The sequence below is a fragment of the Pelecanus crispus genome, chromosome 5 (genome assembly GCF_030463565.1).
Source record: "Pelecanus crispus isolate bPelCri1 chromosome 5, bPelCri1.pri, whole genome shotgun sequence".
In the NCBI taxonomy this organism is placed as follows: Eukaryota; Metazoa; Chordata; class Aves; order Pelecaniformes; family Pelecanidae; genus Pelecanus; species Pelecanus crispus.
Window position 1 is genome coordinate 69,426,180 of NC_134647.1, and position 71,081 is coordinate 69,497,260.

Here is a 71,081-nt window from a genome sequence, read left to right on the forward strand (position 1 = left end):
TAACACCACATAACAGTCAGTAGAACAGTGAGCCAAGTTCAACTAAAACCAGCTCTGAACCCAGATTTCCACTGTCTCTACCCAATACAGTTATTAAAACTAATGCAAAACAGGGAACAAAATGCTACCACTGGCATGCAGGGAGCGTTCCTATTCGGAGGTGCTTTACAGCTATACATGTGGGATAGTCGTAAGCAAGTGGAAAAGGGAGGCTCCAGTCTCGTGCCCCACTGAGTCAGTGATTCCTCTGACAGCAGGAACTTCTACACATGAACATGGGGGTTTAATGTTTTCTGAAACTTGTTGCTCAGTGGACAAAGCTGGCTTTTCTTAATGGTCAGAATTGGGAGCTACACCTGCCTGGAGGGGAAACGCTGCCCAACCTGGCCTCTGACTCTGGTACAGTTGTAGCTCGGAAGATTGGCAGAGCAAGTGCTGTAAGATTTCAGGTAGAGCTCAGCAAGGCTCATTTAAGGATTATTGCAGGAATGGCTCCTTCGTTCCTCCTTTTTTTTTTTAACTTAAATATGCAGTAAGGCAGAATGCTCTTCAGCAGAGACACAATCTTCATCCCTTTGTTCAAGGAGTGGAGAGAAGAATAATTAACAGAGCCCTTACCTCTTCTCCTTGGATGATGCTCAGTTTGACCTTTACGGTACTAAAGTGGTATTAAGTTAAGCATCATGTACTATATCCTGACCTCAGTTACACCATGGTACATCTGAGTTTGCAGTCAGACCACTAAAGTAATTAGAATTGACTGGGACTAAGACTGGTGCACGTGGTATTTGATATTTCTGGCATTTATATTCAAAGCAGTCAGTGGGATCCATTACATCACCCCACACCTGACCTATGCATGCCACACACAATGTGTTTATTACGCACGGTACTAATCGCACAGCAGGTGATTAAAATGGAGAGCATTTTAAAAGTCAAATTGGCCTTTTACATCACATAATTTGGGATAGGGGCCAGATTGTTCTGGATGATTTAGATACCTAACTCAATCAATGAGTATGAGACATTGAAATGCCTTTGGAAAAAAACCTGCAGTCCCTAATCTTTAAATTTCATCTTTAATTTCAGAGTGAAATTGGTGCTTAGAAAATATAGCTCAGGGAGGGCAGGGCAAGAAGAGCCCAATGAGAAAAACTGAAATCTCGCTGAGCCAGGAACTGTCGTCAGCCGAAGAGGAGATGGGAAATTAGCACTCAGCTCAGGCTGGCTCGCTCGCAGGAATACATTGACAAAATCAATGGAGGGAGATGACGCCATCCAGCCCCTAAAAACCTACAGTCCTTTAAAATAAGGGCCCCTGGGTGACAGATACTTTTCCAGGCATTAAGACTCTGGCAGCCCAACCAAAGTACAAGATCAAGAAAGTAAATTTGAAGGACTTACTTTATTACAGATAACACTGCCTTTTCCAGATAGCCACGCTTCAGTTAAACCCACCGAACCAAACACTACGTTGTAATTCAGTCGGGAAAAGCAGCTTGCCCTAAGATATGATACAGGACAAGCAAAATTAATAATTTTGAGATGTATCATCATAGGAAAAATGTGAGGAATTTTTTTTCTTCTTTTTATTGAGACTCTTGAGATTCTCCTCCTGGGCTACTATTTAAAGCCCAACTTTGTTCGTGCTGCTTGGATCCAGTTTTAACACCCTAGCATAAAAACAGACCTTGGAAAAGAAAGCAGCATTATATTCTGCCATATGCAGTGGGCCAAGTGGAAAAGAGCCACTTCACCACTGGGTGTTACTCAACGATGGGAAGAATTTAAGTGATTTTTGTGAAATGAGGATTTAGCCTACAAAGGGACTTGGGGACATGGAGACTATTTAGAGATTCAGAGGCAAAATGATAGATCCTTGCTTTGAAGTCAGCCTGAGACTGCAGAAAACCACTCTGAAATTACCCGCTGGCTTCAGGTTACCCTTTGCGTTGGGATGGGGATGTTTCAGCTGTCTCTTCTGGGGCTAGTGAAAGATCTTAATCTTCAGAGCTGCCAATATGCCAGCAGTGGAGGTGTGTTTAAGTCGTGACATAAGACATGATTTACAAAGCAAGAAGTGCTGTGTGAGTATAGTGACGGAGATAATAAAGAGTTTCCTCCTGGATGCAGAAGCACTCTGGGGGTTTCTCAGGGTCTTAATTGCTAGCCCAGTTTGAGAAGAGAAGAACATTGCTTATTTGGGTGCATATATCTGAGTGTTCGTGCAAGGGCACATACACATGTGCATGGGCAGTCTGGTGTTACCAAAAGATTTCTATTGATCCCCAAACACAGCCAGTTTGTCCTCTGCTATACCTAGAAAGTGTGAACAGCATGGAAATGAAGATCTACTCCTCATGAGTAATAATGTAGCTCTTTTATGCTGTAATGAAGATTATTAAAGCTGCCTTCACAATTTCCAAGTCTAATTCTTTTTTATTTTATTAAGAATTAAACTTTCAGATCCCACATGTGGTTTTGGAAAATCTCAGTCTGTAGGTCAGACACACCACAGAGATTTGTAACAACTTACTCCTTGCCATAGGCTTTGTCCACAAACAGACCCAGATCGATGGAGTGGGACTCAAACAATGGATGCAGGCCAATGATGAACACTTTGTACATTCCAAGCCCTGGGACCACAACACAATGTATGTGGGAACCGCAGCAGAGGATCCAGCTGGCAGAACATGCACAGGCCAGTCTTACTGCATGAAAGCTTCATCCATTTGCTCTTATTACCCTGTGGCTTCCAGGGAATACCAGATTAGAGCAGTGATTTGATCTTGAAGGCTTGGACCATGCAAGATGCAAAGCAAGCCAACACAATTCCTCTTCAATAGTCAAGCAAATGAATATTAAATTAGGTGCATATTTGATTGCCCAGAGTGGGGCACAGAGGGCTCAATAATGGGGGATGTTGGAGACAGGCATTACAGCACTAGCCTGGGTTGTGAGGATCCTTATACTAATTTCATTCTCTGACCTCTAAAGTAAATCTTTTTTTTTTTCCAGTTTCATTCTAGATCAACATTCAAAGACACCAAAACTAGTGAAGAATAGACTGAAATTTGAGCGACAGTCCAAGCCAACAGGCCAATGAAGACATAGTTCAAGATGGCAGCATCATTCAATCACCTGTGCCCACGTGTCAGCTGAAAAGGAGTCAGAGAAGGATTGTGCCTTCAGTCTGTTGGGTTTTGTCCTCCATCAGGCCTTTGCGAGTCACGGCAGTAAGTGTGGTCCCCAAACCCCAGCAGTTTAGAAGAGAAAGCTATTCCCAAGGCATCTTTTTGGAAGCAGCGAATTGCAGCTTTAGATTGATGTTCTTTTTTTTTTTGTGATCATAGCTAATTAAAAGAAATTAATAGAAACATAGCCAGATCCAAAAGTTTATTAGAAAAGAAGCATTGTAGTTTAATTATGCCACTATGTTGTGTATGACACAAAGCCCACTGAAATCTGAATACTTGATGATCTCTGGAATTTGACTAAGAGCTCTTCGGCCTTAGGGAAAAACTTGACAATTACTAATCTACATATGCTGACAATCTCTACATATCAGGGGCCCCATGAGGGTCTTTAATTGCTCTGTAAACTTCAAACTGGAGTGTTCTTCAGTAGGAAAAAACCAAGATGCTGCATTCAAGCTAAAGAAGAGTGGTAGTTGACATGTTTATTAAATACCCTCAGGCCCCAAAGGATTGCAGGGTGGAAGGTTCTCTGGGTAGAAGTTATAAATGCAGCATCAGATTTATTCAAGACAGAACAATTATGCATGAATGCTCAGGTGCAACTACGGCACGATGGATCCAGGAAAACTTTCTGCAAAAACATTTCCACAATTCCAAACCGCGTTTCTATTCTCTCGCTTGCACAGCCCTTTTTGACATATTTGCTTGAGTTTTACGACTGCACACACAAAATGTCTGCATGAATTGAATGGAAGTGGGCAGCGGATTTTATAAGGTGCAGATGTGAGTTTTTTCAAAAGCAAAATCTGTGATGTTTGCTTTACTGTTGCATAACTGTAGGCAGTGAGTTTTGTCCATGTATCTGGCAGGGGAGGGACTTCTATCCTCCAAGATACCTTCAACACAAGACCTGAATTTATGCCAGAAATTTTAGTAGGTCTGGCTCAAAATGTAGCTGCAGGAAACCTGATTGTTTCATAGGAGAACTGATACCTTCATATTCCTTCCCTTTAACTTACAGTTTGACACAAGCTCACGCTCTGATGATTAAGGTTACTCATGTGTTATGGACAGTGCAGGAGGTTATTCTGGCTCATTCTCCTGTTGCTGTATTGACTTGTTGATCTCGGCTTTGATGTTTACCTTGTACGTTGTCAACATAATTGCCAAGCAAATTCTGATTGCTTCATTTCTCATTTGATTTCTTTGTATTTCCAGAATGTCTAGAGTTATCCTCCCACTGCTGTGAGGGTTCACTACCCCTACCAAACTGGCCACAGTGCAGAGACAGAGATAACACTAACCCCTCCAGAAGCCATCTGACACAGCAGCATCGGTCTGGGTGAGTGGTTTTACAAAGTGCTTTATAATTTCTGGGGAGCAGAAGGAATAGACAGAGCTTGGGCTGCACCCTGATGGGACCTGCAGCACTTGCCATTAGGGGAACACCTTGCCTTGCAATGAAGTTGATCAGGAAATAACTGGCGGGAATAAATCTGGAAAATCTCAGTGACAGCTTCATTCTGGGCTCTAATGACACAATTCAAACCTTTGAATTTGGGGAGGGAGAGTGTTATCGACGCAACACGTTAAACAACCTTAACTCCAGTAAGCAATGGCACCACTATAACACTTGTTTATTAGCAAAATGCATCTGATCTCAAAGGCCTGCATGACAAGTTCATTACATATCAATTTAATTAGCTGATTTACATTTAATTTACATTTCAATTAATGTCTTTAGCAACAAAACGTTGCCTTAATAGGGTAATTGCCTGTTAGGCAATATGTAAAAGAATAAATAGTCACATTCTGAGGAAGAATTCCTATTTTCAATTTTTTATTACCATAAATAACCTAAATAATTATTGCTCTTAAGGGGCCATGTCCCAGTTCCCTTCTGGGCCTAATTATAAAGACTTAGTACCTCATTAAGCAAAATGGTTTTGGAGTCACAGAAAAGCATTACTCTAATCGTGACTCATTAGTTTCAACAAAAGAGGGGAAAACTGCAAGAGTCGGCACATTTCGCCATATTATTCTTGTGGTTCATAAGCAGCAGCACATTTGAGAAGTGGCTGTTACAGCTGTGTAGGCGTTTCTGTCACGAAGCCCTATTTTCAGAGGGGTTTTTTTGTGTAACTTTGGTCATTAAAAGAGAGTCACGTCCAACTGGAAAAGCTGGCACGTGCCTCGCATGGAGCAAGAAGCTTGAGCAAACTTTTGGTTTTCTGTTCCCTGAGAGCTCATCTTTTCCCCATGCGGCTACATGCATGGTGGCTTGGTTTGAGGCTGTAATGTAGGATCCATCTTCTCCTACCATGCCAGAAGGGTTGCTTTCATCACCATAATATATCCCAGTGCATAGAAAACGGACATGTCTTCTAGCATATCTTTGAATTCAGTGATGCTTTATCACAGTGCTCCTTCCTTGTAACTAGAGAGCAAAAATTGACTGCAGGCTTGGGTGTGACCAGACTGCAACTTTAAGGCTCTTTGTGTTAGATCCAAACCACTGTGGCAATGTGATCTAAAACACTGATCTCATATACACTCACTCTGCTGGTTTAAATTTGTTCAAAAAACCATGGAAGGTTTAGCATGGTGTTGGCAGGTTTTATGCTACATTAGGCATTGACTCTGTGCTAGTCTAACGTTACACTGGATCCGGCATCGTCTGTCCTTTGGCAGCCAGTGCAAAGCCAATGTTAAACCATTAAGCTGGCACAAACTCTGTCAAGAGCTCTGGCTGATTTGATATACGTGTCTGTGCTTTGCTGGGATTACGTTTGTTCTGCTGGCAATCCAGTGGTGCAGAGATCCACAACTGATGACTGGAATGAAGGCATTGACTGCATTTGCTTAAAATGATGTCATGTAAGGAAATAAAAAGGGATTGATTAAGATTTTGCTTAGCAAATAATAAAATCGTAATATTCTAGGAATATATGATGATACACATGTAAAAGAAAGGCAAACTCAAACACCACACTATTCTTTCTTACATTGCAGATAAAGACAAAGCTAGAAATAAGATTTTTTAAATGATAGTATTGTGCAGCTTCTAAGAACAGATAATAGGTGCTTTTTTTCTGTTTTTCCCTCTTTTTTTTCTCCTTTTTCTGTTGTTCCCCCCCCCTTTTTTTTAGTGCCTACATGTTACTGTCCTCATTTTACAGGCAGTTAAATTGGCAGCATAGAAATGTTAAGTGATATTTCGTATCTCAGAGCTGTAAGGAGAACCCCTACCCTCACAGTCCAGCTATCCTGCTCTAATGTCTACTGAAGTCAATGACGGCGTTAGTGGATTTTGGAACTCATCTTCAACCCCAAGGTCTTCAGACAGCTCCAAAACTGTGATGCAAACACTGCCCCATACTGTGCCAGATTCTTACCTGGTGTAACTCACCCAACTCCAGAGGCAATTCATCTGGACTGTGTGCCTGAGCAAATTTATTGCCACAGACTGGGCAAGTTCTAGTTCCTTAGTGCTTAATTTTCCTGTAACAGGATGCTGTATGTATATACCATTAGGACAGCAAAAAATAAATCAGGTGGGAGTCACTTTCCTCTAATACTAAATGCACAAATGCACCCTTTCACTGGGATAAGGAAAACAGTGCTGGGGGGGGGGGACACACACACTCTTACTGCCTTCAGAAGTTAATTGCTTAGGACTCAGATGTATCTCCTGGTATTCTGCATTTTATTTTTGCTCCTACACTTGATGGATCTGGAATTCTCTTCTGAGCTGCTAACTCAATTTTTGCTTTTTAAAACTCATTTAAAACCTTTCCTACTTTCCTGTGTCTGTGATTAACACTAATCCACTCTACTCTTTCTTTTCCTACAGTTTCTTATATTCACCCCTTGCTGCAGCCTGCAAGAATTCTAATTGGCATCTGCTCTTCTTTTTTGGTTTCCAATTTTTTCTTTCTTCCTGTTCCATTTTCTCTCTGTTGCTATCTGGGCTGCTCTATGCCATCCTGTTATACTTTCTAGCCCAGATCTGCCTAGTGCTGTAAAGGATTTGATGATTTTCTTTAGGAAGGACTCTAATAATAGCCACAATCCTGCCCCTTTATAAATCTTCCTTACAATAAAAAAAAAAAAAAAAAAAAAAGTTCTGCCCTCCAGAGTGAATTCCATTGAAAACCAAAAGTTCCTGTTAAAAAAATAAAAATCCCTCTCTGTTCCGGATGGATTGGAGAAATTTTAAAGGAGCACTGTTAAAATTTATGGGGAATTTGAGCACAGATGTCAGAGCTCCCTATTAGACAGGGTAACTTCAGCTGTTATTTGAAGAAAACATTTCAATTTTCCTCTCTAATACAACAACAAGCTACAATTTATAACAGGAAAACAAGCCAGCCAGAAAGTCCTTGAAGTTCTCTAGTGACTTCGCTGTTGTCAATCAAATTAACATGGAAGATGCTCAAACACTGCTACTTTAATGGGCAGAGGGACAAAACTCCTGACACACTGCAGAAAGGCTTTTGAAAAACAAGCGACTAGATGCCATCTGAGCTGGATGAGGCTAACAGAAGCCAGAGCCTAGGACTATAACGGGATGTGATGGATTTCGAGCTTTAACTGCCATGTCAGATGGCCTATGCCAAAACTGCCCCTATGCAGCTGCTGCCTCAGCCTGGCTGCCCAGAGGTGAAGCTTTTCCCCCTGAAGCCTGGTGTCTGACGCTTGCTTCTTGGCCATGCTCAGAGGTCGCTCAGTTAAGACAACTCTGACAAGCTTGGAGCCAGTTTGTGCCTTTGCCCTCAGAGCCTCAGAAGCCAGTGCTCCCTGCTGCCCTCCCAGGTGCTGCAATGCACGAGCTCCAAAGCAAATTGTTCAGTGCCCTCTCCTCTGTTCTCCGCTCAGTAAGCAGTACTTTACCATTTACTTTTTTAAGATGCTTTACAGAGTCACAATGTTCACAGACAGAACATACTGTTAGACCATTAGGGTAGCCTCCTGTACATCACAGACCATTAAGTGCTGCTGTTACTTTTCTTTTTGTTTGACTAAAATATACTTTGTTTTGACAAAAACATTTCTTGAATCAGCTCCTCATTTTTCTTCGGTATTGTCAGAAGATGGAGAATTCACTTTCCCTTTGATAGCTTGTTCCAGTGGATACTCACTTTCTGTGTTACAATAGAATGCCCAATATCTAATTCAAATTTTTCTAGCTTTAGCTTCTAGCAACTGCCTGTTGCTGTGCCTTTCCCCAGTTTTATTAAAGATCCATTTAGTATCCTGCATTTTTCAACACAAAGGTACATATCCACTGTAATCAAGCCACAGCTTTTGGCTTTCTGCTCAGGCCACTGTGCTATCACTGCTGCAGCTAGAGCCATCATGGCTAACTTCCCATTAGCAGAGGTTCTTCAATGCAGAATCGTAGAATCATAGAATCATAGAATCGTTTAGGTTGGAAAAGACCTTTAAGATCATCCAGTCCAACCATTAACCTACACTACCAAGTCCACACTAAACCAATCAAGGGTAGACTAGACTAAACCATGTCCCGAAGTGCCATGTCTACCTGTTTTTTGAACACTTCCAGGGATGGTGACTCCACCACCTCTCTGGGCAGCCTGTTCCAATGCTTGACTACCCTTTCCGTAAAGAAATTTTTCCTAATGTTCAACCTAAACCTCGCCGGCACAGCTTGAGCCCATTTCCTCTCATCCTATCGCTAACTACGTGGGAGAAGAGACCAACACCCACCTCGCTACAACCTCCTTTCAGGTAGTTGTAGAGAGCGATAAGGTCTCCCCTCAGCCTCCTCTTCTCCAGGCTAAACAACCCCAGTTCCCTCAGCTGCTCCTTATAAGGCCTGTGCTCCAGATCTTTCACCAGCTTTCTCGTTTTCTTTGGACATGCTCCAGCACCTCAATGTCTTTCTTGTATTGAGGGGCCCAAAACTGGACACAGTATTCCAGGTGCGGCCTCACCAGCGCCGAGTACAGGGGCACAATCACCTCCCTGCTCCTGCTGGCCACACTATTCCTGATACAAGCCAGGATGCTGTTGGCCTTCTTGGCCACCTGGGCACACTGCTGGCTCATGTTCAGCCGGCTGTCTACCAACACCCCCAGGTCCTTTTCGGCCAGGCAGCTTTCCAGCCACTCTTCCCCAAGCCTGTAGCGCTGCATGGGGTTGTTGTGACCGAAGCGCAGGACCCGGCACTTGGCCTTGTTAAACCTCATACAGTTGGCCTCGGCCCATCGGTCCAGTCTGTCCAGGTCCCTCTGCAGGGCCATCCTACCCTCCAGCAGATCGACACTCCCACCTAGTTTGGTGTCATCTGCAAACTTACTGAGGGTGCACTCAATCCCCTCATCCAGATCATTGATAAAGATATTAAACAAGGCTGGCCCCAAAACAGAGCCCTGGGGAACACCGCTCGTGACCGGCTGCCAACTGGACTTAACTCCATTTATGACTACTCTCTGGGCTCGGCCACCCAGCCAGTTTTTTACCCAGCGAAGACTACTCCCGTCCAAGCCATGAGCTGCCAGCTTCCCAAGGAGAATATTATGGGAGACTGTGTCAAAGGCTTTGCTTTGAATACAGGTGCCCTTTTGTACACTTCCAAGCCAGCTGCTCTGAATTACTGCAGGACCAGGAGTCGTGGTCTCTGGGATGGCAGAAGAGTGGACAAGGATAGTTGGTTATTCCTGCTTTCTCCTTGCTCTGCCAACCCGACAATGTTCTTTTCTTTGCTTTTTAAATACAAAGCCATACATACATACGGAATAAAACACTCTAATTTATTCTGCAAAAGTGTTCATCAAGTGAGAGACAGGACTCTGGGAAAAGATTAAGAGCTTACATTTTTCATTTGACTTACTTCACATAAAATTTCATAGAGGATAAAATGATGGGAGGCAAAGAAGCAATGATATTTCTGTTTTATCTCTGTCTAAGGACCATAAATCTTTCTGAAGTATCATTAATTATAGCAGCGCCATTCACAATGCTGTTGTTAAGGGTCTATCAGCAGTCCCATTATAAACCCCTATTTTCAGGGGTTTATAACTTGGTTAGAAGAATTTTGTTCCAGGCAAAAACTTTGCTAGGGCAATGTCTCCATCTAAGACAATTTTTTTTAAAATGTAAAACACAAAGGAAAGTGTTACCTCTTTTGAACTGCATAATGGAGAGCCCAGGAACTTTCTAGGGGTACAAAGCTAATATTGTCTTGGCTGATTGTATCTGTACCATTTGTGAATTCATAAGACTGCATTCACAGAAGTTCTCCCTCAGATGAATTTAGATAATTCCTTTAAAATGCAAGTTTCCAATTACTACAACTGAATCCAAGATCTGGAATATTCCTCTAGTGGCTGTAATCAAATCAGATTTGATTTTTTCTTTAGCTGCAGCCAGTCAAGAAAGAAATCAGCAGGCCTGGAAAACAGCTTACATGTTAAGAAAACTTCAGTGTCTTTAGGTAGCTTGCTTTTTTTTTTTTTTTTGTTGCAGGTGTTACTTACATCAAGAATCAGTGAAGTTAATGGTCACATCCACCAAAGCGAGTATTGGCTTAGCAGCCATGCAGAGGAATTGCTCTGTCATGGCTGAGCCATGGTGAAATGTTAGAGAGGCACTGAGTTTCTCCAGGTGTGTAGTGAAAAATGCTCTTCAACAGGCACTACTGAGACTGGGAGGGCACAGGGAAGAAAGGTCACTGCTTCGTGTACGTAACATCACGACCAGGTGGCCTTTTGTCTGTAGCAATTTGCAGGTTCATCAGGGAAGCCTGACAGCTCTGCCCAGTTGTGTCCTTGCATGTTAGGAAAGAGCAAGATGCTCAATAAGATGGGATCGACAAAATCATTGTGGCCTTTTTCTAAAGCAATAGATATTAATGAATGCTCACTTCTGGGCAACTTTTTTTCCTGCTTTAAAGTAGAAAGATTAGATGAAAATGTATTTTGCGAAGAGTGTGCTGACACCCTCAGGTAATCTCCATCCTCTGTCCTCATCAATAATCTAACACTCTTACCTTCTCCGTTACATTACTGTCTGCAGTAATGCAATTCACTTTGGTCCCCTTAGATCCTATTAGAACCTCTCACATTACAAAATTCTTCCAGCTCTGCTCTATAGTGTACTGGGATTGTTTAGTCTTAACTTCTGCTGGCTGTTTTCCTCGACTACAATTCTTTGCACAGGAATTGACTTGTGTGAATTGCACATTTAAGCTAGCAGTGAGTGTCCTATGGGGTCCCTAAAGCGCTCTGATTCTGCTTTGAACACTGTTGAATGTATCTTGTGATAATGAGTTCCACTGTCTAAAGTACTTTCTTCTATCAGTTTTGATTGTGTTGTCTTTTAATTTCATTGCATGTGTCCTTTGAAAGGATAAATAGGCATGGGTAAATAGAAGAACCCATTTCTACATATCACTCAATCCCTTATGTACCTCTTTTGTATTACATCTTATTTTTCTCCTCTCCAAAGTAAAACAGTCTTAATGTTTTGTTTGTTTGCCTTTTCTAATATGAAAATCTTTCCATATCTCATAATTCGTTGGTGTTATTTGAGCAGATGTCTTCCTGGAATTCTCTACAGTTATTAATGAAAAGACAATTCGTACTCGGTGATGATATCTAAATAAAGGGCTCAATGTGCAGAAAGACAGAGGTCTCTCTTGGCTGCTCCGTCAACATCAGGAGCTTAAAGTAGGCAGAAATGGCTTGCTGACAACACTCATAAGAACTGCAGTAAAGGTGGGAAAATGTGGAAAGCTCTTTTATTTCCTCCATTCTTATTGCCAGAATGACTGTGCAATGCCACTTTGCACACAGCGTAATGCTTCCCAAGTCTAAGGAGAAAACCATTCCTGGCTTCTTAGCCAAAAGTGAATCTGACAAACTCAGTGATGTTAGACTTGCTCTCTGCTCTCCAGTCTTATCTGATCTAATTCGGTCTAATCCACAGTATTTTTTAGATTCTGAACTTTAGAATGTCCACGGTTTGCAAACCTGACTCTTCCCATTTTCCCCACTTTACCTATTTTGTAGTATATTTCAATACATTGAAACTCCTGAGGCCTGACCCTCAGGAGCACTGCAACAGTATGGTATAATTATTGTGATAATTATCTTAAACCACTGCAACCTCACTCTTTTGACAGTTACTCATGGTTTGCAATGATAGAAATAAGAGCAGAATTGAGTATTCTGATGATACCAGGGTTCATCATAGAATCATAGAATGCTTTGGGTTAGAAGGGACCTTTAGAGGTCATCTAGCCCAACCCCCCTGCTGTGAGCAGGGACAGCTTTAACCAGATCAGGTTGCTCAGAGCCCCACCCAACCTGACCTTGAATGTTGCCAGGGGTGGGGCTTCCACTACCTCTCTGGGCAACCTGTTCCAGTGCTTGACCACCCTCATTGTAAAAAATTTCTTTCTTATGTCTAGTCTAAATCTATTCTTCTTTAGTTTAAATCCATTATTCCTTGTCCTGTCACAACAGGCCTTGTTAAAAAGATTCTCCCCATCTTTCCTGTAGGCCCCCTTTAAATATTGGAAGGTCGCAATAAGGTGTCCTCGCAGCCTTCTCTTCTCTAGGCTGAACAAGCCCAGCTCTCTCAGCCTGGCCTCATAGGAGAGGTGCTCCAGCCCTCGGATCATTTTGGTGGCCCTCTTCTGCACCCGCTCCAGCAGGTCCACGTCCTTCTTGTGCTGAGGGTCCCAGAGCTGGACGCAGTACTCCAGATGGGTTCCTTCATAGCAGGCATGTCGGAGGGGCTGGAGGACAGAAAAAGATGAAGCTTTTAAATGGAGGAGATTGCAAAAACTTTAACATAATGCAAAGCTGTCATCCAGACTCTTTTCTTGCATGGAACTAAGTATAAGTAGCGTTACAAGAAGATTTACTTTTGTAAAAGCAAAAGAATTCATGCGCTTCACAGCAGGGAAACTTTATAGCAGCTAAAACCTCAGGTCTATTAAAGTAGCATGCACTTTTTGTGGTTTTGCTTATCAGTTTTGCTTATTAGCAAATGGATTTGTGCTGTTTCCCCTCATTGTTCCCCAAATCCCTGCATCATTGTTCCTGCAGTGCAAATGTAAGACTAAATTACGCACTCCATCATAACGAGAAGGTCCAGATGGATCTTACACTGCTGCAGAAAGGGCTGGACAGGAAAAGCACTGCAGCGGCAGCCTTTCTTTCCAGGGCCCAGCAGGGCGAAGTGGCAGAAACTCTGCAGACCAGACAGCGAAGCATCTCTGTGCAGAGTGCATAGCCTTCCAGTCTGCCCCAGATTTTCCCTGGTTTACCAGTTAAAAGCACTGAAATTCATTGCTGCCTTATCACTTTGGAGCTTTCTGTCCTGCCTTGTGTTCCTTTTTCAAGGGTTATAAAGTACTTCTGTTCCAGAGCACTGCACATGGATATTAAATTTTCATCACAAACATGATGCCATTTTTTATTTCAGCATTTATCTATCTTCTGTTCTTATACGGCCACACTTACCATAACATCTCATACTTCACAATCTTTAACACATTATTTATCCCTTAGAAAAGCATGTATATGAAAAGTACCTGAAAATAAGCAATAAACCATTTTAATACTGTTACCGTCTGAGACTATGGATCTTTGAGGATTTCTTCTCATTAACTCTGGAATGCTACTCATAACCTTGAGACTGATAATGCATAGACAATTATTTTATCCAAGTGTAAAACTTTCCTTAGTATATGTATTAAAAGGTCTGCAATTCAAAAATGAGTCTTTTCCAGGCCCTAAATACAGAATCCTGTCCTTGGCTCAAACAAAAAAACTTAACAGCTGTTAGAGAAGTCACATTAATGAAAATAAGGCCTGTGTTTCCAGTCATTTATTTATTTTAAAAGATTGAAATTTATAGATGGATTAAATGTCACTACTAATAGATGATAACTACTTTGTCTGCACTGGCATATTAAGTTCTTTAGCACAGTTTCCTTTAAAAAAAAACCACCACCTTAAAACCAAAATATTTGAGAATACTGTTTCTTTCAAGACACCTAGCACTAGCTTTCTAGATCACTCTGCATGATTTTCTTTTGAAATTGTAAAATTAAAATAAAGAAAAAGACATGGGATATATCTGAGACACTGATCTCTTTTGGAGGCAATTGAAACTGTCCCTCTCTACAGCCGCACTTGTGAATTGGGAAAGAATATTTAAAGGCTTAAACCCCCTCACAGTCTGAGGCTGAAATGAATTGCAGTTGCCAAAACAGAAAGCCAGACTGTTTTGGTGTTATACATGACTGTAAATACTCTGACAACAACTTAGCAGCAAAGAAGTTGGGGAATACCCTTGATGTGGTCATAATGGTGATCAAGATCAGTGGCATAAATCTGAGTTTGTCTAATAATGAGAGCAGAAAGGTAGGCCTGAAAAGACAGTTTCAGATGTGTCACCCACAGAGGACACTGAAACAGGATTCTGAGTCAAAAGGGCCCAGATGCCCAAAGCGGGACATAGGTGAAATCCAAGTATGCATCAAAAGAAAAAAAAAAAAAAACAAAGCCAAGAGAAAGCATAGAAATTCACTGCTTTTTAGCTCTTCAGCCCTGGAGCAGTGTAAAACTTGGCTGGTGTCCCCCTTTTCCGAAGGGAAGGCTCTCTTGGCACCTGTCCACAGCAGGCCCAAGAAACCATGGGGATAGACACATCTGTGCTTCACGCTCCCTTTCGGATGGCCCACAGCAGCTCTCTGCTCTTCTCTGCTCTTGTGTGGCCTGTCCCGTTCCCAGCTCTACGCTAGGCGCTTCAGATTTTGCACTGGCCATCCACTCCTCAACACACCACCCATAACTGTAACTGCCTGTCCTCTGGGAGGCCGAGGGGTCGGAAATCATTCCACTTCTGACGCACCCCCAGCAGCTCAGGGCCACGGGCCCCTGAGGGAAGTTGCCAGCACAGGCCAGCCTGTCAGGCGGAGGAGGAGGGCGGGCGGCGGCGCTTGAGCAGACTGCGGGGATGAACAGGGCCGAGGGCTGGGGGCCCTGCGGAGAGCGGGGAGGGGCTGAGGGCCCTGCGGAGAGGGGAGCGGGGGCTGAGGCCGGCACACGTGGGCCCGGGCAGCTGCCGGCGGGGCGATGGCGGAGCACCGCGCAGCGCACGGCATTGTGGGAAGGGGCAGCGGCCGCCGGCGTGGGGCATTGTGGGAAGGGGCCGGCGCGGCCGCGCAGGGCGCTGTGGGAGTGATCGTGGCCGTGAGACGGCCGGCGCAGGGCGCTGAAGGAAGGCGGGGAAGCCGCGCCGGAGGGCGGGGCCGGCGCCGCCGGGGCAGCGCGGAGCGGCCGCTCGCCGGAGGCCAAACCGGCCCGGCCCCGCCGCGGCCCGCCCGCCAGGGACGCTGCGCATGCGCGGAGCGCGGCGGGGGCCGGAAGCGCCCCGGTTGCCGTGACAACGGCGTCGGCCCCGCGGCGCGGCTGAGGCGGAGCGGGCCGGGAGCCGGCGGGCCGCCGCCCCGGCCCTTTCGCCCATGCCGCGGAAAGCCCTGCTCTGCGTCCTGCAGCTGGACGTCCGCTCGGTGAGTGCCCGTGCCGCGGCCCCCGCCGTCCTCAGGCCGGGCGCGGCGGGCCGCAGGCTGGAGGAGAAGCTGCGGTTTGCTCTTCCGGCGCCGCTTCCCCTCTCTCAGCCGCCTCCCCGCTGTCCCGGCCCGGGGTTTCTTCTGAGAGGCTGGTCCGGGCCCTGCTGCCGAGCGGGCGGCCGCCCTCCGTCTGGAGCTCCTGCTCAGGCTGGCCCCTGGGCAGCTTCTGCCCCTTCTGTGCGTGCATCCTCCGGCAGCCGGTCCCTGTGCCCCCCTGTTGGTGTTAGCAGCGGCCGTGCGCCTTCACAGCTCTCACTTTCCTGTGGAAAAGGTCTTTTTTAGGAGACACTGGTTCTTGGGAAGCTGTCTGGTGCGGGAAAAGCACTCTTGAAAAAACAGAGCAAAAGAAATCCCGGGAAACAGCAGCTTGTACGTGGCATATGCTCCCCTGCGAGTGATGAGGTCCCTGTGAGGGGCAGGAGGTGGCACTGGGTAGCTCCGAAGTACCTGGGTGTTACATGGCGGGGTTGAGGTCAATAGCTGTGAAGCTGAAAGTTTTTACATTAATCATGTTAGGACAGTTCCTTGTGCACTTTACAAAGTTTTCTTTTCAAGGTTGGGGTAAAGTGAGAGTTTGTATCATTCTCCTGATAACTTTTAAGAAGGAGTTGAGGCAGATAATGCTCTGTTACTCTGGAGTTGTTGGCTTCATAGGCCCTGGTCGCTGTAATCCAGAGGTTAGACCTCTTCATGAGGCAAGTGCTGCCAGAATACTTGCTGCTGAATGGAAAACCCAAGGTGCCATCCAAAAAATTCAAGTGCAGATTCAGAAAATACATACTGAGAAATGGACCCTGGTATTCCTGATTACTTAACCACCTTTGTTCCCAAACTTGTACAGCTGCTCTGAAATAGAGCTGTGAATTTTTACACATAGATGGTGAGGGTATCACCCTAATGGTGTTGCTCTGCTGTCTCAACAGCTAGTGTTTGTCTTCATATTGCAAAGGTCCACTTGTTTCCTGGAAAGGAGCAGATGTGCTTTTCTTTTCTGTTCCTACTGCCATGAGCTATTCCTGTGCCAGGATAAAGTACAGCATCAGGCTTCTTCAGTTGTGGGATATTTGTTATTGACCCTGCTGTCAAGGCTACACATAATAGTGGAAAGGGACAGAACAAGAAATCTCCAACACAGATCTGAGTGCCCCTTTGAGCACATGTGGGTCATTCAGTTATATCCCCGCTATGCTACATAATTTCTCTCAGAAAACCCTTTTAATAACTGTATTTAGTCTGGTTTTGAACCACTTGTTTTGCCTTTTTTTTCCCCACTGGAGCCTGCTTTGGCATTTCACTTCTGTGATGGTTTGAAAACTTCCCAGCCTAAATTTTCTTCTGGCTAGTTGATGACCTACTCTTACACAAACATCAACACTGGCCTTTCACTTAAATATTTTTTTTCCTTCCTTGGTGTTTGCCCTCTTGATGTATTTTTTGGGCAGCAGTTCTGTCATTTCACAATTGATCTTTGTCAGCTAGAGAGACCTGGTTCCTTTGGTAGTATTTTGTGTGACAGGCTCACCAGTCTTCTGATCATCTTAGGGATGGTGCTACTCTTCCACTTTGAATTTGCATTGATCAGGATCAGAATTAAATTCAGCATTCCAGATGGGGTCTCACTGTTGCCTTAGGTGAAGTCCAACATTCATCCTATATGTCTTAATATTGGCCTCTTCACAGCTGCACTGCAGTTATGCTGTCATTTATTAACATACTCATCACCTTCCCCTCAGCCAGCTTTGGTGGTTAGCCTCCCCAGTAAAAGCAAAAACTGTTGTTAATACACAATAGGTGCATCTCATCTCTATTACTGTGGTCCCGCAAACAGGTTTTTCTATATCTTTTTGTTGACTTCTGATGATTTCTGGATTTTAATTGGAAAAAAATCATGAGAACACTCTGACTTCTTGTGTCAGGGTCATTAAAAATATTAAAAAGCATGGATCCCAGGATACATAGAGGAACATTTTTACTAGTAATCCTCAGCTTGATGCCTCCCAGTTTTGCACGTTATTGATGCTGTCCTTTGGCCAGTTCTGTATTACCTTAGGACTTTCATACTAACTCCCATCTTCTGCATCATAAATAATAATTTCTCATGTGGCACCATAGGCCATCCTTTGTCCAGAAAATAGGCTTTCAAAAAAATGTCAGGTTTTGTTTGATTGATCTATTTTTATGATACACACTGCTGGGCTTTTTTCTGGTCATGTTTTCCTCCATATCTTTAGTCTTTACTTTTGCGTATTTAAATCTTCCAATTGATGGGGTTATACTGTTTCAGATCTCTTTTTCTGCCTCACATGGGCCTTGCATTTGTTATTTTTCAGCAGATGGTACTATCCTTGTTTTCATAACGTAGGTTTTAGTTATGTATAGATCCAGCAAGAAAAATGACATTCTTTCCAAACCTGGGCTGAATATGATTCAGCCTCCCTGTGGCTCCTTGGTCCAGGCCTGGTGCATATTGGGTAACTACTGTTTCCATCATTTCATTCTTTAAGTTGTTTTTTTGCTCCTGTATTAAGTATCATTAAAACCAAGGCAAAATATACTCAGTTGTGTTTGGGACATAGATTTGTTAGTTTTCACATCTTGGTTGATTTATACTACGTCCACTTATTTTCTCCTTGTTCACTTTATTTGTGACTAAAGTCTTGTCTGAATTTCTGATTCCTTTTCCTGTTCTTTTACAATGCTCTGCATATTTCTCAACCCTCTTTGAAACCTATCCACTTGTGTCAGACGTTCTGCCCTCCTTGTTTTTCCCTTGCTTTAGGATACAGAAGGGTTTTGCTCCTTTGCTTCTTTTGACTTAATGAAATTCCAAGATCTTTTCTGATCCGAGTCCACCAGCTCTTTGGTTTATCTCATTGCTAGTTTTCTTCATTTCTGAAAGGCTGCTCTTCTAAAATGGAAAACCTTGTTAAAGACCTTATTTGGTTTATCCTGCCATTAATTGAAATTGAATAATTCATGGTTGCTCAGACTGAGATTTCATTGTTGTTTGGTTTTTTGAGACTAATTTTGGTGCCTACCTCTGCTGCTGGCATTTAGATTGCTCATGTAGGAACAGAATGAAATTCGTATTATTCTTCATGTCACTGCTACATGGAGAGTTCACAAATGCGGCAGTGAAGGTAGGTAAAGCTTTAAGCACTAAGACGAATTAATAGCATTGTGGATTACTGCCAGGTAAGGAGACTAAAATGGCATGTCTTCACAATGAGAAGATTATTTTTGCAACTCTGAGTCCAAAATGCTATTCTATCTGGAAGCTTGCACTCAGCAGAAGTTAGTACTGTCCATTGTCCGTCATAGGGAACTCTTCTTGTTTTGATGGTAATGGGCAATTAAACAGTTTTTTCAAGACCTGCCTTTTTCATTGGTTACATATGCAGCTATAGTGTTAGGACTGTGTGTAATAAACAAATGCCAAAGGGGGTTTGTGGATCAGTAGAATTCTGTTCCTTTCCATGAGATGAACTCAGTGATTTCTCTATGGCTATTTGTGATGTCCCAACAATAGGGCTGGTACATGTTTTCCATCCTCCTGGGAACTGCAGCAGAGAAGTCCAGGGTAACACTGCCCTAGACATTTATCATAGTCCTGGTTGGTTGTAAGATCAGTTAATTGGAGCATTGATATCCCTCTTCCTTAGCTGATCCATAGATAATACCATTACAGTTTTTAAAATGGTCCCTTATCCTGCCTGAACAGTTTGCAGTCAGATAAGAGCTTCAGTTTGTCTCCTAAGTGTTATGCAGCTCCATGCATTGCATATTAAAAATAGATTTCATGAACTGCAGATATACACGTGTCATTCATTTTTGGAGCTAGTTTAAAGTTACAGGAACATGTAGATTTGGTGTTCCAGCCCAGGCAATGAATTGTGCAGTTTATCTCAAGGGTAGTATGAGCATGAGTTTCCACATGTGCTGTCTTGCCCCACATGCTGATTTGTAAGAATTTATTTTCTTTTCCAGGATAGCCAGAATAAATGGCACCTGTTGTTTGCAGTTTTGCCCTCTCCAATGTCTTCAAACCTCTCACTTTTCATCTCAAAAAATAGGCAAATATTGCTTGCCTTCTGTAAGGTGAAAGGCATGAAACCCCAGCTGAAAATGATTGTAAATTCTACAAAAATGTCAAGAAGAAAAGCGAGAACTAAGCTAATATGACTTGTAGTATGTAGTTTGGGGGATCTTGCCTCGTATGAATGAAATCTGTCTCTTTCACTCACTCCTAGTCACACTTGCAACTGCACAAGTGTCATATATGCTGTTTAATGCCTGGCAGTCTTCTTCAATTGGGATATCTATTATTCTGGCACTTTTCTTGCAGATTTGAAGCCCTGATTTACATGGAGAGAACCACCTTTTTTTGGTCCTCCTCAGATATTTATGAATAGAAGCACTATTTTTTAGCTTATACTGTATCTATAATAATCTACCACACATTGGTCTCTGTTATTTCTTTCACCTGAGGCTGTTTTTCTGCTGTTTGTATAGTTTTCTTATAGATCCAGTTAGTATTTCTCAAGTGAAACGTTCATTTGGGAGTAGGAGACTGTAACCAAAGCACTTATTTTAATTCCTGTCACTCTCCTCCTTTGTCTTTCTACCTGACAATTGAAAGCCTGAACACTTTCTCCAGCAACCTTATGTTGGAAGAGACAACCTCATATTTATTATACTGCGATAAAAAATGAACAGTAGAACTGAAGTGAAAGGTAACAATTCTCTGTATGGGTAATAGAATAAAACCACATGGCTTGGAGAAAAAAGCAAATAGTTTTGCAATGAGTTGTGTACATCCTTGCAGTGAAAACACAAGTAACACCGTCTGATGTTCATCAGAGCTTTAAAAACATACCAAGTTCTTCTTACTTAAAGAATAAGAATTGTCCAGAGAAAGTTGAGAGATTAGTGGCAGTATCTGGCAGCCTAATGAGGAGCCTTCCCTGCCTTGAATACCCTGCAAGGTGGCCAACTTCTCAGATAAAACTTTGTGTGCCATGAGTCTGATAGTAATGGAACAACAGTTGCTTTTTTCTCATTTACATATTAGAGGGCAAAGTTAATATAATAATTGCAAATAAACTTGCCCTGGTGGCTGGACAGGGCATGGGTATCTAAACATGTACATTTACCAGCTTCATTCTCTCTATGGGTAGGCTAAAATTTGGATGGGTTTTTGTGTCTTGGCATTTGTAGACTTTATTGTACATGACTCTTCATACAGAACCTGATGTAACCGTTGATGATTAATTCTTATAGAGTCAGTGCATGCCTTTTTAACTGTGTTAACCTGGGATTGGGATACCAGGTTTCAGTTTTGGTTGAAGACAATGGAGCATGTTTGCTTGCAGTATTTGGTCCTGATTATTTTTAAATGGTGACTGTTTTTCCTGGTCAGTCTGTACGAATGGAATTGCTCTAGAAAAGGAATTTTTTCACTCTAATCTGTTATAATCTGACTCTCAGAAATCAGCCATTTCAGTCTTGACCGTTTCATTTTTATCTTGAAAACAGCCATTATGTCTATAACTAAAGTTCAGTTTGTTTAATGAATGTGTTGCTCTTACAGATAACTTGCCCTGGAGTGCTGCTGAAAGACAAAGAGGAACTTTATCTCAGTGTCTCTGTACTTGGACAGTACAAAAAAACTCAATGCGTCCCTGCAGCGTTTCCACTTTTCTTTCAAGAAAAACTAGTATTTGAAAAGGTAAGATAATGTCAAGAGCTAATACAAGCCAATTAAAACCTATCCCAAACTCCACAAAAACTCACTGCAAAAGCCCTGAGCACAAGTAATCACACTGAGGAAGGCATAGCATTATAACTCTTGCTTCTCTTCAGCGCAAAGGAGGTATGTGCTTGTATTATCCACATGGTGACTCAAGAATTATGCGTACTGAAGATTATAATGCGTAATGAGGCTTTTTAGGTGTTCGTTCATTCTTTTGTGAACTGTCCTTTTTCAGTGTCTGTTTTCCTGGCTTGGAAGGAACTGAATGTTGTTGTTCTAAAAATTATGGTAAGGTGAAGAACAAAGACTATAAGATATAGGAGAGTCAATTTACTAGAAAGATAGAATAGCAGCTCAAGCCTTTTTGGTGACATCTTTCTCCCTTCGAGATACTTTTTTCATGGTTTGTCACCAAAATTCCCAGGTTGGTACTCTGGCCTTATAATTTATAGTTGTTTATCGCATATTCTGAGTCCCTACTAGCTTCATTATTAGTACCACAGGGATAATGAAACACAGTATCTTACAGATATGATCTGGCTTCTTGACTACCTATGAATAATAATACTTTGCCCTTTCTAGTTCCTTTCCTTTAAGCATCCCCCAGCACTTTGAAAACCAGACTGAGTAAACATCAATGATGCTCTGGTGATGTGGGTAAGATACCAACAGTGGTAATTTCACCAGCTACTGAAGAGTAAAAAAGACCATCATTCTTTAAAGGCAAATGTACCACAAACTGCTTAAGGGAAATGTACTGAATACTGTTTTCATTGAAATTTAGGGGAACTCCAAGACACCAGGATCTACCTGCTTACAAAAGAGATGAACAAAGAAAGCTGAGAACAATATATGTTTTCTTACAAATAGCTATTGAATAGGTTTAGATACTTGTGGAGCACCAGTACTTCAGTATTTTTTAGTGTTTGGTATCTTGAACAGCAAAGTGATCTACACCACTCTGCTGAGACTTGTACAGAATTAGTGGGAAGTCTATTAGCTGCTGAATATGCAGTGCAACATCCTCCCCTATTCCTTGCCATCTATTCACATGGGATTCAGGTTAAAAAAACCCTGAACAGTACTCTGTACGTGAATAGTCACTTCTATGAAAATGAAGTTTAAAGCATTACCAATAGATTAAAGAACATATTCTTCATCTATCAGAATTCTAGTACATTCAGCAATTTATCCTTCTCTCTTGAAATTTTCTCAGACAATGCTCATCTCTACGTGTTCAACTCTTCACAATACCTCCTAATTTAAATATGGAGAGGTAACCCTGAATAGCTAGAAAGCATATGACAAGAACTGCTAGCTTTCAGTGAATTTGATCATATGCCAAATGATAATTTCAGTTTCCTGTCTTTTTCCAGTGGGGATGGGATTATTGGCAATGATCTGAAGCAAGGAAGAACATTGATTTTTATTTTTTTTCCCCTTCTCTTTCTCCAGAGGTCCATCTGATGACTTTGACTGTGCTATTGTTATTATTATTTATTAATTTCTTTTCCAGGCATTTTCTGATATAGTTGATCCTGGAGACCTTGTGGAATTACTGGAACGTAGGTTCTGCTTTTCATATATACTATGTTGTATGCATTAATGTCATGCATGTATGGGCTCTAAAGACTTTTTGGAGGTTTAAAGTATGTGATCATTTTTCTGTTAGGAGCCTGTTCTCTGAAAAGCTAGTGGGTAACCAATTCTATGATTCTATGATTCTATATAATAGAATAAGTAGGACTTACTAAATAAGTAGGACCTTAGCACTAGTGGGTTTTCAGAACAGAAGATTCGTTGTCGGTGCAGGCAGAGGTTTTTTGCTGTCTTCTGGTTACTGGTAACTTACCCCAAATACTGTTAACTAACAATGCTTCTAGAAATGTATGCTACATGCTTTAGAACAGGAAAAGTGTTAAAAGTCATAACTAATGGAAAATCGAGCTGGCTATCCAGATAGGTAATGGATTCCTTTATCTGATTATTTATTTGATTAATTTTCAAATAGTATAAGCATAAACCTTCAGTTTTTGTAAAATTATTCTTTTCATTTTTTAAGAAAATTATATGTCTTGCCACATGTGGAGCATAATCAATTGTAGTGAGACAACACTGACCCTGAACTCAAGCTCCAGGAATATGCTCCCTCATACTGGGAGTTATCAGAAAAAGTGGCGAAGCTTGCATTATCTTCTTTAAAAGCTATCTTCAAAGGACAAACTTGGCAGGAGATAGAACTTCCCAAGTTCTAAGCCAAATTTAGAGTTGTCATTTGTACACTTCTAATGCCATTGTGTTCACCTGTAGTATTTATGCAAGCTGTTCTTAATTTTCTCTTATTGTTGGTGTAGTGGAAGTAGTGTAGCTATGTACAGTGCTATGAAGCTTAAATCAGTGAGCTGTTTTTCTCGGGTTTTGACTATGACAATTTCTTTCCATTTTAGTTTTTTTTAACTCATGAAAAAACTTCCTTCCTTTCTAGTTGACACAGCAGTACTTGAACTAATACAGCTCGTTCCTCCAGGTATTGTATCAGTCTCTTCATAAATTATGCAGTTTAATAGGTGAATTTCCATGAGGACATTGCCCATTACAGCACAATCACTTTTTCCAATGCACAAACAACATAGAAAGCTCTTCAACAAATAGTCCTCTGAATATAAAATGTTAATAGATCAAGAGGATCTCATTCTTAAAAGAGAGTAATAACTGAATATTGAAATGTACCATACTCAGGCTTAGGAAAGTGATAATATTTTAAAAAATGGAAAATAAACTGAAATCATCCAGTGCACACTTATTAACTGCATCACAATTCACTTGCAAAGTGGCTGTCTGTGAAATTTCAGAGTGCATAATCTTGTTCTCAGAATGACACTTTTTTTCTTTTCATTTTAATGGTGACCATTGGGAAAACTGTTATCCTCGCTATAAGTATTACAGGTCTCTTGGGATATGTGAAGATAATAAATAGCGATTTGTCATACTTCTGTTATTGGTTTGTGTGATTATAAAAATCTATTTTAATGAAATTCAAGTGTTCCCATGAATAATGTAAATCTGCATTTTATTGGAAATAAAGTCAAGTTTTAAAGAGGACTCATTTGGAAACTGAGGTATTAAAAGCACTCTCTGTCACTTGTCCTTAGTACTTTCAAGGAAACGATTGCTTCTCTCAGGTGACTCACCAGACTGTTTACTTAAAGGAATGTACTGAACGTGGATTTTTGTTGTGGGAGGGTAAAAGATCTTGGATAAGGAATTTAATTTCAGGAGTCAGAGAGAGGTGTGATACAGCCCAACATAAGCTGACAAAATGATTGCAACAGCACAATTTACTTTTTTTTTATAAAACACATTCAAGGTTTTCCCCTAAAGAAAACAATTTTTGTTTTAAAAGTAGCAAACCAGGATAGTGAGAAAATCTTGAGATAATAATTTTGATGTTGCTTGCGTTTCTTTCTAACTAGTAAGTCTCGTATTACTGCTACACCTAGTATTACTACTACTATTACTATTCTGTAATACGGAATGATACAGTTTTTCATAAGGGATTGGCTGCCATTAAAAAAAAATACTGGTTTCTTTTGTGGTATGGAAGAGAAAGAAAGAAGAAAACTACTGAAGGTTGCCTAGAAAAAACTTCTCATATGTCTCTTAAAGAAGATTGTGTTAACTGTTCTGTATATTTTTTTTTTTACCGTAACAGTGAAACATACTTTCAGAGTAGATTCTGCACATTTGTGCTGCTGATTTAACTTGATGAGGTTATTCCCTAGTGTGATATGAGTTTTAGAGCCATGCTATTAATTTTTAAAGAAAAAAAAATAATCTTAGTTTCAGTATGGTCTTGTGTGTGGCATTTGTACTGTATGGCTTTGTCTATTTCCCAATTAAAGTATATATTTTCTTTTTAGTAGGAAAAATTCTAGCTACGTATGAAGAAAATACAAGAGATTTCCTGTTCCCTGACCCTAAGCTTACCTGTGGGCAGCATGGTTTAGATCGTGAGATTTTAATGAAGAGGTCCTCTTCTTTTACAGTGAGTGAATATCTGTGGATTGTATTTACGATACAGTGTGTTTCACTGAAGAAACCCCTTGAACTACTTCAAATGAAAAGCGATTACTTCTGACAGATTTTGCTATTTCAGGTGTTGAATGTACAAATCCACAGTTGAACTTTGGTGAAGGTATAATCTTTTTTCAAAATGCTGCAAGAAATTACTTAATGTGAAAAAGTTAGTTTCCACTTGGTTTGTAGTGTGGCACTGTGACATGTCTTCCATTCATTTTAATCTGTGGTGCAGTTGGTAGTTGAAGGGAAGCAAGAGAAGAGGGAGACGTCATATCAACTTCACAGTTCTCAACAGATAAACCATGTATCCCTCCCTCCTCAGTCTCTCTTTGTAGCATTTTGTTTCAGACCTTTTCTGGTACTGTTTAGGACAATGACAGTCATAGTGCTATGCCATCTGACCTGTGGGCCTCCCTGAGATATAAGATCACAACTGACATAGAAAGTAACTAAAATTTAGCTTAGTGCTGCATGGTTGTTTTTCAGTTCCAAAGCCTGTTTCTTAAGGTCTGTTCAGGCCATTCATGCTCATTTATTAACTTGCTTTTTCTACAGTTTCAAAAAAGCAATGATAAATGACAACTAATTGTCAGAATGAGTGCAATGAATTAATGTTAATTTTCTGGAGATAAGGGCTCAAGTACATAGTAAATGAAAGTTAATTTCTCTCATACTTCCCTTTCATAGAATTTGACTGCTGAATCTTAAGTGTCAGTGGAATAACTCAGGAAGGCACTTGGAAGATGATGGTGATGATGTGAGAGATGTGTTTTAGGGTTTGTTTTGTTTGACTTATTTTTGTTAGATTTTACTAGTGGAGTGGCAGGACATTTGGACTGGGAAGACGGGGACTCAGTTGCCCTGTCCATTGTGATTGGATTAAAAACACATGGCAGGAGGGAAATGCTGATTAAAGGTCATTGGTATCTTTTAGCTGGTATAATCTTTACCCTGCAAGGGCAACCTGGAAATTGCCCAGTCACTTGCAATTAGAAGTGCTAATTTGGTGTCTAATGCTGTGTTACATTTGAATGAATTAAAGCTGTGATTTTATGATACGAAATGTATGGTTCTGCAGCAGCTTAAACTGGCCCTGCAAAAATAGCTGTAATTTTTTGGCCATAGCATCTCTTTGGTATGGCTTATCCTATGCATGTTAGTGGTGGCTCAAGAGAGGGTGTGGGACTGTATTGCTTTCATATTACTTATAGAGTAGGTACTTTTCTGGTGTTGAGAAAGAATAGATAGGGAGGTAGTAATGAATGAGGTGGTATTAACAAAATTATTTCAGATTTTTTGTAAATGCAATATAATGAACCTTTGTAGAAGCAGAGCCACTAGAGAAGTTTGAGGTTTTTTGTTGGACCGACTTCTTTAATACAAAAATTATGTATTTTCTAATAAAGAGAAGGTGCCATAATTTGTGAGAAGATGTGATCAGTCATTTGGATGTGTAGCTGAATGATGACACTGTAGTAGCTTTAAAAAGTTGACTGATGTAAGACAGAAATGTATTTCCATGGCCTTGGGAACAATGCAAATGAAATCCATCTCTGCCCTGGAACGAGGACTGCAGAAGCATCTGTTGCTCTGTTCCATCTCCATCGCAGACAGAACAGTTTGAGAAGGGATTTTGGCATACTGACCCCATTTCCAGGAATAATAAAGAAGCTGTGTTTGATGGAATTGGAGGGAGGGTCCCAACAAGAACTTGTGGTTCCTCTCCTTGGTTGCCAAATGGGATAGCTGTGAGAGGATTTTTACCTCCAGTAGAAATGCGGTCTCAAATGCCTCCATCTTCTAGTGTTACCTAAGCTTTACTGGCAAGTATGTCCTGCTAACTCTGTCAGCACCAAGCACGGAATGTGAATGCTAAGCAAAAGGGAAAGTGTTAAACAAGGTCTTGAGAATCCTCACATTATTCCTATGCTAGTCAAGCCATGTTCTTCCCACATGAAAAGTTATTTATAGCTAGCTGAGATGTTGAATATTTTTGACTGACAGCTGTGCTTCAGTGACACTTTGATTCCCAATAAATTTGTCTTTTATTAAAAAAATAAAGGTAGCAACAGCAAGGTTACGGTTGTGGAGTTCAGATAGGCAGTGACAAGCAGTGTCTGATTAACACTGCTAATCTGCCAGTTGGAAGGAATCCCAAGTTGAGAGGATCAGAACTCCTCCAGAAATCTGGCAGTTGGCTGATAATGTCTTTGGCTAGGTGTCTTATGAGGCTTACAAACACAATACGTGTACAAGACGTGCCTCGAATTATCTCTCCTGGTCCAGTGTTGCCCAGCTGAGCCTTTTGCTGGCTCTTCTATATTTCTCTGCAACCCTTGCCTTTGAGAATTTGTTTAAGCCTTGACTGGTGGTGACTTCTTACAGACATTCTTATCTCCATTCCCCACCCTCATGCAGTATTTGCCATGTTACTTAAAACAGTTTGGTTTTAGTTATGCTGTCTTTCATTAGCATACCAATACAAGACCTTCTACTATATTCATATATACTTTTTTAAGCTACAGACTTGTACTCATGCTCCCTACAGTCAAAAGCACATATTAGACTTGTTTTCTAACTTGGGTTCTTCTAAATATGAACCACCTTTACAGTTTTTCTATGATCAAATTAATAGTATGTCCATATCACTTCTGTTTAATGACTGCTGCAGAAGGACTGACAAGCATGTTCAGGGCTGCAGACACCACAAAGCCGGAGGCAGAAGAATAGATCCCCAAAACTTTCTGGCTGGATTTTCATTTACAGATATGTTTGGGGCTATGTGGCAGTCTTTACACAATACCGTATTGAATATCCTTCAGCAATCCCTAGTTTGGGAACTGCAGAAAACAGAACTCGTCTGATTGCTTTTGGCCTATAAGTTACTTTTGACATATCCATGCCTATGTAGGCAAGTGCTATCCCATATTCCCTCTCCACAAACCATTTCTCTGAAGAAACCATGGTTTTGTGTGATCTTTTAGCTATGAGCATTTAACAATTCTGTAATCATTCTCAGTCTCTGTAAGAGCAGTAGGTGCTCTGTTTTTGCTTTTTATAGAAGACTTAATAATTCTGATGTGTCCTTTTTTTAAATTGTTGATAGCACTTGACAATTCATTAGTAGTACAAATGAGTTGATTAAAGACGGTCAGCTTTAAAATCTTTCTTATATGCCATAACTTGACTTGATTGAATCCTGGATTCTGTTAATTGCTATGACTGAGCTTTCTTGGCATTTTTGTCATTTCATTTCCATAATCTAGCCTGGGGCCAGGTCATATTCCCTTATGGGAAATCAATTTCTGTTTAGGCAGGTGGTAGAGAATAGTTTGGTTCCACAGTAGACTTCACTCACAAAGTTCCTGCTAATAGTTAAGAGTGTGGGGCAGAGCCACAAACAGAGCAGCTCCTTTTTGTTTCTCAGTGATTTTCTGTGTTCATGTGCACAAATGCCCATGCGCACAGATGTCTCAGAGAAGTGAACTCTGTCTGTGTTAAAAGAGAGGGTAGAAAGTTTTAAGGACACTTGATTCTCTCTTTGCTTCTACAGAGCTGTATAAGATGCACATAGATGATACCCACTTGTTTATAGCTTATGTGGCCTTTAGTTCTTTTATGCCTTTTTTTAATGGTGCTGTTTGGGGAAATAACACTTGTGTGTCATAATGTCTGCCATTTACACCCAGTAAATTTTGTATATGTTGGCCAATTCTAGCTAAATTTAACAGAAGTAGAGCTCTGAAAAGTATTATGTTTCTAGACACAGCTGAAGTAAAAGAAAAAAGTTTTTTGTGTTCAAAAAACGGGTAGATGTGGCACTTCGGGACATGGTTTAGTCTAGTCTACCCTTGATTGGCTTAGAGTAGACTTGGTAGTGTAGGTTAATGGTTGGACTGGATGATCTTAAAGGTCTTTTCCAACCTAAACGATTCTATGATTCTATGATTCTAAGATGAGGTGAACAGGAACTCTTAGCCATGTAAAGATGGAAGGGCCTGCTGGCTGTTAGTGCATGTGTGCTGGTTGACCGGGAGGCCCAGCTGGACCCCACTGTCTCCAAATTGGTCAAAGTAGGGCTGCCTCTTGCCAGCCACATGTGTAATAGGGGATTGAAAGGAAGTGGAACATGGTTATAGAACATGGGAGACAATCCACAGAAATCGGACTTTGCTGTAATGGTTACAGAATAAAGGGGATTCTTAATCATACTATTACAAACGAATAGTTATTTGCAGTGTAATTGACTAATTTTTAAAATGTTTTTACAGAAAAGATTGTACAATTGATGCTATTTATAAATAAGTTTCCAAAGTTAGCATTAATGAAACTTCTAGAACATGACTGGAATTTTTATTGATGCTATATAGCATGGCATGAAAAAATCTTTAAAAGTGCTTTTGACAAAGAAATGTATTGAAATAAAAGTCAGACCTTAATTGTTGTACGAAAGCAATATAATCATCTGTAATTGAATTGTCAGAAATGCAAATGTTAGCATCTTGACATTTACCATTGCTGTTCTGTCTTTTCTAATTATCTTTATTAAAGGCTGAAATTAACAAAGGAAATGGCTGAAAATTAGGAATGGTTTGTTACATTAGGTGACATTTACTTCTTTGATACCCTTTATCTTGAGTTGGAGCTTGATGTTCAATTATTGTCTCTCTTCTAGGGAATCGCACCAAAATTGAGATTTTCTACAAGTTCCCTTATTACAGAAAGACTGTTAAGCTCAGGAAGGAGTCACATACAGGTTAGCATAATTTAATTGTTTGCAATTTAATGTCTAGATTTAATATTGATAGCCTTGGTTCCAATTTTTGCATGTGCTGCTCACTTCAAACTTTTCTCATTCTTTTGTTGTGGTTAAAGCAGTTGTCATGGGTGCTTGACAACTTGATTAAATTTTTAATCAAGTATGAGTAAAGAGTGGGTTTGGTGCATGACAGTAAATGCTGAGAGTTCCTTGAATCTGAAACAATTATCAGCTGCTATGTTCTATGATCGGCTGAAGTGTCAATCCCTGGTGTATTTGTAGGTGGGAAGATGCCTTCTCACCATTTCTTACTGACACTTAAAATTAAGGTGGGACAATGAAAGCTAGGTGAAGTCAGAGAAGGTACATTATCAAACAAACCAATTAATTTAATTGTTTTCCATAACAATATCAGTAACAGTAAAGGAAATGAAGATTTCTATTGAAAAGGCTGTCACTAATATTAATCTGGAAATGCTGCTTCTGCAATGAATAAAGTTAAAGGTGAAGTAGCTGAAGAGACTGGGGGAAAAAAACCCTCTCTGATGTGTTTGTTCATTTAGTAGCACTCTTCTCTGGTCTCACGGATTGAAATTTTGGTTGGGTTTCCTGGCACAAGCTGTCACATAAAGTTACTCTTATGTCTTCCTTTTTTTGCTAGATTACTGAAAAATGGTGCAGCATCATTAAAATGGAATGGTTGTCAGGAAGGCTTCTGTGCAAGGAGGGTTAGGTGACTTTGACCCATTTGTGGCATTGCTAATTAGTTCACTGAGAAGTTTCTTCCAAATTTAGCAAAAGAAATATATTGAGACAGTTAAGTAAAGAATAAAAAAAAAAAAAAAAGAGGAAACTGTCATTGTCAGAAAACTAACTTCACTGAAGGTGACTTCAATAAGGGCAGTTTGATTTAAAATTAAAAATGTCCTTAAAAGTATTTAATATTATGAATGGCATATCAAATTTCTGTGTGTTGCAGTGAAGGTCTAGTTTCATGATTGGTGTAAGCCAAAAGCAGCACAGCCTACTTCTGGTGAAATTGAAATTAGTCTTAGAGAATTAGGTCTGGTTTTGTTTGGGCCACTTCCATACTCTGGCTCACTACCAGCTGCACAAGTGCTAAGTACAGGCATGAAATACAGTGGCATGAACAGTCTGTGTGATGCCAGATTCAAACTTCATTGATGCAAAACAAACACACAACTTCAGCCTCATTCATTGTTGAGTATAGAGGGAAAGGCTTGAAGGCAAGCTGAACTTCTTATTTCTGGTTTCCTCTGAACTGAAGTAGTGCATGCAACATTCAGATTTAACAGTAATGTCAACTTCCTCAAGCTTGAAAAAGAATTTCTAACAGGAAGAAAAGTCTTGCTATACCATTATTCTTGATCTTTTATAACATGTGAATTTGGGCCAAATTTGACCAAAAAGCCAAATTATCCATACTGCGGTATTCAAAGTTAAAACATGCTGCTGACTAAGTAGCCTGATAAGAGTTGTATAATCTAGAGTGCCTTGACCTATAAAGCTTGTAGAGTAATTGAATGCTCATCTAATGCCAGGAATTACAAAGGAATGATAATGTATTTTGAACAAATCTTCAGTGTTGGAAACTGTTTCCCAGAATTTTAAATCAGTCACTGAAGAAGTTAATAGTTATTTGGAGGGGATGTCAGTTCTCATTGTTAGGTAGGCTTTGCTGGTGACAACAACAGAAACTACAACAGCACCACCCCCATCCTGTGTTGTGGGAAGGGAGGTGGTGAGGTTGGTTGTTCCTCCACTTCACTTTATTCTGCTGTATATAGGTATTTTAAAAGCAATATTGGCTCAGAGATAGACTTTTAAGGCAATATTTGATAATGGTGTGATTTTTATAAATTTCAGCTACAAAATCCATGTTTCAGATGTCAAGTGCCAGTTTTACAAATAAACAGCTGCTTTGCCTCTTCTTTTGCAAAAGTATTCACATGATTTGAGAGGATCTTTGGAAGATGGTCTTTAAAGTTTTTGAGGGTTTTTTTTTGGGGGGGGAATGTGGTTTTGTTTTTTTTTTTTAACTAAACATAGCATTTTGATTATAACTGTTTAAAGAACTAGTAAATTCACCATGATCCAAGAAAATATAAAAATCAGAGAATGTAATTACACTTCTTGTGAGGCTTTAGGCAATTCTTAATGAATATAATTTAAACTATTAACAGGCTTCTATTTTAATTTATGTATTTTATTTTAAAGGATAAGAATTTTAAAAAGGTAAAAAAAGTTTAAACAGATGAAAAAATGCTTCAAATCTATGTATGTCCAATCCAGGTAAAGTTTGTGTTAAATGAACTTGTGACAAAAATCAATTTAATTTTTTAGTCTCTGTACACTAACTGTGTGAGAAAGCTAATTGGGTAAGTATGAGATGGTTAACATCTAACATGTAGTAATGTGTGTTTTAACCTCATTGTGGTTTCAGAGAAAATGGTAAATACATTGTTGTTTTTTAAATTGCTGTTTGATTATAGTTTTGTGAGGGGAATATCAGGTGACATGGTGTTTATTTCTGTTAAAATTATTAGTTCCCTGTTTGCATTATTTTCAGTGATCTTTGTTCTGCATGCTGTCAAACCAGATAATTTCTCTTTTTCACTTTAGGGTGATTTGAATTGGGTACATCACTCAACCCCAAATGGAAAATTACAAACAAAGTTACCAAAGAAAAATACTCTTTCACCTGAGAAAACCAGGCACAGCTTAGCAACAAAGAACTACGAGCAGCCTACAATAGCTTCTAAATCACGTTCTCCATCTCCATACACAAAAAGACGAATGTGTGAGCTATCAGAAGAAGCCAGGCAACGACTGGCCCATTTAAACCTTGGTCCTTATGAATTCAGAAGAGAAACTGATAAACCTCCATTTGTAGTTAGACGGGTTTGTATTCTCTCCAAAACGCTTCCAGCTGAAGCTCATATCAAATATTGTTCTTTCGCTAAATACTGCTCCGAAAATTCATTCAGCTCTTAGTTTAGATTAATAATTTTTCTCTCCTTAACAGTCTGTCACATAGTGATTTAAATGTAAAATTAAATAAAATAAAATTTCTTTTATCTGCGTTAGTAATAGACAAAGATCAAATTCTTTCATGAATATCTTGGTTAAATTCTCTGAGGCCCCATTTCTTTTCTTCCAGCGCACTAGACAGGATAATAGGTGTATAAATTCAGCTTGGAAGTAATTGATATTAGTATTAAAAATTCCTGAATAAGACTTTAAAGAAAGAGTGTCTAGTCATATTATGAACACTTACACTTCCTCTCTTTCAACTTTTTTTATGTTGGCATCCTATGATCATTGAAACACTTCCTTTGCTCAGAGCTACATCTTTAACACTTTGACTTAGAGTTCATAACCAACCTGATGTTAGCATCCGCATAAGGACTTTTTGCTAACCGTACATGAAAAATTGTTCTGAAATTAGGTACTTATTTAAAGAAACTGTGTTTAAGTGCTTTACTATGAAAGGGACAGATTTCCTAGCCTCTTGGAGAATCACACTCTCTTTTTTCCCCCATTTATTTTTCTTGTAATTGCAACAATCCTTTATTTTTAGAATACCATTTTGAATGTGTAGGGGCAGAGATGGGGTTGTTCTGATTCTGTGCTATGACATTATGATTTGGCTACAATTCTGGACACGTGTCAGAGCCATTGAGATAATTTAGTGTTTAATTAGTTTGCTTCTCACTTAATTTTTTTCTAGTTTATGTACAAATGAATTGATAATATCTTGTCAAATTTTAGAATTCTTTTCCAAGTTTTATTCTACGTATAGGTACCTTTTAGAAATTTAGATTAGCCTTAATAAGCCATTAATTATTCATCAACCTACTGTTTATCTCTCTCCCAGAAATTTTTCTTTTAACTCCTTTTAATCAGTTCTTCTGTTTTTTGATCTATAGGTGAGGTTATCAGTTTAATTATAGCATCTTTAAACACTGATTATTGATTTTGATTGCTTGGTTATGTTTGTACAAAAAAGGAAAAAGCTTGTCTCTTAATGTACCATATCCTGACTGTCCTGGCCTTTCTAGATTGCTCCTTTTAGGACATCTTTATTGCTGAGGACTCTCTTGGCCTGGAGATTTTGTGTTACATGAAGTTTAAAATTAGATTATGTTAAATGTAACTTTTTCAGTTAGGAAAAGATTCAGATCTCTCTTGGTGATAGCTGAACTGATTTGAATAAATATGAGATACCAAGAATTGTTTAAAAAGACTGCAGACATTATAGGTGAAGGACAGACTATCTGCATTTTTTTTCTTTGAACAATATGATATTCAGGTTTTGTCGACCTCTCTAGTACTGTTTTTGTTTATGCACAGTAATGCTAATAATATCCATAATACGAGCAAAGTGTTGTGAAAATAGTTGTAAATAGTATTTAAATAAGAATAAAATATTTCAGAACAGACTAGGTGTGATCTTATGAATGAAAACAGAAAAAAAAAGAAATTGATACATCTGATACCGAGCATTTTAACGGTATTTTTGCTTCAGGTTGAACAACCAAGTCCTGATATTAAACTTCATACCTGGTGTCCCACACAAGATAGTACAGTGGAAGCCTGGACCAAGGTAGACCATGGTCAGTATTTTCTACTATATATCTCATAAATGCTTTTGTTTTCTGCAGTAGTTTAGTGAGGTTACGTTGTTTGGGGGGTTTGTTTTGGTTTTTTTATTTATTAAAAAAAAGTCAGTCTGTAATGGAGAAAAAGCTGTTCTTTCTTCCTACGAATAGGAAGAATACTGAATAAGCTAAAAAGTGGTTTTGAATATTCTTTACCTCATGAAACTTGGAACATAGTTCTACATGATGTGAAAGTAGGAGTAGAAAATACAAAAGCCCAGGCGAGTGCTCTGTTTTCACTCCACTTGTTTTGATGAGTTGGATGGTGGAGCAAATCTGCACCACAGTCTGTGGGTATGTTGGTCAGGCTTGGAGTATTGTTCATTTTGAAGTTCAAGGGCTCTGTTTCTTCAAAAATTAATAATGTTTATTTCGGCAGTGTTTGTGAGTAGTGGATCAGTGACTTACCATTGTTAATAAGCATCCAGGATGTGCTTGAATGTCCTTTGGCATTCATTGGTCTCAGTAAGTAAGGGTTTAATAAAAGGTGTGGGACCAGAAATTTAAGGAAGTACCCTAAAACTTGATTTCATTGCATGTGTCTGGTAATATAAGGATTTTAATGAGTCTCATCAGTATTTGTTTGTTATGTGCGCTCTGCCTCATTTTTATTGCACCTCCTCACTAATTATAAATTGTTATATAGCAAATCATTATGAACTTATTATTTTACGTTTGTTCTTTGTAGTAGCACTGCGTGCAGGATTTTAAAGTTTTCACATTCCCTTTGGGGTCATATTTACCAGTCTGTAGTAGCTGGATAATGTAACAGACCTGTTATCATCTGATACCATTGCATACTTACGAAATGAGTTGGTGGTTTCTAGCCAGTGGTTAGGAGACTGAAATCTACCTCGCTATTAATATCCAGAGGATTCACTGGTCACCTGCCTGTGTCTTGAGACTTAACTGGAACTTCTGAAAAAAACAAATTCCTAGGATTAGAAGTCTTAATACTGACAGTACAGTTTAGTCCTTTTTCGATTTTTGCAGGTAGCTAATAGAGGGGGGTCTTTACATTGCTGTAGAGCACAGAACTACCTCTGGGCTTGGGTCACAGTATGAGGGTTGTTCAGTACAGACTGATAAAACCGATCAAGAAGCCAGACATAACTCAATGTCAGTCCCTCAGGGGTGAGGTGTGTATTGACATTGGTGAAACATCCTAAGCTGGTATGGACTGGACCTAATAGTTTCCCTGCCTGTGTTTCCATGGGCTTTGTACTCATGCTTGTGGGTCAGTGGTAAGGGAAGGAATGAAGACATGCTAGAAGGAGAGAGAGGTGGTCATTGGGAAGCTTGTTCAGAAGAGATTAGTGAGGTAGTTTAATGTATGTGAGAATTTTTGGGAATGGTAGAGCTTGATTTTTATATTGATTTAGGCAATTAATAGCTTAACAAAATGTGCCACTTCTGTCTTAGGTGCTTACACTTATTCATTATTATAAACATTGTGTTCCATTAAATGTGAAGTCATTGTTTTCAGCTAAAGAAAGTGATTTCCTGGAATATTCTGAGGAGACTGTTTAGAATTTCACAATGTATAATAATAAATCACTTTAGTACTGTTTGGGAGGAGACGTAAGCTATTTTGTAAAAGATTTCATAAAATATAGGACATTCAGATTTTCTTTTGAATTTCTTCTGGGATGCACCTTTTGTCTTTCTCCAGATCCTTCTCTTCTTGGCAGCTACAGACCCAAGAAAGCCAAAGTGAGTACTTTGAAGTGCTATTGTTTACAAATTGTTTTTTGGGAAGCTCTGAGTGAGGAGGATTGTCCTGTGTAGGTATTTTTGAAACTTTATCTACTATAGTATAAAAAGCAAGAAAAGGGACATTTTAAATCTTATCTAACCCGGTTTAGGTCTGCTGACCGATTATATACAAACAGAAATGTGAAACTTAACACTCTATAAGATATTCATGCCTGTAGGTACAGAACTTGCTTCTCCTTGGCATTAAGGCTTGTGACAAGGCTGTAGATAGAAGAGCCTTTAAAGGCAGTTTGCATTTGCCTTCCTGGTCATTCTGAGAGCACACTTCATTCTGGAATTGTATGCAAAGATAGCACTGGTACAACTGGCAAGCCACTGTTGTGTTATTTCATGTCCTCACTTTTGCAGATTTGAGCTGCTTTCTGTATTAAATGGATCTGAAGATTAATGTTAGGGTTCCTTTGTTTTTTGGTGTTGTTTATTCTTTCTATCCTCATTTAGTTTTTTTTTTGCCTGTGTTCCTGAAGTACTGCAGAAATTGTGGATTTAAGCATTTAATTACGTATGCCTCCTTCGATTTCCTAATGGCTGAGAAAACGACAACAGGAAAGAGGAAAGAAAGGGAATTAAAAGGATAAACCTTGATACATGTTAAGCGCACTTTTGTCAGATTTTAAACTTTTATTACCAAGGATTGCTGTTTTGTGTACCATGTGAGTCTAATATATTGTGCCACTTCTAGATTGTTCCATGGCTGTAAATGAGAAACTGTAAAGAAAGTAGAGAATTTCTACTAAATATGCCAAATAAGTTTTTGAGTTTTGTGGTTGTTTGTTTTTTTTTTTAATGATGGCTATTTTAAGATTGTGTTGTCTCCCCCATCCCTCTGTCCCCGAATGGGAAAGCAGATTTTAGGAGCAGTTCTTGATGCTTCTAATCACTTGTGATTCTCACAAAATCAGGGCTGAAGAGAACATGTCTTTTTTTTGCCAGAAATATAATACAGCATTGTTTAAGAGGAGCTGTTTCCCAAAGCTGAGGAAAAAAAACCCTGCATCCTGAAAAGAGTTAATGAATAACCTTATTATTGTTGGTGTGGTTTTGTTGCGGTTTTTGGTTTTTTCCCCAGCTTTGGGAAACAGCTCCTGTAAAAGTCCCCATTCCAGGTAAAACGGGGTAACTCATGGAGGCATTTTAGTGGTTGTGTTTCAGGTTAAGAGGAACTATGAAAAGGAGTAACTAGTATACTGAAGAGTGAGTAGAAGATGAGTAGATGGGCCTGAGTTTTCACTTGAGGAACAGCAAATAATGAGGAAAAAAAAGTCTAAGAACAAGGGTTCCCACACTGAAGAGAGGTCTGCGGTTTGTCTTGTTTAGACTCTCAGACTCTCTTGTCATTCTGAATCTGTGAGATTCCTGAGAGGGGTAAGCCTTAAAGTTGTGCAGTCAGAAAAGGTGATAAAAGGCGTGTTACACTAGACTTTGACATAAGATAGTATGTTATATTCCAACAGAGTTCTCTGACACTTGTTGATTTAATTTAAACCAGGGCTCTTTCTATGAAATGAGGATCCTTGTCCTTTCCCCATCAGGCAGATATTCCTGCATGTATATGCAACATTTAACTTTTTGGTCTGAAAATTAAAAACATGAAAACTGTACATCTTGATATTCATAATATTTTTATCAAGGTGGTGTTGTTTTGTTTTGTTTTTTTAACAGGCAAAATCTACTCATGGAAAAGACTTTGACAGTTCTGATGTTTGCCATGAGGATGTAATCTCAGATCCACCCAACAGGGAGTCCTATACCGGTTCTGGTTCTTTAAAGCATTCAGCACCTCCAGCATTTCAGAAGCATTCTCTAAGTTCTGTGCTAAATCGATCTTCTCTAAGGGAAAGGTAGTGACTTGGTTTTGTTTGTGAAATTCTGGAATTGATTAACATAAGCAGATGATAATAGTACTTGCATGACTATAGTTTGCATGTTTGGAGGTGTGCAGGCTGAAGGGACTGAAAAATCTTTCCCCAACAACTATGTTGTTGTTTGACTTTTCCTCACGTGCTGTGTTTGCCATCACCTCTCTGCTTAGTGAATACAATCCTAATAGTATGTCAATGAAAAGGGTCTTTGACACCTCTGTTGCTAACCTCTCTGAAACAATGAAGCCCCAGATTTCAGGCTGCCAATGTCTGTCTAAACCAGAGAATACTTAAATAAGCAAATAATCACTGTTTCAGAGGCGATGCGAATCTCAGGAATGTAAATATAGATACATGTCAAGTAGGCTTTACAGGAGGTACTTGGAAACCTTTTTTCCTTCTGACTGTTGTTCAGCCTAGTGTTCGTAAGCACATACTTGTGGCTATTCTGTAGTCAGATGTGTGACTAGTGTGCGTAACATGCTTGGGCTAGCTTTAGTCTAGTCAGTGTATTATTTTTCAATCTTTCTGCTTTATTGACGTCCTAAGATGTTGTTTTGAGTTGAAGTGTGGGCCTCTGCAGCAACTGTGTGTATATTAATTGCTATATTTAAATTAGTTTTCTTAGTAGTGTCCACTGACCCCAATGGGGTTGGGGTACAGCCAGTTTCTAGTATCAGTGGATTTCAGTCCCTGGGTTAATATTTTGGGCAAGCCTCACAGCTTCAGTGTCATGAGGGTGGGATGGAAGAAATGTTAAAAAGCAACAGATTTCTTCACGCTTAAGTCCTCCAGTCCTTCAAGGAGAATATTTCCTACACCCTGCTGAATAGAACGTGTATTTGGTGCACAGTGCTTCTACTGTACATTCAGTTTAGTAAGTTACTAGATGGCTTTCTGGGAGCAGAAAAACTATGCACAAAGCTGGGCCTGAATAAGCAAATATATAAAATAATTAGGATAAGCTGAGGATCAAGCTGATGTCCTGTCCTAAATGCTGAAGGGTTTACTGAGGCCCTACTTGGAGATGTACTTTGGTGGCTGGTTCACACTTGTTCTACGCTGTTTCATCCTTGTTATCATTGGGTACCTCAGTTAGTCAATGCTCGCAGGGTGCATTTATAGCCTACACACAGCCTAATGCTTTTTTCAAAATAGAAAAATTGTCCCAGTTTTTTCTTTAAAAAGAAAAATGACAGATGGCAGGCAGGGATCGAATTTTTAATACTTATAAAGATCAAGTTGGTGTTTTAACATCTTCCTCTGCTTGAAAACTTGCTTGTTTGTTGTTCTGTGTAATAGTAGTTCTTGAGAACTGTTACACAGAGATTAGGATGTATCTAGGGTTTGGAGGAGGTTTCTTTGTCATATTGTCTACCTCTCCACTCTCTCCTGACATTGTTTGTGCATTAGTTACCCATGTCTGGGGAAGAGATACTGTAATGGTGACTTTTTTATCCTTCTTTTTTCAACTGGACTCCTTTGGGGGGGTAAATTTTAAAATGGATTATATTTAAAGCTGACAGGGTCCCTTATATTGATAACAGGAAAGTCTTGTATGTTGTGAGCTGCTGTTACATGCATAGAAATGTAGTCATCTGCCATTTAATCTTGAAATTATCTGAATATTCTTGCCTTTTCTCATTATGAGCCCCTTTCCGGAAGAGATTTGTGATCTTGTGAAATTATGGGGTGTTTTCTTATTAGAAAAAATGTTCTCAGCTCTTTAGAGATGTAACATCTGTTTATGTGAAAGATGTAAGCATTTACTTTTGTCATCAGAAAAAATTCAAAATGAGAAGGTAAAGGGCATAGTCTAAAAAATTTGATCTCTTTCATGCTGCTGAGATAACAATGGCTTTAGCTGACTGTATACTGAGAGCTATAGTTGGAGTGACAAACATGGATCAGAGGTCAGTGTTTGGAAATGCATGCAAATGCTGATGTTCAGATCATAGAGAAAATCAGTACTACTGAGAGTATACCAGTGTTAGTGTATTTGTAGGAATACAGAGTCTTATCTCACAGTATTTGGTGTTTATTTCCTCAATTTTATTCTGAATTACAAAGACAAAGAGCTTAGCATATCCAGGCTATTTTTTTTTTTAATGCTAGTCAACACACAGTCAATATGAAACTTGACTCCCCTCCTCAACCTTTAGTTCTCTTTTTTCCCTCCCCCTTTTTTTTTTTTAAAGAAAAAAAGTAGCTTGAAGGGAATGTCTGCCTTCTTGGGAGTACTTCCCAGAGCACTGCTGAATAGTTGTTAAGCCACTGTAATACTTTTCAGTGATGCAGAAATTGGGTCTTGCATAAGGGCCTCTGAGCCCTTTTTCTAGCCGTTTCCAGTCCCTTTCTGTGAGCCTGCTAGAGAGACCACAAATCAATCCTCTCCCCTTTTCCACTGGGTTTGAGCCAGAAGCAGAACTGTAAATAGACTTACTGCTGAACAAGTCAGCAAAGTTTTGAATATTTATTTTTCATACCTTATTTTTACATTTTTCATTATTTAGGTCACCTAAGGCAAGCATTTCCTAGTGTTGCAAACTGACACTAAGCAGAGTAATGTGGCTGTACAACTCTACTTCTCATTTTGATTCTAGCTCCTGTGCAGAGCAATGGTACATGCACACTCTTCAGTTCCTGCCCATGATGTGTGGCCAGCTTCAGTCAATGCAGTTGACTTGCCCCCACAGACTGGTTGGTTGTGCATAGATAAGTATCCTTTTGTGCATGGATAAGTATCCTGTATGCTTTGTGGAAGAGCATTAGCACTATATTCTCTCAATGCTGCAGCAGGAAAGCAAAATTCAAGTCCAGTCCTTGCTTTCATAGTGCATGTACATCCTCACTACTCCTAGAAGATGGTGTTTTTCTTGGGAATTACAAGGTAAGCCTGCCTTGCAGCACTGAAGCCTCCAGCAAAGCACCTTTTGTAAAGAAGAGGTGAGGTGGATTCTGTAAGGTAATGACAGAAGTCCTCTGAATGAGCTATCTGCTGGCACAAGAGAAATTCTTTTCTCAAGAGACCGCAGCAATCATGGGAGTATTTGACCATTTCTTTTATGTTGAGAGGCAAAGCTACTTCCCATGCATTTGGGATCAAAGGATTCTTTTTCCTACTCTGGACGTGGCAGGCTTTTGCTTTTGTTTTTTTATCATTGATCTGAAGAATAATAATTTCCAGAGTGAAGTCCAGCTCAATGTCTTTTTTTATGTTCTCCTGGTTATACTGCTAATATGTGTTCTTACCTACTATAAAATTTAACAAAAATCTAAGTTCTGTTTGAAGTAAGACAGAGGTTAACTGTATGGATCAGATGCCCTTCTGTAATATTCCTCTACTGTTTTACCACCACTTTTTTATGTTATCTTTTTTCAAGTACTAGGGAAATACCAGCATGAAGTTAGCTATTACAAATTATAGATATAATGATAGATACTAATAGTTAGATACAAATGAAAGACTAGATCCTACGTGAAGCCCTTGAAAATTCCAGTTATCAGAAGCTTTGGCTTCAGTGATCTTGAAATGTCACCCCAGGATCTGGGGTACTAGTTTTGTTGCATAGCAGAATCCAGACCACAGGTAGTTCACCTAATATTTTCGAGAGTGGCATGCATCCTAAGACAGGGTTTACTTCTGTGATAGTGTGTTTAAATTCTGAGAACTTTGTAGTAGAAAGTGGAACACTGAAAAATTTAGCAGACTTTTTAGAAAAAAAGCTTGCTCTAGGAAGAGGCTGCAACTAGGTTTCCTGTGTATTTCTAGCTATTTAAAAGTCATTATTTCTGATTTTTTGGAATGTAGTTTGGTAGTAAGGTTTTTCTTGAATCTTTTGCGTTTATCAGTCTCACCTCTTGGGGAAGTTTTGTTGTTTTCCATTTTTTAAATTAACCTCTGGAAATCAATATTTGAAAATCAGTTATTTGATACTATTTGGACTGGATGATCTTAAAGGTCTTTTCCAACCTAAACGATTCTATATTCTGCAAAACTGAGTAGTACCTAAGCCTTGTTTCATATTTTTGACCACCTTCTGAACTATTTGTCATGTTCATTGGTTGATTTTGCTGCAGCAGTAGGTAAATTTGAAATTGATTGCTGTCAAAGCTGGTTTGTGTATAAATGAATAAATTCAGAGACGACAGAAGGTAGTGGAAAAGCTTCCAAAGAGGATAAGGAAGGGTAGCCCATTTATGACATGCTAATGATTTAGTACCAGAATGACTTGAACCTTTTTGGGTCCACTGCTCACCTAGAGTACTGGGCCTTCCTTGAAATCTCAGAAGCTGTCTGCCACTTGGGATTCACTTTTTACATGAGCATGATGTATCTTGCCCCAGTTTTAAGGACTAGATATGAAGCTTAGGAGGGAAAAGAAAGCATTTACTAATTTAAAAACTCAGCACTGAATGTATCTCTAGTGCTTCAAGGCCTAACTGTAAACAGGGCTTTTGAAAGTAAGAGAAACTATTTAGAAAGGATGAGAAATTTTTACTTTTTAAAAATTTCTTACTGAAGAGGGAGAGCAAGTGGGTACACACCTAAGCTGTCAGCTGCTGCTTCCAAATATATAGGCTTCTGTGCTTTTGTTTAAGGCCTTGTCTGTGTGTAATTGTTTCTGCTTCATAGTAGCATCCCGGCATTGTGAAAGCAGCATACTCCCTCCACTTAAAATCCTTGCATTGGTACAGTATTTGTATTTTGATATATTTTCATTACAATTCAGGACCTGGTATGTACCAATACAGTCTCTAAAACACTTTTGCACTGGTATAGCTGCATCTACACTAAGGTTCATAGCCATCAGTCACTTTAAGAAAAAGCAAATCAAAATTGTGTCCTTCACTAAGTAGACCAGTAAAACCCTTTAAGCGTAGCCCAGCCTTTCTATTGTGCCTCCATACAAACCAGTATATACTGAGAACCAAGTTCATTGTACTGAATTGCCACTTCATGTCCTCTTAAATGAGAATAAAGCAACTTCCCCACTTACTGTGAATGCTGCATAAATGCCTGCTTGGATATAAAATCTGTGAGGTTTGTTTCTATTTCAGAATTAAATATATTTGGGGTTTTTTTGAGAATCTCTGTTGTTGAATGTGTAAGTTCTTGCAGATTGTGGTTTTTCAGGTTATACTTGGCTTTAAGAGTTCTTTCTCCCTCATCTCCCCAATTACAGTAGCGTTCTCTCCAATTGTGAATCTGGTACTACAGTACTTCATTGATTTCTGTCCTCTGATAGTTTGACCTTGTATGTGGTTTTCCTCAGCATGAAGTCTGTGTCTTTGAAGCTGATGAATTCTTCATGGAGGCCACATGCACCGAGTTGTTCACAAGGCTAGGAGATGTGATGGTGGGGGAAGGGGTCACGATAGGCATTGCAAATATTCTGCAGTAGGCTTTTGCATTAATTCTACTCATATGAAATGTATTAGTATCTCCTGCTGAAATGTGATATTAACATTTTTGCTATATGCAAGTGGATGATTGGATTGTCTGACATTTGAAAATTCCTAGTTATTACAGCTCTCAAGTGCGCAAGCTGCTGTTTGACTAGAGTACATGGGTGGATGTATCCTGTTTGTATTTCTAATGGAGTATTTCATCCTAATGGATAAAATTATACATTAAAATAACTTTAATCTTTAGCACAATCTTTAGGCTGCTTCTTTTTTTCATCAAGGTAGATGTTGTCTCTATGACCTGAAAAAAAAAAATCCTTATCTCATAAAAGAAAATAAATGCCTTTACTCACATTACAAGGGAAAATGGTTCTGTTTCCTTGAATGTACTCGACACAACATCTTTGAAATTAATCTTGAGAAGTTCTCTGATTGATCTGGCTTTTTCTAGGTCACTGAGCTATATTTCCAAAGTGTTTATACAATCTATTGGAATCAATAAACAATTTAAACTGATGTAACTGCAGAATGTTTGCAAGTCCCAGGGAAAATTGAAAGTATGACAAAGAATACAGCTGTAGAAGTTTATTTCATTTATCAGCACAAACAGTCATTGAAATGAAATTACTTTCCTTTCAACATTGCACTATGATAGTGACACCTTAATCACATAAATAAGTAGTTAGTCATTTTAAAAACTCATTATTGGTGATTTTGGGCAAATGGAATCCCTTTATACTTTAAGAAGCTGTGCTCTAAAGCCTGTTTTATAAAATATTTCCAGTAAGAGAGTTAGAGTATCGTAAAAAGGTTTCACTTCAGATTATGGTTGTTACATTTCAGGCATGATTTTATTTTAGTTTTGGCTGGTGTAAATATTAACATTATGACTTTAGATGTAGATGAGACTCTATAGTTATTACTAAAATTAGCTAATAAGAATACTAGAAAAACTAATTAAAAAGCTGATACTGTTTTTAATCACACTTAAGGTTTTAATGTTTTTTTTCCTTTTTTTTTTTTTTTTTTGTTGTTGTAAATTAAGTTTGGGGTCTGTATGAGTAGCTAACATTTCTTATACCACAGCGCACACTAGTGGTTTGATCAATAAAATCACCTGAAGAAAGAAATCTAATAGTTCTTGAATTAAGTACTTAAATCTTCTTCTTCTTGCAGACATAGCCATGTATTTTCTAAATGAATACGAGAGTAAGCTGGGTTTTCTTTTTTCCAAAAGTAAATACATTTATCTCTGAGGATATTTGTAAATTTAAGATTAATAACAATGATCTGAAATCTTACATACAAATTTCATAAAATTTATTTCCCAAAGGCAATCTATTCCAGCTTCTCTTCTTAGTGCCAGCAACCTGTATGTTGGAAGAACAGCAGCTGCTGTATAAATAAGAGAAAATGCCATGACTTCATGCATCTATCTTTTATTTGTCAAATGGGAAATGACTCACTCTTACTGCATCTAGGATGCAGATTTTTAAACATTCATTTTGGAGGTTCTTTAATATTAGTAAATGTTCGTAAATGCTAATGGGAAGTCATAAGATGATAGTACTACTCCAGCCCCTTTCCTTTATCTCTCTTCTTTAAAAAAAAAAAAAAGTTTTTTTTCAAAACTTTAGTGATACAGCGCGTGCATTGTAATGCAGTACATCAAACTGGGTTTGACTGTGTTACGGAAATGAATGTTCCTGCCTGCTTAAGGGACTTAGACTTCTATTTCTTTAAAGGCAATGCTTTCCTCCCCTAACAAAATTCACAAAGCGTTTTGCTTTCTTTTAGGAAAAGTTATGTGAGATCTTTTAGTGCAACAGATCATTAGATTCTAGTATGCAAAAGAATTGAACAGTATGGATTTGCCATACATGCTGTTGGGTTTGCAATTAATTGTAAATGTTCACGATGCTAATATGAATGTTACAGCCAGCTTTGTGAAGATTCTTGCCTGTGATGATCCAAAGATAAACAATGTTAAATGTTATTAGAAATATGGAACATACATCCCCCTATAGATATATGATTCATCCTTCCAATATTGTGTCATTTCTTGGCACCCTTTCTTGAAGAAAAATACAAGCATTCAGAAATAGATAGTTTGATTTATGGAAACTCATAAATAAGCTGAAAATATTGGGGGGTCTTTAGAACCAAGAGAGATGTTTTGGAAAAGTAAGTAATAATAAGTGAGTCCAAATAAGTTGATTAGATACAAGAAAAGAGAGGAAAGTTACTCAAAAGCAGAGAACTGGTCACTTTTTACTTATATTTCTACCTCTCTCAGGTAATAGAAGGAATAATCCAAAAGATTGCAAAGTGCTCCCAGCCCTGCCTGTAACCTTCAAGGTAGCCTGGCACTTCCCATTTTCAGGACCCCACTTCTATTAATTTTAACGTTGCCAAGTTACTTGGTTTGGACTGAAGCTTTCCATGTGTACTTGGTTTGTTCTTTTTGGAGGAGGCTGTACAGTTCTGTAGCTGTATTGAAATTTCTGGAAGTTTGATGAAGGTAAACTAAGCCAGGCATGATCAGACTGGGGATTTCAGACTGGATAACACAAGGAATGTGATAAATTGGAGAGAAGAGGGCAGAAGGGCTTGCATCTCAGTCCCACAACCCCATCCAGAGCCCAGTGTAGAATCTCAGGGTTCAGAGTCATGATGTTTCTCCACTGCATCAAATTTATAAGCCAACTATCAAAGCATTTCGCTGTTTTTGGTGCTTCTAATCCACCCAGAGTATGGCAGCCCAGTACTGCTGTTGGGTGGTGTTCCATTAGCTCAAATTGCAGCGGTATGGCTTGCCAGCTCGCAGCTTGCCTGGTGACTCGTATTTGTATTAGCATGATACCACATAATGAGTTTTTATTTTCTTGGTGCAAAGTCAGGTTCTCAGAGGTTAGGAAACATTGAAATGAAAATGCACAATCTTGATTTGGTGCCCTGTTTCTGGTCACTGTGATGAGATTGTGTAAGTAAACATTTCATAACTTTTCCCCAATAATTCTTATGTTGAGCTCTCTTTTTTTTTTTTTTTTTTAAATATTACATTTTGAGTGTACTAGCATGTGGAGGTTGGTGTGTAAATTATCCTATTCTTAAAATCTTAGCTGCCTGCCTTAACAGTCTGAGAATAACTATTGATATGAAATTTCTGCCAGCTTCTGAACTTGCTGAGAAGGATAAGGGGTGGGGTTTTTTTTTGTAAAGTGGAAAAAAAATGTGCTGCAAAACACAAAAGGGTAGAATCCAAAAGTGGCTGTTGGTTTTAAGTCACTCATACCAAGCAAGCCACCTGTTTTTTAATGTAAGAAAGCAACTTAAAATGCAGTTCCATCTTGTGAAATAAAGATTGTGAACATTTTTTTAACTCCATGGGCTTTCCAATTCGCACACATTGGGGTCATCTTCCTGTTGATTTATTCCAGTGAAAAGAATTTAATGTGTGTAATACTTCCTTTAAAAAGCGGAAAATGAAACCTGATCACTGGGAATTGAATAACTGTATAGCTTTTCTATTCTGTAGGGACAATACAAACATTATGGAAATATTACTCAAGTTACAAAATCATCAACATTTTCTATATTTCGCATCTTCTGTTGGTACTGTGGATGCATACCGTTTATGCACTGCTTTGAAATGTTTCTTTACTTGTACCCCAGAGGAGAAAAAGAATCAAATCTAAACATTGTGTATGTTCTAAGTAGAAGGAAGTAATGCACTCTTCATAATTTAAAAAAAAAAAAAAATCTGAGTCAAAAGTATGTTTAGCTTTTCAACAGGAAAATATTTCTTCTGTTTGTTTTTTCTCTTGCAGATTTAGCTCTGGTTGGCCTTCACCAGCAAATGGAGATGAGATCCATAAGAGAGTGAAAAATATTTTAAGGACACACAGTGCTAGACAGCACCTAGTATTTGTAAGTTTGACTGCAAACTAAATCCTTTCTTTTCACCAATATGGCCGAGGAAGAGAACTGTGCCTACAGTCTTGGATTTATTATGACGTTGTCCTTTGAGGCAGCCTTGATTGTAGAAATATGGATTCAGTATATGAGCTGAACTGTTTCACACTTAATTCAGTAGCCTCCTTATGTGTAGCCTTTATGGACAGCTGGTATAGGTAACCCTCTTATGGGGTATTGAGGACAATTACAGGTTTTTTTAATATCTAGTTCTTGTCACAAATATGATTTTTTTTACACAGCTTTGGTTTAGCAGCAATTTAGGATTTATTAATATTTTTGAGATAGATCACAAAATGAGGTTGTATAAATCTTAACAGCACTTAAGCATCAGCCAATTTAACAGAGTGATTCAATGGAATTTGTTACAATCAAAATAGCAACTTAGTTAAAAATTTGAGAATGACAAGGGTCACCCGAAATTTGCAGCAGGGTTGCACACACAGCTGGGGTTTAAATCAAGTCACACACACACACAGAGACAGGCCAACAAACAGCTCTAAATCAAAATGCACACACATAGAGGTTAACCTGTGATTAAAATTTCCCTTTTCGTGAGTTTCATGAATTACTCACTTTTATGTGCTGGCATTCATCAACAGGCAGTCGGTGAACCTTGCAAAATCAGGCCTTTGCGTCCTCGTGAAATTGTCAACGGACGATCCTTCAATCCTCGCAAAATCTACCCTGAGAGGTGTCCCAGCTCAGGGGGAGATACGGGGTCACACAGCCCGCTACAGTCCCAGAGAGCTCAAAAGGTCTCACTTTTGGATTGCTATTTATAGGATCTCGAGATGATTGGCTTTGGTCAGTATTTTACATTCTGGCCACAATTTGTGCTGAGTCATTCTGGTATACAACTCAGGCAACAGCTGGCCCAGGTGTGGCCAGGGGTGGCCTGACCACCCCACTACTGCACTTGCAACCAAGATAACAGCACAATGGGAGTCTTTCCCAAAGCATGCATGGCTTATCCTGAGATCTCAGTGTGGCCCAGGGGGCTGCACCACCACAGTTCTCCACTTCCAATTTAAGCAAAAAATGTGTTACAGATTGGTAGAACATCAAGGCTAAGCATGTTGTGCAGCTGCACATCAGCAGCTGCTTGTGTCCAGCTGTTTGTAGAGCTAGTATTATTCTTCAGATATGTGCTTTTTTCCCCTTAATTACCTGGCTTTCAATGAACAGAGTTCTTTATCTAATGAGATTATGCCCAGGATCAGAATGTTTTGTCCTGGAATCTGATGGCATTTTAAAGTGTGGTTTTAGACAGATAAAAATTTTTGCTATTGTGATTTTGAGAAACCCAGTTGTGCCACAGGATCTCCCTGGCCGAAGCATTGTACAAACTGAATAACAAGGTTGTTCACCTGCAAAGAACTTAGAGTCTTAGTTGTAAGGTGAGGTAGAAGAAAGGTAAGGTAAAAGGATGTAAGGATGAGAGGTAGGTAAGATTAAGATTAGGAGCTCTGATAAAATTATTATTTTTATCTGACAATCTAGCACACAAATGTTATTGATCAGTTAGAAGAGACATGAGTCTCTCAAAGCAGAGAAAGACATCTTTTTTGCTTCAGTTTCTCCTCTTAGGAAAAGGAGTGTTAACAGAAATCTGCTTTTGAATGTTGCTGCAATTTTAAGTTTCTGCTGTCCCCAACTGTCTACCTTTCCCCTCTGATGTAGTTTACTGTGTCAGTGGGAAGCATGATAAAGAGCGTGAGAGCCCTGGCCTCCCCACCTCACGCTTCAGCACAGAAATGGCAGGCGTAACACTGAGGCAGGCTTGATTGTAGAAATATGGATTCAGTACATAAGCTGAACACTGGCATGTGAGCTCTGCTGGCTGGGATGTGGTGACTCCACTGACTACAGTAAACACACGGCAGAGGGCTGGGGCAGAAGTGAAGGTTGGTTTCTCAATCCTTTGCTGCAAGATGTACGGAAGAACCATCTGTCTTAGCACTGAAGTCTAATTTATTTATTTATTTATTTCCCCAAATGTAGCCATCCTGGGCAGCTCCTTGTGTTGCCTGCTTGCTCTCTTAATCTGATTATTTTCTCATTCTTGTTCAATCTTCATCTTTAGCTTAGTTGTTGTGCTTTTTGTTTTAAACTCAGAAAAACCTTCTGTCATGCATGCTAAGACTGTTTGATCTAGTTCATGCTGTATCTCCCTGAGTTTGGATACAAATGTTATGATCTTGTGAGCTGCTGCCTCTCAAATAGAAAATGCCCATCACATTTTTCTGTGTTTCAGTCACTCCAGAATAGGTACAAATCATGTCAAATGCTTCTCCGATGTTTCAATGAACTTAAGATAATAAATTGGATTTCATGACGGTCCAGCACCTACATGTAATGAAAGTTTGCACAGCCTGAACTATCTCCAGTGGTGCTTGACTACTTTCCTTGAACAGTAGACTATGACTTTATGATAAAAGATTTACTAGTGTGTTAGGAGAGCTGGATGGCTGGTTATATGGTCTCTCCATACAGTCATAAAGACTATTAAATATAATAATTGGTAAAGGACAATTTGATCCTTTTCTTCCTATTTACTTATTTTACTTATATAATTTAAAATGTTCTACTCTAGAATGACTTACACATATGCTGGTGTTCACTTGTTACTGCAACATTGCACAAATGCACACAAATTTGCAAGCATGGTGTTAGATTCTTGAAGCATGGTGCTTTCTGTTGGCTTTCTGTTAGCACACCTTGTCACTTCCAGTATCAAACACTTGCTGAATACTCAAAGGGATTAATAATCAGAGATGATGCTTTTCTGTTTCCTCTCCTGCTGGAAAACCTCATGTTTCTGCCTTAAAAAATCCAGATGTCAGAGTATTGGGTAAGATTTTTTGACTCCTTAATTACCAACCCGGTCAGAACAGTGCTGGAAAAGAACTGTTTTTCTCACTCCATTTTCTTCCACTGAGCAAGAGGAATGGGAGGACGTTACAGAGAGGTCTCACAGTGTTTGATAATCGTGTACAGCTAATTTGTGAAAGCTGTGCTAACAGCAGCTGACCTGCTTAAAAAAACCCAATCAGGTGTACTTGCAGTGAGTACTGTAAAATACACCAGGATTGGTTGTTCTTCCCCACATGGCCCAAAATCTAGGCTGCATTGTTATGCAGTGGATGGATGAGGTAAACAGGTCATCTTGAAAGCGAGGGAATAGTAAAGCAAGTGCACTGGCAATGTGGCGAGTAGATTTTGGCTCCAGTCTGGATCCTCTTCCAAACTTTGGAAGGTTAAAAAGTATTTCTTACTCCGTTTCATTCCAAAGAGCCTAATACTAAATAACCATTCCCAGAAGCATCCAGCTGTGTTTTCCAAAATTTTGTTTCCATAGTGCTCTGTAAAAATAATGTGACTGGAGCTCTGCTGCAGATTCCCTAGGGTGTCCACTGTAGCTTTCTGCTGTGGCATTCTGACAGTATCGTAATGTTTCCATCTTTTTTTGCTTTCCAGAACATAATTTGCCTCTGGCAAATGCTGCAGAGTTTTATTTACCACTGTACCCCATTTCCTCTTCAGTGCTTTGTGACTGCTGAAGGAAGAGAGTTTTCCTGTGTACAAACACAATTATTACCTTGTATTTCACCACAATAAATTGTGTTAGGTTTTTTCCTCAGCCATACGTCTGCCATTCAGCTTGCTCTGCATCTTATTACCATCTACCACTATATTTATTGTTGTTTCTTCCAGTTTTGTGTTACCAGCAAGTGTGATTATTTTTACTGCAAAGGATGATTTTGTTTACTAATCCTTAAAGCAATTGGCTTTTGCTAAAAGTGTCACTTAATATCACCTCTTAAATAGTGTCTGTGCTCACCACCACAACATGGTTGTGTGTGGTGGAATTTCTACCATACTGTCTCAGTTGACGAGCTGGCTCCCTTCACATGAGGTGTTTTGTTTCTTACTTACCTAAGAGGGCAAATATAGGTTAATTGATGTCTAGATAGCATTTGGAAGGTAAGACCGCTTTCTAGCGACTCCTAAGAATACCACTGAAGGGTCATTAAGTGTAAGATATTTTTTAAAGTTGGGTAAGCCTGTTCTCAGCCATGTATATAGAATCAAAGTATTCAGATGCGTAGAATCCTTCTGTCTGGTAACATACATTAAATGGATAACGATAGCACATTACAAAAGCTAATAAATAGTAAGTTTTGGGTTCTTTTTTCCCTTTTCTGCAAGAAACAAAAGTAAGGCAGTGAGCAGGAGGTTTCATAGCATTTAACCAACGTGTTTGTTGGGGATTATTGAAGCTTCTGCTGTCAGCAGAGTTCTTTAGATCTACACTGTCTAGAAATTCTTTCCAGTTTATTACCTGAAAATTATTAGCTGAGTTGTACTGAACTTAATTAAAAGCATTCATAAATGGCATTTGGCTCATTACACTTTGTCCCTTTCTCCCCCAAGAAATGTAAGCACTTTAATAGTCTTCTACTAAAGGAAAGTATTTTTGAAATGAGATCACTGTAATCAGAAACCAATATAATGAGAATTTGATTTCTGTTTTTTTTAGGATGAGAGTAACACATCAAAAGGAGACTTGACTAAGACAAGAGAATCTTCACATAAAGTGCCCTTATCCATGAGTGAACTGCAGAGCAGGTATGGAGTTTTTCTCTGACCAAGACAGAACAGTCATACTCATGACATTGCCCTTTAAATTTAGTGAAAAATTTCTCTTCCTATTTTGAGCTATGTAGTATATTGCACTGGGAAAAGGCTTCTGTAGGAGTTAGTCCTACCAAGCTTTTTCACCTAAAAGCAAAATACAGTTAACTATCATTATGCCTTTCATGCTGTTTGGCACTGTGTCAGTATAGTCTTCATAAAACACTGAGTTTGGAACTGGACTTGGTCATAAAAATGATCCTTGGGGAGTAGTTTTGGGATTTTATCAACCAGAGAGCAAATGTTGCTTTAAAAATAACCAACTGGTTATTTTTTCTTAAAACTATGGGAGTGCAAAAATAAATTGAAGTTTGTTTAGTAATATGGTTTGGGGCTGTTTTGCTGGGGTTTTTTTTCCCAAAACACATATTTGGAAAAGAGAAGCATCTTAAAAAACACAGCAAATACATATACTATGGTTTAGTGATTCAGCATGCCATATTTCAGAAGACATCTTGAAACCCTGAGATCTTGAAAACCTGGTTTATGTAGGTTAATTATTCTGTGTACTCCTCACATATGCAACTGTGGTTTCATTCAAATATTTTACTTAAAAGACACCAATTGAATTGATTTTGACAACTTCTGTAATAGAAGTTATCAATATTGATGTTCTCTATATGCAGTATTTTGTAGAACGTTTTGGGTGCTTGTTGGAGGAAAGGTACTAAGTAATGTAAAACATTTTGGGGGTTGTATGGCTTTTCTGTTTTTCTTTATATTAAGAGAGAAGTCCTGGAACTATGGTGCTAAATTTGAGACGTCTTGACATTAGGGGAAAAAAAGGTTTTATTTTGATAATGAAATGTGATGCAATATTTTGTAACAAATTATTCCTGAATCACCACTGTATACCACTGAAAAGAGGGTAATTCAATATAGATATCATAGTGAACTTCTACTTGCAATTGGTAAGCTCTAAAAAGTTCATTTATGATTTGTTGCCTTTTTTAAAAATTCCTCTGACTTGTAGTCACCTCTGCACAAGGGATCTAGTTAGTCTTAGATTTTCCACATATATGTGAAGTTGCTACTTGTTAGTATTTCTATACCTGTGCTCACTCCTGCATTCTGCGTGTAGCCTTTTTGCTCCTTTATCCTTTGTCCTGACAGCTGCTGCAATTAAATTGTGTAGGATATGTTTGTGAGAGAGAAAGTGCAAGTTTTTGTTTTGAGGCAGCTTTGGGACTTTGAGATTGATGCCGAAACTGCAGACCATGAAAAAAGAAGAAACAAATCCTAATACTACAGAATCAAGTAGTGATGGGATATGAAATGTGGCACTCATGTTGGGAAAGGACTTTTCCTTGGGTGTAGAGGCTGGCAGCACTAGTCCCGTTCACTGAAGGGTGAGACATAAAAGGACTCGAGGACAGTCTGATTGCTGAGTGCTTGCCACAGTGCTCATAAACAGGATACAAGGACAGAGACAGAGTTCATAGAAGGACATGGTACTGTCGACCAAATGTTGGCAGTAAAGTAGATGATTGAAAACCACTGGGAGTAAAGAAAAGGTCCATGTTTTGTGAAATATTTAGTATATGATTCACTCAGAAAAGAACTTCTGGGACTCTTAAAGGAGATGTATGAGGGAACGAAAGCATGTGACAGGTATTTCAGAGCAGGGAGTTGCGTGCAGAAATCCTGCTGTTAATATGATTTGTGAGTGTAATTCCCAGATTGCTTAGCTCAGGTTGTCAGCTGGTTTCCAGTTGAGACAGGAGAGGGACTCTTCCCTAGCTTGGCTGTATCTTTGTCCACGCCAGTGCTGAGTATCTCATGTGCAAGTACTGGTTAATGGAAATACATACATGCACACATCCGCCCCACCCCCAAAAAAAGAAGGGAAAATGAAACTTATGTCTTTGTTTTTTCAAGTGTTTGTCAGTACCAGAATAAGGAACTTGTGAAAGTTACTATTGTTTTTTGAGCCTTTCCTTTACTGCAGCTAAAGTGGTTGGATTCTGAGTGTCTCTATGTAGATTAAGCTTTTAAGCAGAAGAAAAGGCAAGCACAATGCTAACTGCAGGAAGTGGATTCCAATGAAAAGAGTGTCAAAGCTGTTGTAGAGTTCCAAGTGCCACTCCTAGTGCTGTGCTTATTTGTTGGCCTGAGAATTCTCCATCAGAAGTGAGGTAACACGAACTGCAGAAGGGAGGGGGTAAAACTTCAGTTGTTGATGGGTCCCCAGGGTATTGACTTGTCTACATTTAACACAGGCCTATATAACGTTTCTATTGATTTTGCTGTTTGGTAGGTTGGTTTCTTTGTGTCCAAACTGTGAAGCACCATGTTTAAATTTTCTTCATGCTGTTGACTGACTTTAAATGTTGGAGCTTTTTTGAAAAACTGTGAAAGTGGCCTTCCTCCCCTTTTAATATTGGAGCCACATAAAGATGATCTTGTTTTATGTGGTGTAGATTGGCATCACCATAATATTTGAATACAAGAAATCTAAAAGCAAAAGCTATTCCTTCTTTTGTTTTCCATGGGATAGTGGAAGCTTAGAAATGTGAATTTAGGAAACAGATCCTACATCTTCATCTTCTTCCCTCACTATTTTTCTTTCTTAAGGTGAAAACCTTCTGTTTTGATGCACCTATCTAGAAGTATGTTTGTGAGTCCTTTGACATAAGGTTTCTTTCCATTTTGTCACAGGTGTTTACTAACTTGAGGACAACGTTTTAAGTACTGGTTTGACCATAGTAGATTAATAAATGCTACGTATATAAGAAAATGTAAAGCTTCCCTGTGAAATGTATTCCATTTCCTAAGTGAAGATGGTCACTGTAAACTTCACATTTCCAGTTTTCATTTCCCAGAACTGAGAACATTCATGAAAGGCTGAAGATAACTCAGTCTTAATTTTTGAGTGTCTTAAGTGCCTAAATCTTTGAGCAGATGTGAAAAATGTCACCTCAGTAGTCATTTTTTCTTATGATTTTTGAGCTACTTGTTTCATGCTTTATTACAGGAAAATGGCTCATTTCATTATATGACACAAGCCTTTGTTTTGCCTTTGTTTTGAAAGTTTCAAGAAAAGGCAAATAGTCATGAATTTTAGATATACATACTTCAGATTTGTCAGCGTTTCGTAATGATTTTCAGAGAATAAATTTCATGTTGTAGATCTAGGAAATAATTTCTCAAAGCAACTGAAATATGAGATGGTATTTGTGTTTAGTGTTAAAACAGTGACACAGAAGATGGGGTGGGGAAGGAACACTCGATTGCCACTGTATGATAATGTATTTGGTAGAATACTTAATCCAAGATGCTTCCGATAGAGCACTTTACAGCTGCAACCACAGTAATTTAATATGCCTCTGATAGATTGTCTTCATATTGAAATAGCTGCTTGTGGTTACATTTTGACCTTCAAAGGACACAAAAATCCTACTGTGCTGCTCTTGCATAGGCTTAGTGCCTAGTCACACTGCCTATCAAAATACAGCAAAATTACTGCATGCTCTTTGAAAATTAATTCTCTTCCGATTTGGGAGGTATTATCAAGTGCACTCAGATGAGTGGGGGAGAATTTGTGTGAATGAATAATGTGGGGCTCCCATTTCTTAGAAGTAGCTGCAGTGCAGTTGTTTTACCAATTTATGAAAGGTAATTCGTGATTAGCAAGTTCTACACTTGGATTTCTGCTCATTTTGTGCTTCTGATTCCTCTTCCTTATCTTGATTTGATCATTATTTCTTTTATTCTTCCTGTTGACAGTTCACCAGTGCAGCAGAACACTACTGTTCATTTGGATAATGGTAAATATTGGTCTAGTCGTGCAGCTATATACAAAGGGAAGCATCACAGAGTGATCTTTGAAGAGAGTCTCGAGAAAATATACAGAAACATGTACCGAAAAGCTTCTGGCACTGTTTTGGACCAAAAAATGCACTCCTGATTGCAATTCACCTGGAAATGCACAGTACACAGTGTTCATATTTGTAATGGAACCTATTTTTATGTAACAAATATTTGTACTCTATTTTTACAGTGTAATTATGGTTGGGCAGGGTTTTGGAGAAATGGTGTTTCGGCCTGGGTTGCCAAAAGGAAATGATTAATATCCCTCCGTCCCCATCCCCCTCGCCCCTCCCCCCCAAAAAAAAACCAGCAACTGAGCCCCTCCACAGTTATCAAGATAGTTGTCATGGTTGCTCCTTTGAGACTATGAAAAGATAGTAATTTGAAGACTAATAGGTCTGCTGGACATTCCTGTCTGACATCAACTCAGGTTTCAGCGGCAGCCAATTCTTATTAAATAATTAAAGCTATTTAGTAACATAAACAGAATTAGTTGAAGAAGCAATATGTCCTAGTGTTCAGAGAGGGGGTCTGAAGAGGAAGGTGAATGTGAGTGTTGATTTAAAAGCGTCCCTTCTGGGACAAAGGGAATTGTTTTCTGGAAAATTGCCTTTGGTTCATTTATTTTGAGATGGGCATAAACTCTGATACTGACCTATAGACATGCTTTCAAAGTGGTTTCAAGCACTTTTAGTCACAAATTTTCTAATACTGATAATTTTAAAAGAAACCCACCCAGCCCAGCAGCCTTTTTATCAGAAGAAAGGTCATCTTCACACACTCTGTGCATTTGGAAGTTTCCAGGTTCTCTTGAATGCAGCCATGACATTTGCCAATATACTTGTAATTTTGAAAAAATATGAATAAGAAAGGAGTGTGAAGGGGAAAAGACTGGAGCTAGTCAGCAAGCTCCTCGTATACCCCGTACAGGCCTTCTGAAGTTCCTGCATCACAATCCCATCTAATTTGGAGCCTGTCCTTCCCAGTCTGCTGGGATCCTGTTGGCAGAAATCACATCGTTTTTGCTAAAGGCCACCAAATGTTCATCAGCAGTTCGATGCTTTCCCTGGGGATGGAACCTTTTCAGCCTTGCATTGAACAGATCCCACATTAGCAGACTGGGGCAAATTGCCCATCTATTGAAAAGCAGAATGTTTTAAAAGGGCAAGAGTGTCCATCTCCTGCTTCCTTTCAGAATGGGGAAAAAACAAATGCCTGTTCTGGCTCCTTCCCTGACTGAGCGAACAGATTCAGTTACACCAATGCCATTTTACCTGTTATGATTGGATAAAGGATAAAGCTAGCAGTACAGATGGCAGAACATATGACTGTAACCTGCCAGCATGCCTAGATAAACAAAAAGTTGGTCTACTCTGCCTTCCATCCTTTAATGCTGAGACAACATAATTGATTTGAGAAAGCAGTTGGTGAGCAATTATGCTAGTGGAAAAGCACGTTGAAAGGCTGTGTGCTTCTGTTGCAGGAAAGGGGACTCTCAGAGGAAGTGTCTTGCATATAGACATTTCTATTCCTTGTAACTGTTAAACCAGTTGAAGTGGATTAACACTGATAACTTCCTGTCCCTGATGCCATTTAGCACATTAGTGCTTTCAGAGGGCATTAGTTGCACAGTCTTATGCTATGGGTAAGTGTTGAGTCACTCCATGAAGTAGTAGTACACTTTTTTTGCAGAAGTGAAAAGTAAAACTTACCCAAGCTGTGCCACTGCAGGCACGGTGGCCATGGAGTATTGTGCTACTGGTGCCTGGTATTCGTTCATTAGCCTATTCCTGTGACCCCATAGTAGTCCATAAAGGAATTGGTTTTTTCTCCTTGCAGCTCAGGAAAGTATGTGTACTCAAATGGATCCTAAATAGGCAGGGCACATTCTGAGAGACACCTTCCAAGCTTTTGGTTTAAAATGAATCTACTGAAACCTGAAGGTCTCTGTGGTTTCCTGTATGTGTTTGAGCCATAAGATTTACTGCTCTTCTCATGGTATCCTACAGTTTTCATTCAATATTCTCTGTGTTTACCCTCCCCAGTGTCACAGCTTAGTAAAAGTTACACTGCTTCCCTTTTGCCTAATCTGGTTCTGTGACATAGAAGTACTGTTCAATTTTTTCCTCCTCAGCAATCCAGCAGATTTTAGTTCAATGTGTAAGGAGGCCTGAATCCTGAGGCTTTGGGTTTTGGGGGTTTTTTTTTGTACAGATGAGTAAGGACACAAGTTGCCATGAATTCAAGATGCAGGGAGGGGATGGGGAAGATTGGAGGCCACTGTGAAAAAACAGGGTAATGTTTTCAAGGGGTCCAGAGGAATGGCTGGGGTATGTCTGTTTTATTCCCCTAGCTAAAGAAAGGAAGCATAATACGGTAACGTTCAGTTTTTCATCAAAGATGAAAAATTTTTCATCAAAGGTGAAAACTGGATGGGAGGAAAAAAAGAGTGTCATATATTGAATTTTGAGCAATATGAATATTCTCACTGTAGCCTTCGTATGCAGCATAACAACAAATGAAGCAGATAGACTATGAGTGTCTTTGGCCCCTCTCCAGCTACGAGGGGAGATGGTGTGTATAATGTCTTTCTGAATCAGCTGCTGCAGGATGTGTGTTTCTCTCTTGGGTCAGAGTCATTCCACAGCTTATATGCTGTGATACAGCAAAGAGGGTTGTCTTCCAAGCACTGTGCTGGAAATCCTGTTTGGTTAATGGAAAACTTTTCTCTGAAATGTGACTTAAGACCCAAATTACTCCAATCCGTCCATAAAATCTGCAAGCCACTTCATTTTCAGAAGCTTTTGGCCCCTTCTCTGTTTGTTCGGCTAACCCTCCTATTAATATGCATACGGCTCAAGTGCACTGAGCATTGCTGCTCCTTTGCTACTGCAGTATGTGATAAGTATAGGTTCAGGCAGTGAACCAACATAGTAATAAACTGTAGTTGTTTAGTGCACCTTGCCTTCTAATCAATTTAAATCCCTTCTATCAAATGCAAATTTCTATGTTCCTGAGTGGAGCTTTAAATAGCATTTTCGATGCTCATTCCTTATCTTTCGCCATCCACAAAGTAGTCCGTTAGTGACAGTGGGATGGCATCATTCCACCCCTGTCATTTTACCTCCTAAAGGAAAGCTGCCTACTCAAATCTTGAAATAATGGGCTAGATTAAGAGCGAATTAGTGTTTTTCTGTAGAGTCTGTCTCTTTCTCTTGCCCTCCCCAGGTTATTATAACCCATGAGTATTCTCACCACATGCTATTCAGCATCCAGTGTTGCTTGCAGTACGCAATCAGTGCAATATTTTTTTTTAATCACTCATTTTAGTAAGTCAGAACCTGCTGCCTACTTGCTCCCTTCCCTCTTTCCTACAAAAATCTTGGTATAGTTTGGGATCTTGGGGTGGCTTTAGACAAACTTCCTACCTGTGTTCAGTAGAAATGCAAATCCTTTGCTGAGTAGTAGTTGCTTTGGAAATCACTCAGTCATTGACCTGTTGTGGATTAAAGGCAAAAATTTCAGACTCTTTAATGATTTGCCATATTTAAGTTTTCAACTAGAAGAAGGGAAGCTTAAATTGGTCCACTGTAGACAAGAGGCATAGGAATAGCTAGAGCAGTGGGAACAGGCAGGAGCAGCTTTGTAAGATAGATAGGCAGCAGTGTTTATACCCCAACTCTGAGCACCTTGGAAGATGATGAGGGCTGTTCATTAGATTGTGCATCACATGTTTGAATTTTACTGTTACTTAGGAGGCTGCCAAAACGGTGAGGGGAGAAAGAAATCTACCTATAGGTCTCGGGAATCTATTTTTTGGGGTAAAATAACAGAACATTTAGCTCTGCTCAGTATTAAACAGTCTGTTCCAAACTCCCTCTCATTGTTACCTAAGCTGTAAAATGGGGAGTTTGTGCTCTGATGAAGCTTAATTAAATGACTGTGAAGTGCTTTGGGATCCTGAGGTGAATGTTACAGAAATTATTTTGTGGAAGCTTGGCTGAAAAGTCCCATCTCATCTCCAGGTAACTAAAAAGGCATTATTTTAATTTTCCTAGGTTTATTATGTTTTAATCAGACGGTTATTAAGCAAGTCCTAATCTTATCAAGATAGAAACCTATTAAATCTAAGAGATGGCTGAAAAAGATAATGAACTGCTTTACTATGTGTGCTTTTAGGAGCTAATCTTTACAGTGGGTATCCTATTCAGATTCTGTCTCCTGAATGATCCGGGTTCATCATACTCATACTGATTGCTCTTACGATATCTTTTTTTTTTTTTTTGGTTAAGATACAAATTATTTTTTCGTCATCCTGATGTCTTAGTGCTTTCTGCTATGTGTACTAATCAGCATTATTAACATCTATCACATCATTTGTTCTCATCCTCTCCCGAGGAGCAAGGGGTGCAATGGTGTGTGCAACTTGACAGTGGAAAAGTTTGTGTGGTGTGCCATAGATTTTTCAGAGAAAGTAAGTTGGAAGGAATCTCTGCCTTTTCAGTCCACATGCAAGGAATAGCTTATTATTATATAATAATAGGTTCTTCCTAATTTTTAAGTTTGAAAGTGTTTTCTAAAACACTGAACTATGCAACAGAATTCTTAGCCTTTTAGCAGTGGTCACTTAACTGTATAAATCTTGTAATGTGGAATGTCTGGGTCATACAAAAGCCTACCATGATGTTAATTACTTCAGTGGTTACAGAGTGATCGTTATCAGGATGCTGAGAGTATCTCAAGAGATTTATTTAGTAGTCAAGGAATTTGGGGAAACTTTCCAATCAACGCAACTTAGCTTCTTGGTTCCAGTGAAAACAATTGAAGCCAAGAGAGAGCAGCTCTTCTGTGGATGATCTTAATGAGCTACCTCACTGACAGAAATGATGTCTGGTTTAGGTGATGGTCTCTGGTAGCAGCAGAGCACCAGTCTTTGCCCAGTTCCTTTCAGTTTCAATAAATAAACCAGTGTTGCAGGAAATGATCAAGAACACCTAATATTCCTGTTTCTATTACACAGTGAACTGTTAAGCACAAGCCCCATTGATTGCCTTGGTTTCTACTGCTTTCTCCATGGAATTCAAAACATCATCAACCAAAGCCCTTGAAAGATGAGGCTGTAGCTCCTTTTGTTAACAATGTTGGCTTGCCAAAGACGTGCAGTTTGTTCCCTGTTTGTCTTCAGTGAGAAATTCTCTGAAGTGCAGTGATAATTTGTCTGGATGGCAACATGAAGGAACTGTAATCTTTCTCTTTGCTTGATCAATGTGGAGATTGTGCTTTTTCTTCATGTGTATTTCCATTCAATTCTGGATGATTGCTTCTCTCTGCAGTCTGAGAAGTGGTGATCTGAGCCTTCTTCTCACCTCTTCAGGGAAAGGAGTTTGCTGTTGCAAAACAACATTCCTCTTGCTTCATAAGAATTTACTGATCCTGAGGATACATCACAAAAATTTTGTTCTGTGGTCAGGCATTTGGGTAACCCTGTAGAGCTGATGCCACCGAATGAACAGAGCTTCACACAGAGTGGGGGTGGGAGGCCAAAAGCAGGGGTAGACTTTGCGAGTGGTTTGATGCTTGGCATGCCATCAATTACGCATTTGTATACCATGAATTATCGGTGTGTAAAATAACCTGTGAAACTTACAAGTAACAAAAGCACCATGTACATTGCTGAACGGTGGTGAATTCTAATGCATTTATTTGTATTGTTACAATGACTTGAATTTTTGAATGTTTAGCTAATCGTGTTGTTACTAAGACTATAGTTGTATGAACTGTTTCATTCAGTACTCCAGTAGTAAACATTTGCGAAGAGGTTGCTTTCCCTGCCTGCCTTGTTTTCACCACAGTCATCTAGTGTTTACATACATTTTAGCCTCTGTGCCATTTTTGAAGGCTTTATTTGTCTCATTTACGTTTTTGGTTTGGATAATACTTAAATATGAAATCCATCTGGGAAACATATTGTATATTCATGTTGAGGGGTAAAACCAGTTTTTAATTAAAATTTTATACAGCACTTGTATTTCACTTTGTCCTGTTTTATTATGAAACACTTCAATCTTCTTCCTAAAACACATATGTCTTGTGCGTTTCAAGATGTTCCTTGTTGCTCATGCAGAACCAGTTTCTGAGCTCTGTCAGCAGAGTGCCATATGTTCTGGGGTTCATTTAGCTTCTCTGGCGTTTGTGTAGGCAGCATATTGGATGTAATGCAGCTAAGCTCTGCTCCATTCTTTTCTTTGTAAACTTGTCAAAAGACGAAAAAAGCAGGGAGAAGAAAACACTGAATAATACTAGAGTGATTTGAATTATCAGTAAGTTATGGTAACTTGGCCAATCAAAACTGAGGTTTCTCATGTACTTGAGGATTTTCCTTAATTGCGGCTTATGCATAGCCTATAAAGTGATGCATCCCTCAGTGCTACCCGGTATTACACCCAAAATGAGTGCTGAAGATTGAGATATAACCCAAGCCATTTGGAAATGACAAGCATTAAGTGCTCTTAATTTTGCATTGCTCTGCTATTTTAAATTTTAAAAAAAGTGAGTAATAGAAGATGGGCATGTGAAGGGATTGTGCTGCTCTTTGTTGTCTTCTGGCTTTGTGGAAAATAACTCTCCACTGTTTAAATGCCTGGTACTGAACGGAGAAATCCCAAGACTGATGGTGCCCTCCTCTTTAAAAAAAAAAAAAAAAAACAAACTAATTTTTCTTACCAATCCATTCCTGTTTCTTCCCTGCCCCCCATAATCTTGACCATGAACCAGTGGGTACCATCAGTCTTTAATATACTGCTGTTTATTGATAGTAGCCATATATTGTCAGATACTGATCTTATCTGCTGAAAGCTTTTCAGAACTGTCTTGGTGACTGTGACAGAAGACCAAAGCATTTCTGTGGTTCTAGAAGACCAAAGTATTTCTGTGATTCTGTAACTAGAGCTTAAAAACAACAACAAAAAAAAAAAAAAAAAAAAAGGAAAAGAAGGAATAAGAAACTAGCGAAAAAGGAATACATATTAAACTGTTTCCCCTTTGCTGAAGTATGAGGCCAGAGGGAAGGGGCTTGAGTGGCTGCTTGATATGAGTGTGTGGAGGAGCGGGGAGGGAAACTTCTGCAGTTCTGACCTAAGGTCGGTCAGAAATAACCAGCTGGAGTGACATGAGTGTAAACCTGGTTGAAGTGACAGGCAGCTCAGCTCCTGGGACTCTATTTACATATGTTTAAAACAAACAAAAAAAGCTGCCTTTGTTCCCCAGGAAAATCTATTTACTTGGCATTCAGCTCATGTATAAGCTGGAACTTCTTTCATGGAAGATGTAGAAACAAAGCAACTGACATTTCTGCTTTGATGTGAGGCTGAAGCTAAGATTTGATTTTGAAATATGAAAGTAAACTGAAACTACCTCCAATTTAAAGGTGGGCTTTTTTTAATGACCTTAAAAGTTTTGAGAAGTTTTTCTTCCCTCCCCTTAGGGACCAGAAGAAATTATAACAGTAATCTTACTTATAGCTGTAAGTCTACAGAGACAGTGGCTGTAGGTTAATGAAAAATTGACACTGCTACTTGCCCATGCTTCCAGCAGAATTTTTTTTTTCTTCAAACTGATGTGAACTGCTGCACTGCGTGAGCTGGTTATGAGTCTCACATATTAAATTGAATGCTTCTTTTGTGGAAGCTGCAGGAGCGAGTCACAGCTGAATGTTTTGAACAACATTCAACAAATGCAGCAAAAATTATGGATTTCTTAAAATGGTTACCCTAGTCCTTCCCCACGCACAAACACACTCAGAAATAAAGCCTGCTTTGTTAGCCTAAACCAGAAAGCAGGCAGAGGAATTGTCCCCAGTGATCTCCATCCCAGTACCGAATCCAGAGTGCTGTCAACCCAACTGATAGTAGTCCAGTAGAGAGACCACACCACAGAGCAGTAACCGAGTGTCGCAAGTGCAGTTGCGCTTATGTTTCACATACACGTGTGTACTGTCACGTGCTCCTACGCACGGTCCCCCTTGTGTGGCACTGGGGCTCCTCGGGGCACAACCAGTGGCGTGCAGAGCATTGTTTAAGTGCCCTCTCCAGGAGCATTTCTGCAGTGTCTTTTGGGACAGCTTGTTTCTCATTCCGGGGAATCACGCACAGAAATGGCACGAACTCAGCAGCTCAGGCTGACTTTGGTTCGTACTCTGACAACTTAATATCTCTGTCGTCCTTGGCATGGTGGTGCCATCTGGTCTTGCTTGGACAGCTTATCTATAATACCGCACTGCATGATATTTCAGTTTTTGCTTATGAAATCTTGGGCTGTGCTTGAATGGCACACTGATACCTTAATGCCAGCCTTTGACCAGATGGCACATGCTTAAATAACATCCCCCCATGTACTGTGATGGAGATGGATGCACAGAGGTGTTGGAAATTGCATTTGAGAGAAGGGGAGGGAAGGCTTGAAGATGGCTTCAGGTATTACATGGGATCTCAGGTCAGGAATTAAAGAGCCATTGGATGTCTACAGACTTCGCTGCTCCCCTTGAAGGACTTTAAACCTGTAACAGACTCTGAAAAGTGCCTAGTTCTCGGGTTGAGTGGCTGTTCTGGGGCAGAAGCATTCTCCATCTCTCTTGTAGCAGTTTCAAGACTCACTGAGTCACAGAAAGATGGAGAAAATGCATGACTGAGGGTCAGGGTACACTTGGGAAAAGGCAGCATTATGTGTGGTGGAATTTGGGGCAAGGATGGGCAACACCAATAAAGACCTCCTTGAGCATTTCTCCAACATCTGTATTTTGTTATTCCCAGTGGATTTGCCATCTCCACTGGGGAGAAGGTTATGTTTGGGTGATGAGGAAGTCATCATCTTTCACTTCTCTGAAGGCACAGGCAGTGACGTTTCCTTGCAATCTTTCGCAGCCTGGAAGGGTGCTTTCACTGCCACTGCAGCAACACTGTGCTGGGGTGGCAGCTCGGCAATTGGCTTCTTCACTCATGTTCACCTGCTTCAGAGGAGGTTGTACAAAAACCTCAAATTGTTGTGACACCAACTTTTTACCTATGCTAAAAAAAAAAATCACTTTCATTTATTGTTCCTTGTGTTGCCTTCAGAATACAAAAGAGTACATCACTCTTACTGCTCAAGGCAAACAAACTGAAAACTGCTCATGCCCGGCTTTGGGGATTCACTGAGGTTGGATGACATCTCCCACATTATGCTGGCATTAGTCTGAAATGGGGAAAATAAATATAATAAATACCCCATTTTATATATATACAGAACTGTGAGATGAGAGGTTTGAATGTTTTTTGCATCTACTGCATTTTGTCCTTTGCCACTTCCTTTTAGCTTTATCCCCTTTTTTGCCTTTCCATGATTATAAAGCCCCATTTCTCTGCATGCACTGCCTATGATTTTTATTTATGTGGTGTAAGTTTGTAACAGACAACTGCTTAATGTAACAGAAGAGGCTCGATGAAATCCAGCAGTTGAAAGCTGGAGCAAGATGCAGCCACACTAGAAATAAGGTGCAGCTCCTTTTTTTTTTCCTAATATAATGAGTACTTAGCTTTTAGAACACCTTAGCTGGAAACTGATTTCTTCTTAGCGTGCAGTCTTTATGCCAGGATTGACCATTGTGCTAAAAGAAACATGGCTAAGCTGGCAGTTAGATAAAGAAATAGGCAGGGCTGTTCTGCCATATGCATTGTGGTTATTGCTCAGTCAAAGATCCAAAATCCTATCAGTAGATTGGACCTTTTAGAAGCTTGGAGTCTGGTCCTACTTCAGTATGCATGGCCTTAGACATGTGCAGCCTGAGCCCTCGCCACTTATGAAACTCCAGAGTGTCCCCAAAGTAACTGGAGGTACATCTCATCTCCAGCTTAAACAGAGAGCCAACTTGCTTCTCGTATTAACTCACTACCTTTTAATCTGCAGACAAGCCAACCCCTGCTTTGGGGTATGTTCAGGCTTTTCTTCTTTTTTATAAATTTTTGAAGACCTGTGCTACATTGAGGACTTGTTAATTTAAAAAAAATCCAGAAGACTTTGTTATATATCTATAAAATGTATGGTTAAATACCAGCGAATTTAGTGAGTCTGCTTTTGCTGCTCCGCAGAGATACACAAATGCACACTTGGAAATCTTCTCACTGATATGTCAGCATTTTGAAACTGCTACAGCTTGAGGTTAGCAGGGTTATTTTCTTTTGTCTGGGGTTTAAAACATTGCTCCTAACCTGGTATCTGGGTAAGATAAGATGAATCCACTGAAGGTAGGAAGTTGACTTTATTATCTATAGGAGAAACGCTTCTTGATTATGTAATTAAAAATTGTTTTAAGCAACCTTCTTCTCTCCCCACCAGCAAGGAAGAGGAGTCATTTGCTGGTGTTGGAAGCACTCGGCAGTGAGAAATGGTAAGTGGGCTGCAGTGTTGGGGGGTGGGGGACACCTTCCAGGCATAAGGCTGTGGAGGGGAGTGGTGGGATTCCTATTGCCAGAGATGTCACAGCACAGAGCCAGGCACATGGGGGAAGTCCTGTGGAGACACAGCAGTGGGTACATGCACCAAAACAGGGCTCAAAAGGTAAGTTTATGGGTATGAACAAAGAAATGCAAAGGCAAAGCTGATACTCGGTTTTTGCATTACTATTTGCAGTAAAAGTAGGAGGGGGTTCTGATGTGTTCTTTGGTGTACAGTGTTTATTACTATTTTATTCAAATGAGGGGAATGGAAAGTAAGAAGGCAGTGCAGAAGGAAGGAAACTAACCCATGTAAATTTACTGAGTTCATTTTTTTTCCTCATAGGGACCAGAAGTACAGAAGGGTGCTGGGACTCGTCAGCTCACGGTTCCCCTCCTCTCCCTCAGATCTTCATGAGCTTTACCCTGGTGAAATTTCCCTCTATAGGAATGCAAGGAGAGCAGTGCTCCCTGCAGGGATGAGAGCTTGTGATTCCAGGTAGGATCCACTGTAACACAGAAACAGTGACTTCCAGCTACAATTCACCTGGGCAGGTGCCCATCTGTGCACACCAAGAAGGCTGTGTGCGCTGCTCCCTCCTTGTCCCAGAAAATGAGCACGAGGAACCAGAGAAAACACGCTGTCCTGTTTGCTGGCTTACCCTCCACCCTGCTAAAATGCATGCAGTTTCATCTCTTTTCTTTGTAATAAACTGTGCCCACCATAGCGTATATTCTTTTAAATAACATTTTAAAATATTTTCTGGTAAATTAAAGTGATGACATGTTTGTAGGGTTCATTGTTAATTTCATTTCCTTTGGCTCAGCCAGCCAGATAAAATGCAATGTTATTAATCTTTGTTTAAAAGAAGATCCTTTGCCGAACAGTAATAAATGATCTTGATAGATTTGTCAGGAAAATGAATGATAATCATTTGCAGATAGACACAAGCCTAGTATGGAAGATTAATATGAAAATATGTATTGGCATCATTAATAACATCTGCTGCCAATGGACTTGTATATTGGTTACAGCTCTGAAAGTGATGTGTTCTTGTTAGGATATTGCAATTCATCACGCGCTGTGAGGAGTGAGACTGTATAGTATTCCTGGGGCGATGACAAGCTGCTCCCTGGGAAAGGCTCGCAAGGAGCCTAACGCCGAGGCTGTGCCACAGCCTGCCGCATCCGCCATCGGATGACCCTCTCGCTACCGGAGCCCCGGTCCTGCGGGGCTCTGACTTCCCATGTGCATTTCCCCAAGTCACTCTTCCAGACCCCATGAATTTGCTCATTCCTTGCTTTTGGGGCTATGGCTGGCTGCATTCACAGACAGCCTTGCTCCCTTGGGAGCTCTGCCCTCGTGCTGTGGACTGAGCAATGCTGGTGGAGAAGCTGCTCCCGGCACAGAGCAGCTTGGGCTGCAGCAGCTGCAGCACCTGGTGTTTGACATATGCTTTCGTTCAGGGTCTGCACTCGTCCCACCTCATGTATCTCTAAAAAGGTTCCTCCAGCGCCTGCCACAGGCATTTAAGCACTTGTATGTCTTCAACTGGCACAGGTTTAGAACATACCCCCGCTTCACTGGATGCACATGCATTAGGAAATAAAGCCCTTCACAGGTCCTGCATGTGATTGTCATGGGCCTTGGCTTTCCGCCCTTGATCATCCCTGTTAGGAAAAGAGCATTTTATTTTGGGCTTATAATCACTCCACCTGCAGAGCCTCTGTTGGGGTTTCCCTCTTAAAACCCCCAGAGCATATCTGAGATGGTGCAAAGGACTGCATGCTCACAGCAGTTCTCTCTGCCACAGCATCAGTCCTGCAGCAGCAGGGAGCTGAGAATCATCCATCCCATCCCATCCCATCCCATCCCATCCCATCCCATCCCATCCCATCCCATCCCACCCTGTCCCTGTCCTTGTCCCTGTCCCTGTCCCCGTGGCTCCTTGGCACGCAGGGGTGAGGCTGATGGGGAGCTGCCGGGGCGAGCAGGGTTCCGCTTGCTGCAGGGAGGTGAGTGGGAGCTGACCCATGGGGAGATGTAGCATAACCTGGAAATTATCAAGGCTGGGAAGGAGGGGCTGGGAGATGCGGAGGGGAAGAGCTGCACATGGATATAGGCAGAGGGACTGGATGTGGAAGACGAGAAGGAAGGAACGGAGGGACTGAAATGAGGAATATCATGAAAAGGAAACTCCCCCCACCCCCAATCTTCAACCAGGAGGAAAAATATAATCTCTTTTTGGTTTGGTTTTAATTTTTTTCAGCTAAATACGGTGTTTTCCTAGAGTATACAAGGAAAGGTCAAAATGCTTTGAGATTACGTTAGTTTCTTTCAAGAAAACATTTCCGACTCCCCCTCCCCAACGATTCTTTCTTCTTTTGTTTTGCTTTAGTGGTTCAAAGCAGAGAAGTAAGTCAAATAAATTTACCAATGAAATGTGTTTCTCCTGTGGGGCACACAGCTGGCTGCATCTGGCAGTGCAGATGGCTCCATTCCTTCTGTGGGCCAAGCTCAGGGATGCAATCACATCTCTCAAAGCACATTACTTTGTTTAACTGACATAGACATCACCATTTTAAAGGAAACTTCATCTTCCAGTGTCCATGGGGTGAGATGGGGAGGGGAAGAGGTCAGCATCATATATCCAAAGATTAAAACTATTTGTCCCTTAAAAAAAAAAAGGCTTAGTAAATTTCACCTCTGTTCTCTGCAAAACTGAAATTTTCTTAGGGGAAAAGAATAATCTCAAATGTTTATAAAACTGCCCCTGTATTCCTCATCCTGCTCCACATTGCTTTCCCCATGGCTTTAGCGGATGTGTGGTCCAAAAAAGCCAATAAAGCCATTGAGCTAAGTGCTGCTGAGGGGCTCTGTGGCTCAGGAGCACTCAGCACCTTGCTGCTCTAGGTGAGGAGGCGAGAGCCCTGGTATTTCTAAATGCATTAGAAATGTGTCTGTTATTATTAGACATTTACCAGCTATTAATCACAGCTGGTAACTTGATTTCCTCTAAATGTTTTGAGGCACCCTCTGATCTGAGCACCACCTGCTTGAAATTGAATAGTGGAAAGGCAAGGCAAGCTCTGCGTCGTATGCCTCTTCCCACGGGGATGGGCAGGAGACTGCCGGGGCTGAGATCTCCCTTATTCAAAGAAAATCTACTTTTTCCTCTTAGAAAAAGCAAATGCTTTTATTGACCTGCATGAGCACAGCACAGACCCTGTCCCGCATGGCTGATTCAGTCTCCTCCACCCAAACTGAGGATGAGCAGGGAACCGTGACCTGGGCTCCTGTGCCAGGTGGGCACAGAGCCTTGTTTCTCCTCTCCTTGCTGGATTGTGACTCATTTTCTTCATCTTTATGGCACTGCGCTTCACCACATGCCCTCACCTCCCCATACAGCCCATGCCTGGTGGCTTGGACATGCCCCTCGGATGCTGGAGTGGAGGGGTCACATCTCTGTGGGCCTTCTCCAGGTGAGCATCCTAACCACGAGGCAACGATACTAACAGTGGGTATTGCCACCTCTTCCTCCAGAAGTGGTTTAAAACGTTATATCCATGCCACATTTCATGATGATACCAAGGTGGGTCAGAGGGGCCTGGACTTGCCCAAGGAGCACAAGGCCCAGTTTTGGACCTGGCCCAAGGAGGGATATTTCCATTCCCTACCGCAGCCAGGTCACCGTGGTCCCAGGGAGACCTTTGTGCGTCAATGCAGGATATATAACCACAATAACCCAAAGTCAAAATTGGCTTTGTTACTAAGGCACCTTTATTGCTGGTAATGCTGTTAAGAGGCAGGATTAGCCCGATGAGTAAACAAGGTCAGGCTGTTGTAAAACCCACTGTCATGCGGCAGAGTGGGCAGAGTTGGGGGGGGGGGGGCTCAGGGAGGGCAGGGAAGCCCCCGTCCCCGCTACCAATGCCAGCTGGGGGGGTCTAACACAGGTCCTGGAGTGGCTGTGGGAGCCAAGGTTGTCGCTACTGAGCTAA

The 71,081-nt window shown here is 39.9% G+C and overlaps 1 protein-coding gene across 1 annotated transcript; it reads left to right on the top strand.

Annotated features, from left to right (window-relative positions):
- Nucleotides 1-15,702: 15,702 nt before the first annotated feature.
- Nucleotides 15,703-56,725, top strand: SPATA6 (spermatogenesis associated 6). Its single transcript, XM_075710620.1, has 13 exons — nt 15,703-15,750; nt 21,401-21,538; nt 23,079-23,127; nt 24,048-24,089; nt 25,483-25,607; nt 30,318-30,398; nt 33,045-33,323; nt 34,951-35,038; nt 36,756-36,796; nt 38,522-38,700; nt 47,961-48,060; nt 52,649-52,737; nt 56,530-56,725. Exons 1-13 carry the CDS (start codon nt 15,703-15,705, stop codon nt 56,708-56,710), a joined length of 1,440 nt encoding a protein of 479 aa, XP_075566735.1. The 3' UTR covers nt 56,711-56,725.
- The last annotated feature ends 14,356 nt before the right edge of the window (nt 56,726-71,081 follow it).

Bases quoted from the DNA above. Each gene is read 5' to 3' on its own strand.
- SPATA6 (XM_075710620.1), top strand. From the start codon at position 15,703: ATGCCGCGGAAAGCCCTGCTCTGCGTCCTGCAGCTGGACGTCCGCTCG. The intron at 30,399-33,044 runs GTTAGCATAATT...TTTTCACTTTAG, and splicing joins CAGGAAGGAGTCACATACAG to GGTGATTTGAATTGGGTACA. The intron at 33,324-34,950 runs GTTTGTATTCTC...TTTTTGCTTCAG, and splicing joins CTCCATTTGTAGTTAGACGG to GTTGAACAACCAAGTCCTGA.